The sequence below is a fragment of the Nuphar pumila genome, chromosome 7 (assembly GCF_984573655.1).
Source record: "Nuphar pumila chromosome 7, dmNupPumi1.hap1.1, whole genome shotgun sequence".
Taxonomy (NCBI): domain Eukaryota; kingdom Viridiplantae; phylum Streptophyta; class Magnoliopsida; order Nymphaeales; family Nymphaeaceae; genus Nuphar; species Nuphar pumila.
The window spans coordinates 83,520,605-83,592,693 of NC_143255.1; positions in this window are offsets into that span (position 1 = coordinate 83,520,605).

Below are 72,089 nucleotides of genomic sequence, written 5' to 3' on the forward strand. Positions count from 1 at the left end.
TTCGTATTTATGCAACTAAGAAAGTTGGCTCGCAGGAATCTCTTGATTTCGAGCAGGGAGGAAGTTATGATCTCCAGAGCGTTTGAGCATATATTCGTAAAGATACGAATATCCTAAGTATATTTGGATCGCAGGAATGAGTTTGATTCGCTTTACGATAAAAACGCTATTTTTCACTGAAGAATGCCTCAGGAATTTATTCAGAGTTATCTGAAAAATTGCGGGTCTTACATCATTACCCTCTTAAAGGAATTTCGTCCGCGAAATTCAGTTAAGAGTACTAAGTGCGTAACTCGGGATATTTCTCCCATATGTTAGATTCATAATTTTATTCACTTAGTTCAACATTGTATTTATTCCAATCATTACCTCATATCTTGATTCATGATCGATGAGGTATGTTTCTCATATCTGAGTTCAAATCATGCTACAACCACGATAGTTTGTTGAATCAACGTTCTTCCAACCGGCTATTTAACATAGCCATCTTGTGTAACTATTTTGTACACATAGATCATTCTTCTAGAGATTAACCATATTGGAATAAGTCCCTTGTCAGACTACCTGGTATTGGAAACGTACCTCCTCACAGGTTCGCCTTCGTCAGACTTACCTGATATTGGATCAGTACACCCTCACAGAATCATACTAGCCAAGCTACTGGTTTTGGAACATATACACTCGCGCGGAGCTGTATACCCTCACAGGCTCACTTTGGCTAGACGATCTGATCTTGAATATGTAAAACCTCACAGGACTCTCTTCTTGGGAATAATTCCTCGATGGTTTATTTTATTAAGTAACTTTTAACGTTCTAATTACGCAAATTTAATTTCTCAATCATGTGGTCTATAGCCATAAATTTTGGGCATAAGCACTTAAGATTTAATTTAACAAATCCAACATTACTTTAGAGAGCAAGGATACATATCGATCCAGATGACCATACACAAGGTCATAAGCCTCTTGTCTCGAGCGATTATTGGATCTTGTCCTTTGATAGCTTTTTACCCATTACAACTCTATCTATCAAGGTATTCAGATTCCTTGATACGATCATTATCCGTGAGTTGTTTGGCTGTCACCGCATAAACACGACCTGCCACAGGTTTCTGCTCTATCCTGGGTAGTGGCAGTCGTTGTTGTTGTATTTGTTGAGAGGGTCCTCCAGATCCCATATTTCTTCGTTGAAGATCTGAGGCCTTCTTGCGACATTCTCTCACACGATGCCCTGGTTTGCCGCAATATAGGCAACCTCCCGTATCGCGAGGACAAACCCCTCCGGGATGATCTGAGCTACACCTCGGGCATCGAAAATTAGGTTGTTGGTAGGGCTGATTGGCTTCTACCATCTGCAATGACTGCTCGGCCGGTGGAGTAAAGTTGTTCTCCTGAAAATACTTCTTATAAAAAGGTGGTCGTGAGTTCTGGCCACCTGAGAACGTCCTCTTATTGTTCCCACCATCAACTACGGGCCTCTTTGTTATGATCCCCTTAGATCGTGCCCAATCCTCGCTAATCTTTGAAGATGCTGCCACAGCAGCTTGAAAAGTCGAGGGCATGCTTGTTATCACACGAGATCGCAACCCTTCTTGCAATCCATTTATATATTTATCGGCCCTTTCTTGGTCGGTATCGAATAACTGAGAGCAGTACCGCTCAAGGTTCTGAAACTTAGTAGTATAGTCGATAAGACTCATACCACCCTGCTCCAATTCCAAAAACTCCATCTTCTTTTTATTCCTGGAGTGCAACGGGAAGTAATTATCCAAAAATGCTCTCTGAAAATCATTCCAAGTGATGACTTCGTGATATGAGAACTGGATAATCTTAGTGGTATCCCACCACTTTCGTGCATTATCCTTCAGCCTATATGTGCCGAAGTTAGTCTTTCTATCCTCTGGTACTCCCAATACCAGGAATGCACGCTCCGTCTCCTCAATCCAGCTTTCTGCAAGCTCTGGATCGGCACTGCCAACGAAGACTGGTGGGTCTAGTTTGAGGAACTTTTCATAAGTTATTCCTCCAAAGTGCTCATTGCGAGGCGGGGTTGGTGCTTGCCTTGATTCACGAATGGCAGACACAAGCCTGTTGAGCGTCTCCAACAGGAAGCCCTGTGTATGAGACTCCTCGCTCGACATGGTTCTCCTCGCCTTAGGAGCCATTTATCTATTCATGCAAATACACCCAAATTAGAGAAAGTATAAGATTTATACTTACAGTGCGATACCGCAAACATGACGGATCTTGAACCAGGTTTCTCAGACTCATGCTCTGATACCAATTCTGTAACGCCCCGGATTTCTAAATAAAGCTAAGTTAAAATTTTCATGGATTTCTTTTTTTTTTTTCTTTGCAGCGGAACTTAGAAAAGCTTTTAGCAGCGGAATAAGACGATAATGAGTCGTCGGTTTTAGAAAACTCCGAGCACGTTGCAGGTATGTGGCCAAGCAACTCATTGACCACCAAAGTGTTCCATTTTATCGAAAGCACATGTTTATTACAACACTACTGCTTAGAAAAGCAGTGAAGGTTCAATAAAAAGGAAGCAGTACAACTCTGTCTAGAGAAACCCTGGAACTTGATGCCGCCTTGCTCCGCATATCGCCACGCAGGTTCAACACCTGAAATCCCCATTAAACGGGGTCAGAACCACTGATGGTCTGGTAAGTAGGCAAACACCTATCTATTCAACTCAAGTAAATGCATAGACCACTCAGGGTCGCAGTTCGTAATACGACGCTCAAGCCTCCATGACTTAGCGTATATCGCACAAGCCTCATCAGGGCTATGAGTTGAACATCCACGCAAGTCGTCATGACTTCGCATAAGCCTCTTCAGGGCTGTGAGTTAGAATAACCTCTCAAGTCTCTACGACTTAGCCTTGACTTCCTCAGAGTCATGAATGGATGTCTAGCTCAAGCCTTTATGCTTGGCACATCCGTATCCTACGAATCTAAGGACAGCTCTCTAAGCTTCACTTAGTCGTACGGATATCAATGGGGTTCTTTCCCAATCGGTCCAGTAGTATACCGACCATGACACCTTCACAAAGGTTATGCAGGACTGACTCAACAACGTCATCCACTCATACATTCAAAGTAGCGCTGTACCTAAGCTAATGCATTGTTTCGATAATTGCACCTCCCCCTGGGCTTAGGGGACTCATATTTGGGCGACAACGCGACGATCTGGGGGTTGATTATTCTATGTATTTTAGATACCCCAGAGGCCTGTTGACCCCATCCCCCTAGTAGGACGGTACAGCATACCGGAAGAGATCCTTACTAGGTATCCGAATGCATTCTGCTACTGCAGTAGTTGGGTTCAATCCTTAGATATTTAAGGATAACCACGACCTCCATACCTCTGAGTGACGAAGGCCATCAATGAACTCTATCAGGTTCGGGTGAAATATATGTCACTCAAGGCTGCGCCATCACCGTCTTCCTCGGTGAGAAATTCTGAAAGGGGCCTGCCGGTCTTACAATTACTTGACGAACATTGCATGCCTATAGGGCAGCCTTTGAGAAGTATGTACCCGACCCCAATCAACCACACGGTTTTCACCGTGGAACAAAGGTTTTATTCATATGCATGCTTAACTCTGCTCTCGACACTTCGGCCTTGACGAGCACTTCACCTCTTTCGGTGGAAACAACACACTCCGACTCAGCGGCCCTTACGAGTCTGGTTGTCTGATAATTCTCAATGAGCATGCACATGACTCGATCTCTACGGATCGGCTACTCGGCGTATTTTTACGCAACGAGCTCAAGACCTCGTCAAGGCGCTACCACTACTTTGGCGCAACGGCTCTTACAAGTATGATGCCCTTGCAGGTGTCAGGGAGACGAGTCATTCTGACATCGTTCCAACAAAGGACATCATTGTGCCACTTAACTGGTTTTGGCAGCTCTTCTGCCAACCATTCTGTCAACACCTTCTCTGCTCTACCGGCAGTGGTGCGACGAACCTTTCTACATTGTAGAAGGCGTTCCATAACTGGGTAGCACTTCTGCTACGTTCTTTCTGAGCCATTCTTAGCTCCTTCAGGAATTTCAGCAGCACTTCCTCTCTTTTACGGAGAAAGCGTGCATTTCTTTTATCCATTTCAGCGGCATCTCCCCTCTTTGGTGGGAAATCGCTACGCTTAACTCGGGAAATGGATGCGCACTGTTGTGCGTACTTTGCATCCATCAAGGTTGCAGGAACCTTGGGCCATAGCCAGGCCATACGTAATTGATTTAGTCTTTACGTAAAGAGCATTTTGCCAAAAGGCGAAGCCTTTCCAATAGGGGCTTCATTCGTCAAGCAGAATCTTGTACGAGGAGCGGTAAGGGAATCACATGGGCGATTTTGGAGTTGATCTCCGTTTGAACGCTCACTTACGCGTCATATATGTAATATAAGCAGAAGCCTGTGCTTTATACAGCGGCGGCGTAAAGAAAATGCATATACTATTGTTCAGGGTGTGTAACTGAACGAAATATTCTACATATATAACAAAGCAGAAGCCTTGGCATCGTTCGACGCGACGGCGTAAGTAAATACATTGCAGAAAGCAGGAGCCTTGGCATCGTTCGACGCGACGGCGTAAGTAAATGCATAATCGGAAGTGCAGTAATCGGAAGTACAGAAAGCAGGGAGCCTTGGCATCATACGACGCGACGGCAAAGGTAAATTACATGGCCTGTGCGATATAAGACGCGTCGGCAGTATCAGCAGATATACACCTAGATCTGTATCCAACGATAGTTACGAGGCGAGCGAGTGAACACCGAAGTGTCCTAGAGGGCTCAACCAAGAACTAGGGTGAGATACTATTTTGAAGAACGCATATACTGCGTATTCGGACATATATATCCGACGATAGTTACGAGGCGAGCGCGTGAACACCGAAGTGTCCTAGAGGGCTCAACCAAGAACTAAAGCAAGATACTACTTCAGAAAGTATATGCTATATACAAACAATCAAATACTTGAGAGAGATGGTTTAATGAAGCGAACTTACTTCAAATCGTGGAAGAAACGGCTCCGGGTTGCTTCTTCGGCTTCGAGCCTTCTTTCGAGAGGTCAGACTAAGTCAGATGAAGCTGACTTAGTTGAGAAAGAGGTAGAGCAGGTCAAGCTACTCAACCTAAGTGGTTTGAACCAAACAGGGTTCGATCCAAGTCAACTGGGTTCAACAGATTCGAACTCAGCTCAAGTAGGCTAAGTCTGGGTTCAGAAATCCAAACCAAAAGCTGGACCAAAAAGGACTTTGACTTTGACTTCCAACCCAACTAGGTTCAAGTCAAGTCAACTGGGTTTGAGCTAGGTCAGGTGGGTTCAGACCTAGGTCAGGTGGGTTAGGACCAGGTCAGGCAGGCTCAGGCTAAGTCAGGCAGGTTCAGACCAGGTCAGGTGGGCTCAGGTGGGCTAGGCTAGGTAGGGGAGGTTTGGAAAAGGAGGAGAGAGAGAGGGCTAGACGATTTTTCAAAGGAGGGGGGCTCCTCTATTTATAGATTCTGAAACTTGAGCCCCAAGTTTCAGAATTTCCATTTTAGTCCATAGCTTTTTCAGAAATTCCCTTTGATCTTATCCATCTGACTGTTTGATCTTATCCATCTGACTGTTTGATCTTATCCATCTGAGATATTTCCATGAGATATTTTCGTGGGTCCCACCGGATATTTTCTGAAGAATATTTATGTGGGTCCCACCAACATTTTCGTGGGTCCCGCAAAAAAGTTGAGTTTTCGGCATTTTTTCTGAAAAATTCTGAGTAGGCCATTATCTTCGTATTTATGCAACTAAGAAAGTTGGCTCGCAGGAATCTCTTGATTTCGAGTAGGGAGGAAGTTATGATCTCCAGAGCGTTTGAGCATATATTCGTGAAGATACGAATATCCTAAGTATATTTGGATCGCAGGAATCAGTTTGATTCGCTTTACGATAAAAACGCTATTTTTCACTGAAGAATGCCTCAGGAATTTATTCAGAGTTATCTGAAAAATTGCGGGTCTTACATCGCTGGTCGTTAAATGATTAAATGAAATGTCTCAGCTACTTCGCTGGTCGTTAAATGATTAAATGAAATGTCCCAGCTACTTCGCTGGTCGTTAAATGATTAAATGAAATGTCCCAGCTACTTCGTTGGTCGTTAAATGATTAAATGAAATGTCCCAGCTACTTCGTTGGTTGTTAAATGATTAATTGAAATGTCCCAGCTACTTCGCTAGTCGTTAAATGATTAAATGAAATGTCCCAGCTACTTCGCTGGTCGTTAAATGATTAAATGAAATGTCCCAGCTACTTCGCTGGTCGTTAAATGATTAAATGAAATGTCCCAGCTACTTCGCGGGTCGTTAAATGATTAAATGAAATGTCCCAGCTACTTCGTTGGTCGTTAAATGATTACATGAAATGTCCCAGCTACTTCGCTGGTCGTTAAATGATTAAATGAAATGTCCCGGCTATTTCGCTGGCCGTTAAATGATTAAATGAAATGTGCCAGCTACTTCGCTGGTCGTTAAATGATTAAATGAAATGTCCCAGCTACTTCGCTGGTCGTTACATGATTAAATGAAATGTCCCAGCTACTTCGCTGGTTGCTAAATAAAATGTCCCAGCTACTTCGTTGGTCGCTAAATGAAATGTCCCAGCTACTTTGTTGGTCGCTAAATGAAATGTCCCAGCTATTTCACTGGTCGTTAAATGAAAAGTTCCAGCTACTTCGCTGGTCGTTAAATGAAAGGCTCCAGTTTTCACTGGTCATTAAATGAAATGTCCCAACTACTTCGCTGGTCGCTAAATGAAATGTCCCAGCTACTTCGCTCGTCGTTAAATGAAAGGTCCCAGTTTTCACTGGTCATTTATTGAAATGTCCCAGCTACTTCGTTGGTCGCTAAATGAAATGTCCCAGCTACTTCGCTGGTCGTTAAATGAAATGTTTCAACTCATTCGTTGGTCGTTAAATGAAATGTCCCAGCTACTTCACTGGTCATTAAATGAAAGGTTCCAGCTCCTTCGCTGGTCGTTAAATGAAAGGTTCCAGTTTTACTAGTCAGAATGTCCAAAATCATAAATTGCAACTAAGGGTCGCATCAAAATCTATATTGAGTAAATATTTTACATAAAAGTCATGAAAACTTTGCCAATTTGCTAAAAATATTTGTTGATTCCAAATAAATCTTACTGCACAAAAGAATTACCTCAGATTATCTCTAGTATTTTCTTCATAAAAGGTGAAACTTTTGCGAAAAAGAGGTAAAATTCAAATCTTTTTCCTGTTGATCAACCAAAAGGATGAAAGAAATATCCTTGGTATGATTAGTGAAATAAATATTCAATGATGTTGAAAAGCCAGAAACGAATTGATATTGATCATGGCTATGACGCATGTTTAAAGATGATTTTCTGGCAATCAGACAGTGGAAATATCATGAGTTACAAAAAAACTCACTTAATCTATATCTTCTCATTCTAAAGTTGCAATCAAATATCTGCAAAAGGGATCTCTCAATTGTCATCAAGATGAAGGCAAATTAAGCGAGTAGACCCCTGGGGCCAAAGAAGATTTGAAACATCTCCAAGATGACGAAGTTTGTGACGGATCCTTCCAGGGAAAGTTCGGATCACCATCGAGATGAAGGCGGATGTGATGAACCTACCGACAAACCCTAAATGATATTTGATTTCTGCTATCATCTAAAGACCTTTGAGTCAATACCATCATATATAATCCCTGAGAAAAAGAAGGATCAGAACATCTCCGGGATGAAGGAGTTTGTGATGTACCCTTCCCAGAAAAAGAGAGAAAAGTCAGGACACATCCAAATGAAGGATGATGTAAAAAGCCCGAAAAAGTTCAATGACTCAAAAGGAGTGCAAAAAGATCATCATGAGAAAACACTCAGATATCAAACCGCCTAAATTGCCAGAAGTCATCCTTTCTTATGCAAAGATATCTGTTATCAATATCTTTCCTTTACTTGCTTTTATGAAATTGAGAATATTTCTTCTCTTCTCATATCCAAGGAAATGGATAACTTCCTTGAAGAAAATCATCAGCGCTAAAATTTTGAATTTGACTCTTAAAACCAAGAAATTAGCCTTGTTGGAAGAAATATTCTAGGTAAAAGAGGGAATATCTTTTGCACACACGTGAACATTTTCAAACGTTTGAGTCAACTATAAATTTATCTTATTGGCAAAATTTTCTAGATATTCTAAAGAATGAAATAAATATTCAATATCCATTTTGGTGCAACCTAGCGTTGTTTATATCTTCCAAAAGAGTTACCCCATTCAGTTGAAGTATCTCTCTTGTCCCATCACGGTTTTTGAGAAATTCCGTATGGTTTGTTCCCACTCAGGTTAAGGGTTAAAACCTGTACTTTCTGCGATAGGTCATTAAATTCAAAAGCTATGCTTTAGGGAACCCCGTTTCCTTTCTCTTTTCACAAACTCCTTTCGGATTTGTTCGTCCAAACTCCGAATGCCCCATCATGGTCTCTTCACTCGAGGATTCCGTATGGTCGTCCCCTTCAAGTTAAGGGTTAAGCCTGAACCTCGTACCTCGAGGTATCTTCCTTTTTCAGGTTTGGGTTAAACCTGAGTCTCGTTTCGACAAGGTGTTTCTTCCTCCAGTCCCATCATGGTTCTTCCCATCAAGGAATTCATGCTTTGTATATCCATCCAGGACAGGATCCTATTTGAGCTCCATCTCACAAAGCCTTCTCTCATAAATGTCCCATCAAAGTTTTCATATATTCTTTTCCTCATTAAGGTTATTTTGATATATCTTCGTCCCATCCAGGTTAAGGGTCAAACCTGAGTCATTTCAGAAGATTGATCTTGTCTCACCCTCGAGACTTGATCTAAACTCTTACCTTTCATCATTTCGGGATCTTCGCCCAAAGTCCCATCACGATTTCCTCATCTCTATCATTCAGTCATATCATTTTCAAGGATTTCCTCCTCCCAAAGCCATTCAAGGATAAAATTTTAAATCTGAAAAACCATGTCTTTTAAATCAAGTTCTTCCACACCCAGTTCAGATCTGCTGACTGGGGCATTTTTTTCAAAATTTGGAGTGTTTTCTTTGCCACTAAGCTCGACTTTCAACCGGCTTAGTAGAAAAGAGGGGCATTTGTGAACACCCCAAATTTTTCAAATTCTTTTAAATATTCCCTTCTTGCCCCTAAATCCATCTTTGAGCAAAATGAGTCATTTTTAAATCTAAATTCCAGTTCCTTTCTCAAATTCTACTAAAAATTAAATTTTATATGTTTAAATTGATTTCGGATCCGGATCCATTACCCAGATCCAAATCTGAGTCTCATTGACCAACTTTTAAATTAAAATTACAGAAAAATACCAAAAATAGTTTTTAAATAGCTCAGACAGTCCATCCAACATCTGTTTAGATCCATCATGTTGTATTTCTCGATTCGAGTGTCAAAACTTGAATATTTTCTCAAAACCTGGGTCCAAACCCATTTTCTGAAGAAATTTCCTCTAAATAACCTCGAAAACCTTCTTTTTAAATATTTCTCAAAAATACAAAAAAAAATTAGTTTAAATCTTGTTTTGCCGTACATTTTAGGGTTTTTATTCCAAAAATACAAAAAAATGTAGAAATACTGAAAAAAAAACAAAAAAATCAAAAAATTGCAAAAAAATGGTTTTGGAGAACCCGTTTTGAGAAAGAACTTTTTAAAGCGGTCTCTTTTTGGAAAACTTTGGAAATCCCTCCGTAACAAAAACCCTCATCTCTTGCTTGTTCCCCTTTTACTCTCCAGAACTCTCTCCTCTACCGCCCATCATCGAACCCTCTGATCACGATCCCCTTTCTAAACCCTTGATCCCCAACAATCTAGGGAAGCTTCCATGGCCAACAGCCCCGCTCGCCTCCATCATCCATCCGAACCCTCCATGGTCAAGCCCCAAATCGGTCATCTTCAACAAACTCACCTTCTCGATCCTTCTCTCTCCCCTATTTAACAAACCGAAAAGAAAACCCTCAGGATCTGTCTTCACCACACCATCGGTCTCCTTCCCTTCTCTCTACTTCAGAAACCGCTTCTCACCCCCGCACCCTTCTTCATGCATGATTGTCTTCACCCCTCCCCTTCCCGGTACATAGCCTCTTCTTCTTCTCCTTCATTCTCAGCACCCGTTATCACCCCTTCATTGCTTCTTCGTAACTCCTTCTTCCTCGTCTTCTTCTGATCCCCTTTTTCCCCTTTTCGGTCGACGGAGGCAAAAGTAATTGGAGATCAGCGATCACGGAGAAGAGATTGTTCCTTCGGTCGACTGAATGGTTTTCAGTCCTAGCAGTAACAGCAAATCAGGTAAGTATCTCTCCTTTTTCACCATTTATCCATGAGTTCCATCACCTGTTTCCATATAAATTCCTCATCTGCATTTTAACCTCGATTTTTCTTCTTATCTCATGGTGGATTCTCTGTTTTGCTTAATACACTTTTTTTTACATATTGGTAATCGGCGCTGCCTCGCAATGGCATCGCCAGTTCACTCGGACTTTAAATTCCCATTTACGCCTAATTTCATTTTGCCTCTCTTCTTTTCGGTTTGGATTTTTCTTACGATTTGCAATTCCTCTTTCCTTTTTGTGTCTCTGAAATTTTCTGGTATTTTCTTTATTTCCTGTCCCACGGAAGCACCGGTGATGGCGGTGGTTTACTTATGGTAAATCAATCCATCCCAACGCCACATTAATGGAATAACCAGATTCCTACACTTTCTCTTCTTTCTTACTTTTATGTTCTTTGAGATCTCTTTAGATTTGTGCACTTTGAATATCAGTTCGTTCAACACTATCCTACACTTGTATCCTGTTCATTTTTTTTTGTTGTTTTATCTTATTGTCTTTATCATTTTTCCCGCCTCACGTCCGATTTGCTTGTTTGCTTGGGATCTTCTACGTTTGGTTCCGTTTTGATTATCTCATTTAGCATAGGTCCCCTGCTTACCACATGGCAGATATTCAATGAATCAGGATACCTTCCTTCACACACAGAAGGTATCTCCGTGTAACATAGACTTTACCCTTGTTCACCAGCACATTTTTTTTTTTTATGAATCTTCGTTTTGAGTTGATCTTGTTTATTTGTCCACAGTAATATTTCGTTCACCATATTGTTCCCTGTGCATCGATTCTACATCATCTACTTTTCTTTTTTTATTTATAATAGTTACTTTTTATCTTTATACTCTTACTTCCCTTCTGTATTATAGCACTCTTTTATTTCTGGCATCATTGGCATTCTATCCATGCTTCTACTCTGTACATATGAAGCATCTTTTTCATTGTGTTAGCATGCATCATTGTATCGTTGATAGCACATCTGGTGTGCTCTCGTCTCATACATACAACCAAGGCATGGGTTCCTGTGGAATGATCTCATTGGATCTATATCTTCCATCACATCCTTTTTTTTATTATTCTATTCCAGCATAACCTCCACTGTGATGTCGCTTGTAGCATAACCCCAGAAAATTTTCAAAAAAGCCCAGCAGGAAGTTTGGTCCATGTATCATACAGGGAGCCTATTCACATTGCCATTCCAAATCAACTGGAAGATTGTCTTTAACCTGGAAAAGTAACAAGTGTTTAAAAGAATCCTGGATAGTTTTGGCGAATTGCCATCCATGGGAAGGAAGCAAAAGGAAGGGGCTTAGTGTTGCCTTCTAAGAGGTCAATTCCATTTTCATTCAGGGAATTTCGCAGCAACAGTGCCTAACTCGTGGATTTCATTCTTGAATCGTTGTGAGGATACCATAAAGCACGATCGCCCATATGATGAGCTAATCGTTTGAAGAGTTGTAAATTTAAGCTTGAACCATTCACCCCGCTACGCACTAAGATGGCGCACCAGTAAAGGGGCTTCCTGTTTTGTCAGTAATGACCATTTCACTGGAACCAGCATATTGAAATCAAGCTGTTATCAATTTGCCACATCTGCAAAACAGTCATCAAAGTATGGAAATGACTCAGGCAAACATTAGCTACAGCAGACGGTTAAAAAAAAAAAAGCAGGAATGTCTTGATATCACTGATCTATCACCATATAATTTTGATAAACTAACAGGTTTAAATATGATTGAAGGTAATATTGAATTAATTAGCAGGCCTTCAGAGGATCGGCCTGAACAAAGCAACATGGTAAGCATAGTATCCACCATTGATAATTTGAAGGTGGGGTCTCTTCACCAGCAGGTAATAAATATGTGATAGTGGTTCCTTTGCTTCCTTTTTAAAAAAAAATTTTGCACCATAGGTAACCAATATTGATTCATTGAATCATTCATCTATTACATCTGATCCATGATAGTGTTTTATAACTTTGCCATTTAATGCATTCCTGCCATTAGCATACAGGTAATATAGTCTTATCAGTGGCATTACATGTTCAAGATTCGTTGATTATGGCATTAATGCCTTCCCGATTCAGGTCAGTTCACTTGTATACAATCATTGGGTAGTTGTATATTTAAATGCACATTTTTTTCTCTTCTTTCCTGCTGTATGTCTATTTCTACCATGATTCACATATATATAACTATGATTCAGCTGAAGATTGCCATAAGTTTGCTTTAATGGCCTTTAGCAGCAGGTCATAGACAGGGTAAAGTTGAAGCCCAAAGATAGCAAATCAACTTGCTAAAATCAGACGTCAGAGCCTGCTTGTGTATATATACAAAGGAAGTTTCATTAAAAATTCACGGCATGTATCTTTACTGTAATCTATACTTTACCTTCTGTATAAACTCTGCTTTCCTTCATTTGACAACCCTCATTAAATGACATTGCCACTGTTTGCAGCAAGTTCTTGTTTGCCCTTTACCTGTAGTAGCTTACAACCCCTCTTTCCACCACTCACATTCATCACATATCCATTTCATAGCACAACCTCACCTGTTGTACATTCACTTCCAACAATTTCTTCACAGCAGGCAACATCCCTTGCTGCCTTTTTTTTTACTTCATACCTCCTGCCGTAGATGTCTAAACAGCCCCTGCTGTCACCATCGACAGCACTGCATTTCCAGCCCCCCCCTTTGAGTAACATCACAAAGTTAAAATTTCTTTTCCTTAGCAATTCACAAATAGGCACTATAGCACATTCCTTGTATATATAGACTTGCTACAAACCGTGAATCCCCACAAGTGATTCACAAAAAGTCACTAGGACCTTCCCTTTTCATAATAGCTCACCACAAACAGCTATGGCTGTCACATCTCAGGACGGTTCACCTTGGACTATCCTGGCTCTTGCCTTCATCCATTGTATATGCCCTCCCATATAGGACTTCATTAGCCTTAGGCAAATAGATACCTCTTTTTCATTTAGCTTAAGGCATTGCATGTGCTTTTCCCATATGAATCTCCATCATATTCACATGCATATTTTCCCCTTAAGGTAAGGCTTTCCATATGAATTTCAGATTTGGGAATAGCATTTTCTGTATATATCCTCCATTAGAATAGGCATAAGCATGTGCATTTGCATTTTCAATGAAATATCTTCCATTTCCTCGTATATTTATATAGCGCTAATCTAGTTGTTTTGCAGGGAAATATATGGAAAATATCATTACTTGGAGTTATAAATTCGATTTCATATGTTGTAATAATTAGATTTTGAATGAGAATGCTTATACTTCCAGTTTTAAATAGAATGAATGAGCATCTATAAAACATCATGAATTGCTCATTTTCATGCATCTTTCCCTTTATTTCCCAAATTCTCACAAATGGTGAAACTCGAATGGCACGTGTACCATTTCGTAAGAGGTAAATTAATCCTAAGTTGATGATCCATATCAATGGCCATAGTCAGGGTGTGGACAAAACTTAGTATTTTTATCTTTTACGAAATAACACTGGATCCGTTTTCAAAATTCATCATATTTCCTTAAAATATCTTCTTCTTTTATCAGAATTTAACTTAAAATTAGTTCAAAATATATACCAATGGCCATAGTCAGGGTATATTGAGAGTTAATTTCATTTTAAATTCTATAAAAGCACCAAATGTGTTTCATTCTTCACCTGAATTTAAATATAGATTATTATACAATACATTCAATGACCATAGTCAAGGATGTATTATATCTTTAATCTTATTTTAAATTTATTTAAAGAATGAAATAGCTTTTCAAAATCCAATTTCAAAAATTTAAATTCATTCATCATTTAGGATAGAATTGCATCATATTTCCGAAATTCCCACTTCAAAAACTCCAAGTAATGTAAATACTTTCTTCAAATCTATCTTCAATCCTTATCTAATCCAATTCATTCTTTCAATTTTCAAAATTCTATTTCATTTTTTTGAATCTCAAAGTTCAATTTAAAACTTGGGATTTCAAATTCATTTTATATTCAAATTCAAATCAGATTTCAAAGTCCAATTTGACTTTGAAATTCCAAATTCATTTATGTTCAAATTAAATCCAAAGTTCAATTTAACTTTGAGATTCCCTTCATCTTCAAATTCGAACTTCAAAATTCAAGGTCTAATTTGACTTTGAAATTCATTTGTATATTCAAGATCCAAATTCTAAATTTCATTTTTTTAAATCTGGAAGTCCTTGATTCATCTTCTGAATTTAACAAACTCCAAATTCATTTTAGGATCCAAGATTCAACACTCAAATTGGATCTGAGATTTCAGATCCAATTCCTCCTTAGGATCCAGACTCGAATTTCATATTGGATCTCAGACTTCATATCCAAATCCATCTTAGGATCCAGAGTCCAACTCTACATTGGATCTCAGACTTCAGATCTAAATTATCTTAGGATCCAGAGTCCCACTCTACATTGGATCTTAGACTTCAGGTCCAAATCCATCTTAGGATCTAGAGTTCAACTCTACTTTGGATCTTAGACTTCAGATCCAAATCCATCTTAGGATCCATAGTCCCACTCTACATTGGATCTCAGACTTCAGATCCAAATCCATCTTAGGATCCAGAGTTCAACTCTAGTTTGGATCTTAGACTTCAGATCCAAATCCATCTTAGGATCCAGAACCCAATTCTACATTTGGATCTCAGACTTCAGATCCACTCCATTTTAGGATCCAGAACCCAAGTCCATCTTGGATTTCAAATCTCGGATCCCATTCTGTTTAGGATCCGGAATCCAATTCTAGATCTCAGTTCCATTTTTCGGATCTAATCTGAATCTCTTAAATCCATTTTTATTCTTAAATACCATTTGATTATCTCAGATCCATTCTAAATTTCAAAAACCTCAAATTCAATTCCATCTCAAGTATTCATTTCCTTTCCTAAATTCAAGTTCAAATTCGAAGTCCATTTCTGACATTGAAGCTTTATTTCCTTTCATTTCAAAGCTTCAAATCATTCTCAAGATTCATTCTTCAAATCTGATTTTACTTCAAGAACTTAGAACTTCTCTGATCTATCTCAAAGTTCTAAGTTAGATTCAACCATTTCTTCACTTCATTATCAAGATCATCTCAGAAATACTTGGAAATTTTTCAAAACATCTTTTCAAAAGAGCATACATCCTTGCATTGCACAAGCATGATTCTTTGTACATTTAGATCTTTTAGAGTTAGAATAAATTCTTAGATTATATTTAGGCAAAGCAAAAGGCATAGATTCGATCCTTGGTTCGATCACCTCTGGTAAAGGCGCCAGGAACGGTCGAACCTTGTACCGACGAGCGAATCCCGTCTCTCCATTTTTCCCGCAATGTATTTCAAAACAGAGGTGAGTAATTTTCTAAATATTTTCAAATATAGGTCAAGTGAAAACCCGCAAAAGAGTTCCTCTTCTCTCTTTCTTTTTTTTCTCTTCTCTCTCTCTTTTCTTTCTTTTATTTTTCTCCCTTCAAAAAGGAGGAAAATAGAGGCTGGAAAAATAAAAGAGAAGGAAGAGAGAGAAATCACCAGAGACGAAAATTTTTGCGATGATCACATATATCCATCTAGGACAGGATCATACTTGAACTTCATCTCATAAGATATTTCTCTCAAAAATGTACCATCAAGGTCCTCATATATTCCTTTCCCCGTTCAAATTATCTTGATATATCTTTGTCCTATCCAGGTTGAGGGCTAAACCTGAGTCATTCAAAAAGCTGCTCTTGTCTCAACCATGAGACTTGATCAAACTTCTTATCTTTCATCATTTTGGGATCTTCGCCATCACAATTTCCTAATTCCTGTTATCTAGTCATATCATTTTCAAGGATTTCGTCTCCCCCAGCCATTCAGGACAAGGCTTTAAGCCTGAAAAGCCATAATTCTTCCACACCCAGTTCAGGTCAGCTAACTGGGGCATTTTTCAAAATTTGGAGTGTTTTCTTTGCCACTAAGCTCGGCTTTCAACCGGCTTAGTAGCAAAGAGGGGTATCTGTGAACACCCCAAATTTTTCAAAAATCTTTTAAATATCTCCTTTTTGCCCCTGATTTCATTTTCTGAGTAATTGAGTCAGTTTTAAATCTAAATTCCATTTTATTTCTCAAGTTTTACTAAAATTTAATTCATTCTTACATATTTGACTCAATTTCGGATCCAGATCTTGATAAAAGATCCAAATCTGAGCTTCGCCATCCAATTTTTAGATCAAATCTCAAAAAATACCAAAATAACTTTTGGAAAAGCTCAGACAGTTCATCTGGTATCCATCTGGATCCATCGAGTTGTATTTCTCAAATTCAAGGTTTAAAACTCGAATATTTTCTCAAAACTTGGGTCCAAACCCATTTTTTGGAGAAATTTCCTCAAAATAGCCTTGAAAACCTTCTTTTGTAAATATTTCTTAGGAAAAACACAAAAAATTAGTTTTCCCGTAAAACTTTAGGATCTTATTTCATAAAATACAAAAAAATATAAAAATACCGAGAAAAGAACAAAAATAAATGAAGGAAATTGCAAAAAAAATGGTTTTTGGAAACCCGTTTTAAAAAAAAAACTTTTTTTCAAAGAGGCCCTTTTGTGAAAAACTTTATTTTTAAATGTTTAAGAGTCGAGTTAGGGTTTTGAAAACCCTAACTCTCGCCCTCTCACCACTGCCTTCTCCCTTCTCTCTGGCCCGAAACCCCCATCTGTGAAACCCACTTCTCAAAGCCTCCATGGCCTCCATCCGCCCATCACCAACCGAACCCCCATCAACCCTTGATCTCCAACAGCTCGACCCCTCTGGATTCAACTTCTTCTTCTTTAAGAAGGGGTCGCATGTGCCCCTTCAAACCACCTGTTTTCACCCTACCACCGCACCTCCTCTTTCATAAGACCGCTTTTCACCTCCCCATTTCCTCCTTCATGAATCGCCTTCACCCCTCCACGGCTTCTTCTTCTCATTTTTTTTTTCCTTCCCTTCTTTCTCCTCTGACCCCCTTTTCCTTTATTTCTCCCTCTCTCACTTTGGTTTTTGTGGGCATCGGTTGAAGAACCTCTGCAACATCAGATTCTCCACCCGAATCTCTTGTCTTTCTTCATCTCCCTCTTTCCTTTTTCTTCCTATTAACTCCTTGGTTTTCTTTCATCCAACTAGAAGAGATCGATTGTTCTGAAGCACCCCACAGCAAAAGCCACTGTAAGGATTTCTGCCACTTTCCTCTTTCTTGCTATTTTGTGAATTTCTGAGTTACTTTTATTCTATTTTATTTTTTTAGCAAGCCTTTTTGTAGCATCGATCTACATATAGTAGAATCAACTTACAAATGGCAATATTAACAAGAATATTTTGTTCCGACACATTTTGCATTTTTTAATTTCTTTTTGTGGTTTCAGTCACGATTCCAATCTATAGTCAGTTTTATGTTTTTTTTCATTATTACAATTTTCTGTTTGCATTTGATCTCTGAATCCATTTTCGGTAAATCAGTTCATATTTTGATTTTTCTTTTGGTTCAATCTCTTTTGATCTCCTGCATATATCTATTTCCTTCTTCACGGTGTTCATAGCATTTCGTTTGATGTTCATATAGCCCTTGTATCATCAGCATAGTCAGGTGTCATTGTTTTTGTGGAGCATATAATCTTCACCAACTGCATCTAATCAGAATTGGCATTCATTTGAATCATCATCGGTGTCATAACCTGCATAGATCTGATCCATTGTAGTGCACCTAACATGGCAGAGGATTCGATCCGGCATCCTTACCTCGTCTAGCATTCTGCATTTTCCTGTGCATAGGTTTCATTTTGAGCATCACATTTAATTTCTATATGATTCATGTAACGCATCTCATCTTACATCAAGACATCTGCGATAATTCCTTGTTTTAGCTCCATCTTGCACCAAGTTCACTTTGCATCTACTATCGTAGTCTGAGTTTGCTGGGGTTTTGAATTTTGTTCTTTATATGTGTTTGCCTTTCTCATCGATTTCATTATATTGGTTACATTTTCTGCATATTTCTATGTCATTAAGGTTTCTGGAATTTTATTTTATCATTTTATGGATTCTCTGCATCATCGTATCATCCCCACCAATCACCATTGAACTCTTTATTCCCAACTACCAAAATCATATAAAATCCCATCAACAAGGTTCAAATCTATTTTTAGAACCCTTTCACAGAAATAAAATCCTGTTGGTATAAGACCTGATGACTGGAGGCCATTCAATCCAATAGGATCTCATCAATGAGATCTCTTTGTTGCTTGGGATATCTACTGTCTCACAGGGGACAAGCTCTAATGGAGATGCTATTTTAAGACATGATCATCATATCAGAGCAGTCAGAGAACAAATTGCCTTAAAAAAAAAAGGAGTTGAAATCATCTTAAAGCAAGGTTGAACAGTCCCAGTGACCATCCTCGACTCTCTCATTTGGTTATGCTCAAGCATTTCGCCTCAAAAGTAATTAAAGGCATGGGGTTGATTGCCTTCGCAACATCCTGTACTATCCATCTCCATCCCCTGCGTTCCACCGTCACGCACACCTTCAGATCAACATCTCTGTAACTGGAAACACATGTCCTACAGCTTGAAGCTGCATCTGGATGCATGTTCATGGTAAATGCTTGCCTACTATAAGGCACAAAAGAAAGGATTCAGACCTCTATGCTGGAATTAATGCAGCGCCTTTTTTTTTATCTTGAAAACATCAGATTCAAAGGTTTAGAATGACTACTGGGAAACCGAGGTAAGCACATATTCTTTACTATTTTTTTTTCTTCTCTTTCTTCTTTCTTCTTTTGTTAATTTATGAATGTGAATAGCCAAATTACTAGTGATTTGATGTACTGCCGATCCATAGGTCAGATTGTCAAAATCATTGTATCAAAATCATTGTTACAGGATTAGCTTTTCTACTTTGTTCCAACAAACAACAGAATTAGCTTTCTCTTAGTCTGTTGCTTCCTCTTATTTTTGATTTTGTATAAGCGATGTAATTACATGAACTTCATACTTTCGCCCTTATACTCGTCATCGAAGTGGAAATATGCATTCACGAGCTGTGGAAGAGCAAAGAGCATACACGTTCACGATTCTGCTTACCTGTCTAGCCCTTGCTGGTAATGGATCATGTTAAGCTAGATAGGAAGATCGATTTGCTGTGTAGGTACCATTAGTACTCATTCACCATAAGGCATTCATCTCAACCCAGATATTTCATTTTTTTTATCATCTTCAGTTTTGTTCATTCTCTGCTCAATGTTGCCTATCCCCTGTAATGTTTTAAGATTATTGAATATCGCAATTTAGGTATAATATATGTTATAATGAATGTTTTGCTTGGTTTATCGAAGTGCAGTGATGTACACCATGAATGCCACACATATTTTAATATGGCTGGTCTAATAGTTATCCAAATTACTGATATCGGTGGGCACTAACATTTACAATTGTTTAACAGGTAACACTGGCAGGACCATTGATTTTCCTTTTGACAAACGACTGGCATATCAATTAATGGAGAAGGGGCCCACTGTTGTCCGGGATCTTTTAGAGGATCTCTGTTTGAGCCATCCTCAACCAATGATATCTAGTGGGCTTATTGAATTTCTGGGGCAATGTCAGATACAAGGTTGGTCTGTGGAAGAAATGGTAAAGTCACCACTGGATTTTCATTAATTCATCATAGTCACTGGTAATGTGCCTGGAGTTCTTTTTATTGGGGGCATGACAGAAAATTCGTGTGGGGCACTTAAGTATGAGATCCTCCCATTTCGTCATGGAGTCATTTCAATAAAATCAGTTGTATGATCAATTGTTTGACAGTTTATAATATCTCATTGTACAGCCGTGGGTAAATTCTTTCTTGAGGTTTTTTTTTTTTTTTTGCTTTCTCTATGTTATGCATCCTACACTCCATTGCCATGACCACCTGTAATATGTCCTCTTTCTAGCATTTTGCCATAAGCATAACAGACACTCGCGGCATCTGATCAGATTTATAGAATATATTTTGTTAATACTTGTTGAAAATCACTTTACAAAGACACTTTGTTCATTTGCTGTAAATTCAAATATACTTTGTTGGCATCCCCAACACTTTCACTTATGTAAAAGCACCTGCGGTAGAGTCGTTTGGAGGGTACATCACCTCTCATCATAGCCACCGTATTCCCCTGTACCTCCACTGTACCATGACTTGGTGACACTTATTCACATTGGCGCGGTATCTGTATGCTCTTCATTATGTATGTTGTAATCCCAATCCACTACTATCACACACACAAACACCCTTCTATATCTTTATGCTACAGCAGGTCTTCAGCGGCTGCCACATGCTGACTCAAAAAAATGGCTTTTGGATGATATGTTGGGGCCATCATTATATGGTCAAAAGAGTGGGTGCAGATTATCATTGGTATGGGAGGAGCCTGTTATAGGCAGATGGGTCTCAATTATCACATGAAGACAATGAGTTATTGAAAGTCAAAATCAAGCATTCAGATCCCCAGACTTGGGTGATCCTTTGCTGTAAGTAACTTTTGAGATTCAATATATTTTTGCATGATAAAACTAGCATGGACTTGAGCGTTGGGGCAGCTAAGCGTTAGCTTAATGCTTTTTCTCTCTCTGGTTATGGTATAAATGCTGCCTTTGATAAATCAATTACACTTCTCAAAAAGTAGGTTGGAAGTATCAAGAAGGTAGGTGACAAGATAAAGCTTGGTCATCCACGTTTGAATGCAGGGAACAATATGTATGTTCTCAGTGCGCCCCAATTGATCAAGAAGGAAGTCCCCTGCAGGAACCATTATCGAATTGCATGGTGTCTCACAATGGGAAGATTGTGTGTCATTTCCACGGTTAATTTCCTGCATTTATATCCCAACATGAATTATTGAAAGGGACCTTATGACCTGCAACTTAGCATCATTACCCATCTTCCCTTATCTTTTTCGTTATCTAGCACTTGTACACCAACACCTGCTTCAACCAACCCCAGCCCTTGCATTCTGTATATAACACCCTTCCATATCTGACATAAGCTACAGCAGTAGCTGTCACCCATTTTGCAGCCATCTCCATAGCTCATTTCACAGTAAATACGTCAACATCACATTTTGATGTATGTACCACCACTTCCCCAAGATCCATTCATTTCCAACACTCTCATCCACCTACATTGAGTGCCTGTCATATATACACACACACACACACACATATATATATATATATATATATATATATATATATATACATATACATGGATATATATACGTATATATATATACTCGTATATATATGTATATATAGGCATGCACATGTGTATATAGATATGTAATGTCATTTTCCATCTTTTGCATCATTTATATCTTGGTATATGAGCACTTTATCATTAAACATTTACATGATATGGGCGATTTCTCTTCTGTTTTCATACTAACTAAAGTGTTTTGCAGGGAATATGTGAAAAATATCATTACTTGGAGTTGTAAATTCGATTTTACATATTGTAATAGTTAGATCTTAATGAGAATTTACATTTTCTGTTTTAGATAGAATGAATGAGCATTATAAATATCATGAATTACTTGTTCTCATATTTACTCCTTTATTTCTCAAAAATCTCACAAATGGGACCACGAATGGCACGTGCACCATTTCGTAAGAGGTAAATTAATCCTAAGTTGATGATTTACATCAATGGCCATAGTCAGGATGTAAACAAAACTTAGGATTTTTATCTTTTATAAAATAACATTGGATCCACATTGGATCCTCTTTAAAAATCATCATATTTTCAAACATTTCCTTCTTTTATTAGAGTTTAACTTAAAATTGGCTCAAAATATATACCAATGGCCATAGTCAGGGTATATTGAGAGTTAATTTCATTTTAAACTCTATAAAAGCACAAAAATATGTTTTATTCTTCACCTGAATTTAAATATAGATCATTATATAATACATTCAATGACCATAGTCAAGGATGTATTATATTTTCAATCTTATTTCAATTCATGTAAAGAATGACATATGACTTTCAAAATTCAATTTCAAAATTCTTTAAATTCATTTCATCATTTAGGATAGAATTACATCATATTTTCAAAATTCTTTTTCATAAATCCAAGTGATTTCCTTCAGATATCGTCTTCACCTCTCAAATCAATTTCCAACTATTGTAAATTCAAATGTCATTTCCTGATTCTAACTTTAAATTTGAAGTCCAATTTGACTTTGAAATTTATTTGTATATCCAAAATTCAAATTCTAATTCAAACCAAAGTTCAAAGTTCAATTTAACTTTGAAATTTTTGATTCATCTTCGGATTCCCAAATCAAACTTTAAATTCAAAGTCCAATTTGACTTTGAAATTCATTTACTCAAAATTCAATTTTCAAATCAAAATTCCAAAATTCATTGTCAAGATTCAAATTCAAATTCAATATCTCAAAATTCCATTTTCAAAACTCAAACTAACTTTGAAACTTCGGATTCATCTCCTTATTTCAAGTTCAAAAAATCAAGTTTATTTTCTTATCCTCAAAATCCTCTTGAGATTGGTTTTGAATCTCAAGATTCAAGTCTTTTTCTAAATTTTAAATTCAATCTGGGTTTTCAAACCCCGATCCATATTCAAAAGTCCCATTTGGACTTTCAAAGCCCAAATCTAAAATTAGATCAACTTGGATCCAGTTTTCTAAATACAATTCTACTTTTGGATCTTAGACTCCAGATCCAAATTACATCTTGGATTCCAGACCTTGGATCCAAATCCATTTTAGGATCCAGAACTCAATTCCATCTTGGATCTCAGACTTCAGATCCAATTCCATTTTAGGATCCAGAATCCAATTGCATCTTGGATCTCAGACTTCAGATCCAAATCCATCTTAGGGTCCAGAATCCAATTTCATCTTGGATCTCAGACTTCAAATCCAATCTATTTTAGGATCCAGAATCCAATCTCTACCTTGGATCTCAGATTTTAGATCCTAAATCCATTTTAAGATCCAGAACCCATTTTAGGATTCAGAATCCAATTCCATCTTGGATTCCATGATCTTGGATCCAGAATTCAATTTCATTCCTAATTCTAGATTTCAAATCCAATTCCATTTTCAGATCTCATCTGGACTTCTTAAATCCATTTCTATTTTTAAATACCACTTGGATTTCTCAAATCCAAAATTCCATCATGATTTCAAACTTTAAATCTAGAATTCAATATCACTTCAAAATTTCATCTCTTTCTCTTAAAACGAGGTTCAAAAATTCAAATTCAAAGTCAATTTCTGAATTTGAAAATTCATTTCTTTTCCTTTTACCTCAGTTTCAAATCATTCTCTCTCAGAAATCAAGATTTATTCTTCCAACTCTGATCACCTCAAAGACTTAGAATTTCTCTGATCTATCTCAAGTTCTGAGTTGGATTTTATCATTCAGAAATTATTTTTTCACTCCATTATCAAGTCTATCTCAGAAAACTTGGAGATTTTCAAAAACATTTTCTCAAAAGAGCATACATCCCTGCATTGCACAAGCATGATGCTTTGTGCATTTAGACTTAAAATAAATTTTTAGATAATATTGAGGCAAAACAAAAGGCATAAATTTGATCCTGGTAAAGGCGCCAGGAACGGTCGAACCTCGTACCGACGAGCGAATCCCGTCTCTCTATTTTCCCGCAATATATTTCAAAACAGAGGCGAGTAATTTTCTAAATATTTTCAAATCAAGGTCAAGTGAGACCCCGCAAAAGAGTTCCTCTCTCTCTTCTCTTCTTTCTTTGCTCTTCTCTCTTTCTTTTCTGTCTTTTCATTTCTCCCTTCAAAAAGGAGGAAATAGAGGTCAGAAAAGGAAAAGAGAAGGAAGAGAGAGAAACCACAAGAGAGGAAAAATTTTGTGATGATCACAGAATGAATACCTTCTGCTCGAAGTTCAGGATTCATCACCACTTCTCAGCTCCTTATTATCCTCAAGGGAATGGTCAGGCAGAGGCCACCAACAAGATTTTGATCCGCATTCTAGAAAGAACTGTGGAAACAGGCTGCGATTGGCACGAGAAGATGCATGATGCACTCTGGGTGTACCGAACCACCATTCGGACCCCAACCAATGCTACTCCTTTGGAGCTTGTTTATGGAACCGAGGTGGTATTACCTCTCCACGTTCAGAAGCCCGCGTTCAAATTCGTGTCGCTTATGGAACTCCTGCTTGATCAGTATCAGCAGCAAAGGTTGGTACAACTTGATCTGTTAGACGAGAAAAGACTCAAAGCAGCAGAGCACGCTCAAGCTTATCGCCAGAGGATAGCTAGACACTATGCCAAGTCTGTTATTGAGAGAAGATTTCGAGTTAATGATCTTGTGCTCAGATCGACAACTCATCTCAAGCATCGGCCACGGGGCAAGTGGTCACCCAATTGGGAAGGCCCTTATGTGGTTAAGAAAGCTCTGCCTCGCAATTCATACCCTCTAATCAACGCAGATGGGGTGGAACTGCCAGATCCTATCAATGCTCTACATCTGAAGAAGTTTTATGCTTAAATGTCCATTCTATCCTTTGTACTCTTCAAAGAACCTTTTACATTAATGCAATGATCTTCTATCAAATTCTCACATTCTTCTCCATGACACTGGGGCATTTTATTTTGATCTATACTTGTCTTCGTTCATCATGTGCAGGCAGGATCAGACGAACTCTTTTTCTAAAAATCTTATCAATTTTTTCAGTTAATCTTGTTATCTTTATTAATTGCATTTATTTTATTTTCCAATTTAATTTATTATCCATTTTATCAATTTTTGTCAAGTTTTATCAAGTTTTTATCAATTTTACTAAATTTTATCAATCTTTATAAACCCTTTCAGGTTAGGGGATAAACCTGATGCCTCCTTTCAATGAGGTATTCCTTTGTTCTTTTCTCCTTTCAGGTTAAGGGATAAACCTGAACCTCGTCCCGCAAGGTCCTTTTTCTTTCAAGACAAGGGATAATCCTAAATTCTTTTATCATCAATTTTTCCTCAAATTTTTGCCAATTTCTACCAATCCTTTTCAAATTTTTATTGTCAATTTCATTGATTCTTCCCTTTTATCAATTCTTATTATCCTTTATCAATCTCTATCAATCTTTTTCGATTTTTCCAAACTCTCTTCAGGATCAGGGATAATCCTGGAAACCATCATAATTGAAATTCAAATCTTGGACCATCTTGGGTCAAGGATCTTGAATCACTTTCACATCTTCATCATAATCGTCGGAATCTATTCATGCCTTTTGTCAATTCTTCCAAAAATTCGACTCCTGGGTTGGAATCGTTCCCTTCCCATCTGAGTTCTGAATCAGGTTTTTGCTTTCTTTTTATTTTTCTTTTAAAAAGGTCCGAGTTCCAACTCGGGTCTCATATATATTCTTATTTTCGGAGTTGCGAGTTTTGACTCGGGCTTCATTTTAGATCCGATGTTCGCATGGGACCAATTGTTACGTCGAGAATTCGAGTTCTCAAACTCGATTTTCTCATTCATTCTTTTATTTTAAAAAAATGGGTTCCGACTCGGGTTTCCCCTTTTATATATATTCTTATTTTCGAAGTTTCGAGTTCCGACTCGGGCTTCCTTTTGGTTCCGATGTTCGCATTGGACCAATTGTTACGTCGAGAATTCGAGTCCTCAAAATCGATTGTCTCATTCATTCTTTTACTTTTGAAAAACCGAGTTCCGACTCGGGTTTTTCCCTTTTTATATCATTTAAAGTTTCGAGTTCCGACTCGAACTTCCTATCGGATTCAACGCTCGTGTTGGAACCGATCATTCCCTTGAAGATTCGAATTTTCAAACTCGGATTTTCCATTTTATCTTTATTTTCAAAATCCGAGTTCCGACTCAGGTTTTCCCTTTTATCTTTTTCATTTGAATTTTCGAGTTCCAACTCGGACTTCCAATCGAATTCAACGCTCGTGTTGGAACCGATCGTTCCTTTGAAAATTTGAGTTTTAAAAAAAAATCGATTTTCTCATTCATTCTTTTATTTAGAAAAACTGGGTTCCGACTCGGGTTTTTCCTTTTATATATATTCTTATTTCCGGAGTTGCGAGTTCCAACTCGGGCTTCCTTTTGGATCCGATGTTCGCATTGGACCAATTGTTACATCGAGAATCCGAGTTCTCAAACTCGATTTTCTCACTTATTCTTTTATTTTGAAAAACCGGGTTCCGACTCGGGTTTTCCCTTTTTTATATATTCTTATTTCCGGAGTTGCGAGTTCTGACTCGGGCTTCCTTTTGGATCTGATGTTCGCATTGGACCAATTGTTACGTCGAGAATTCAAGTTCTCAAACTCGATCTTCTCATTCATTCTTCTATTTTGAAAAACTGGGTTCTGACGTGGGTTTTCCCTTTTGTATATATTCTTATTTCCGGAGTTGTGAGTTCCGACTCAGGATTCCTTTTGGATTCGATGTTCGCATTGGACCAATTGTTACGTCGAGGATTCGAGTTCTAAAAACTCGATTTCCTCATTCATTCTTTTATTTTGAAAACCCGGGTTCCAACTCGGGTTTTTCTCTTTTTCCATTTTTACGATTTCGAGTTCTGACTCGGATTTCCCCTTTTGATCCAATGCTCGTATTAGACCAAAGTTTTCCCTGTATTCCCTTTCAAGTTAAGGGACAAACCTGAACTTCCCCTTCAGGATATGGGATAATCCTGAAACATCGACAATCGTTCTCGCGCAATTCTCAAGTATCTTAGAATGTCGGCCTCCTTTTTCAACTCTCTGTTGAAAAATTCAATGCTCGTACTGGTGCATTTTTGAAAAACCAGTGCTCGTACTGGTGTATCTTCAAAATCCCAGTGCTCGTACTGGTGTGCAATTTCGAAAATCCAGTGCTCGTACTGGTGCTTTTTCAAAATCCAGTGCTCGTACTGGTGCCTTTTCAAAATTCAGTGCTCGTACTGGTGTGCTTTTCGAAACCTAGTGCTCATACTGGTGTGCACTTTCGAAAACCCAGTGCTCGTACTGGTATGCATTTTTTAAACCCAGTGCTCGTACTGGTATGCATTTTCGAAACTCAGTGCTCGTACTGGTGTGTAATTTCAAAAACACAGTGCTTGTACTGGTGCGCATTTTTGAAACCCAGTGCTCGTATGTGGACACCCCAAAATTTTCAAAATGTGGTAAATATTCCCCTTTTTCCCTTGACCCTCATTTTCTAACAAAATTGAGTCATTTTAAAACAAAACTCCAGTTTATTCTCGAATTTTCTGAAATCAAATCAATCTTATATCTGACTTAGTTTTGGTCTAGATTCGGGTAAAAGACACAAACTTGAGCCTCGCTATCCAGTTTTCAATCAAAATTATGAAAAATATCAAAAATAAGTTTTGACAGGCTCGAACAGTCCATCCGGCATCCGTTTGGATTCATTGCTCTATATTTCTTGATTCGAGGTTAAAAACTCGAAAATCGTCTCAAGTTTTGAATCCAAACCCATTTTCTGAAGAATTTTTCAAAGAATAGTCTTGAATCCTCAGAAAATTCCTCTTTTTGTAAATACTTCTCAAAAATATAAAAAAAATAGTTTTGTCTCTCGTATCGCTTAGGTTTTAGGTTTTTATTTCCAAAATAACAAAAAAAATCAGAAAATACCGAGAAAAGAACAAAAAAATCCAAATAATAAAGAAAATTACAAAAAATGGTTTTAAAAACCCGTTTTGAGAAAAAAACTTTTTTTGGGAAATTTTGGAAAAGCCCTCCTTAAACAAAAACCCTCATAAACGCTCCCTCTCTTCTTCATCCCTCCACCACCAAACCCTCTGGAAGCTCCTCCAAGGGCTTCTCCATAGCCACCGCCCATCGCGCAACCGTGGCTCCCTTCCTCAACCCTCGATCGCCAACGACCACCAGACCTTCTGATGATGCATAAATATTCTGTTTTATTAACACATTTTTACTACATAAATGCATCATATATAGATTAAAGGCATACATTTAGGTGCATAATGATATTATAGAGCTCTGGTTCGAATTTCATCGAAATCAGAGTTAATTTGAGGAAATTAATGCATTTACAGTGTAACGGGTCAAATCTCGGAGCCTATTTAGAGGATTTGGATCCAGACGCCCATTTGGATCTTGAATTCGGGTCAAAATACATAGATTCAACCCATCTCCAGCCCATTTAAGTTTTGTAAAACTATTTTCTAAAACCCCCTTGTAGAAAGAGGCACCCAACAATTATTTTCTTTTTAACAGCTTTTCTGAAAATAACTCAAAAGAGCCCAAAACGTCAAACGAGAGAACACGCCCATGGAGATGTTGTCTTTGCTTTGGTTTTCGTGCCCTAGGGGCACGAATCTAGCTCCAGTCCCCTTCTCAACCCTCACCTCCTTCCATCTCCATTGAAGACATGAAGAAAAGCTTGAAATTCAAGCCTTCTACCTTGTCTCCCTTTCAAATCTTCTCATTTCTTATTCTCCCTTGTTGGCTAATCACTTTGTTGCTGTGTTTTGCAGGTGCAGAAGAGGTGGGCAACACTTTTCTCGTGTGGAACTATGAAACACTCCAACGAGAAGGGCCGACTCTACCTCCATCCGGTCTTCTATGCCCCCCGATCGAGAATCGGTTCATCCTTCATCTTCGGTTGATTTCCAACGTGTTGCAGCTGTACGACATGGTTCAATGGTGTATTTCCAGCATCAACGAGGTTCCTAACGGTGCGGAGCCAAGCAAAGTCCACTCTCTTCTCCCCCTCAGTCGTCGGATCGCCCTGGAGGTTGGTTCTCTCATCCCTTTCTTCTAGTTAGAACCTAATCTTGTGCGTGAGTATTGTGGGCTGTGATTTTTCTGTATTTTTCGTCAGCCTTAGAATAGATTTATCGTGCATAGAACAACACATAGAATGTTTAGGTTTTGGGGTTATTAAAATAATGTTTTTCATTCCAACGTTGGATGTCTTTAGCATTTTTTGTGTGTATGCGTGTGGTTGAAATGATATTTCTGTGTGTCAGCGTCTTCCTCATGTTTTCCCAGCATTAGTCAGGTCTAAATGTGTTTTATTAGCAGTATATTTCATAGATCTTTTTATCGTTGTGTTGTTTTTTATTTTCTAGATCATTTGATTGAGTTTTGGAAATATCAAGTTATGTAGTTAGATTAATTGAATAGTTTTCATATATCTATAACATTTCTGTAGTAAATTAGTTGATTTAGTAGCTTGATTTATTATTCAATTTAGATAGTCTGCTGTGTAGATTTAGATAGTCGTAATATGCCATAGCTGTCATTTATATAGAATTTCTGTTTTAAGTTTTAGATCAATCGTTTTTCTGTTTTTGATTTCTGTTTCAGCGTGTCATGTATTAATTAATTAGTTCATAACATAGTAGATAAATTATTTTAGTGATTCATAGTTTTAATATTCCAGTTTTTATTGTGATTTAATGTAATGTCATTTAGCTATTAATTAGAGTTAGTCATTTTCTATAGTGTAGTTGATATTGTAGTGTAGATTTAATATAATGTTTTATTTCATTTCAGTTGATTAAAAATTCTGTAGGTATTCGTAGGTTAGTTTGTTGTTTGTTGTTTTTGAGTTGATAGTAATTATAGGTTAATTAGTAAGTTAATTCTTGATATGTATTCTAGTTAACTTAGACTTAGTTTAGAATAGTGATTTGCGTGTAGTAGTTCATGTAGTTTTAATTTCCTATTCATATCCTTAGACTAAGTTATATATATCTTAAGATAGTAGATTAATTTCATTTTAGCTTAGTTAGTTAATTAATGTAGCTCTTAAATAAAGGCAATGTGGTCATTGTATTTGAAATCCGTTTTTGGTAGAAGACCTACTCTTCCAAATTCGTGACTATCATTTTAGGAAAGCTTTAATGAAGTAATCCAGCCAAAATCTAATGAAGGCTTACCTTTACACATTTGGAAGGAATTATAAGTTTTAAATCTTTCGGAAAAAACGTGTGTGATGTTTTTAGATAGGTTTTCAAGAGGATTTAGTGCTTTGAATTTCAAAATGCTTTCTAAAATGGTCTACAGGAATTGGAAGGAGATTAGATATGTCATTTATTGTATTCAACCCAAAATCGTGTATTGTGCTTTTAGGAAATGTTTTCAAATGGGTCCTATTGCTTTTAATGGTAAATGAATGAAAATGTGTGGAGCCAAAAAGGCTGGACGGTTTTACACTTTATAACTTTCCTAATGTGTTTTTAAAGCAAGAAGCAGAGGAGTTGGATCCTACCAAATTCATGGATTTCTATTTTTAAATCCCTATTTATTATTGTCTAGTTTGAATTAACATTAATTAGATGTTAGCTAAGTTGGCAAGTATAGCAATAGCCTAGATTGTAAAAGTTGTGTAGGCCTAATTAGGTATGTTGTAACCTTAGTTTATATTTCATTTAGGGGTGTTACTTAGATAGATTAATTTAGAAATTAACTTAGGTCTTTACTCATGCTATTAAGTAATATTTAGTTCTTAGCATAGTTAGTTTTTCATCTAGGGTGGCATGCAATTTAATGTCTTATCCTAAGTCGACACCCTAAGTAACCCATGTTAATTAACTAGCCTAATTAGTAAATCCTAACCTAACCCTAGGAAGTTAATCTTAGTTAAGATACTAACCCTAGGTAGTTAATGATTCTAGTTAACCCTTACCCAAACCTAGTTAGCCTTGTCACCCTAGTCTAACCGTAGTTCACCCTAACTAACCTTAGTTAGTGATTAGTTAGTTACCCTAACCGTACCCTAATCTTAGTTAATATTTAACCCTAGTTAGTGTTTAGTTAGTCAACTAACCCTAGGCAATTAGCTAACCCTAGTTATTAGGTTAACAATAGTTAGTCCCTAACTCCCCTTAGTTAGTTAGAAACTAACACTACCTAACTCTAGTTACTTTAACCGTAGGTTAGTAATCGTTTTATTAGGTTAGAATTAACCATAGATTAATTAATTAGTGAGGTAATTATATTAGTTAGAATATATTAGGTTTAGTTTGATTCATATGTTTAGGTAGTTTAATTAGAATAAGATCTTAAGTTAGGTTAGAATAGAATTATCATGTACTTAGATTAGGTTTAGATTAGTTTGTTTATTAATTTTATTAATTAGCTTAAATGTTGTCCTTTCTGTAGTTTAGCAGTAGCTTAGGTTTAGTTTATGACTGTTATTGCATGTGGTTTAATGTGAAATGTCAATAGTGGATTCAAAGAAATCAATAGTGCACTAAAATTCCAAATTGATTTTTGTCATGTCGAGCACTCGTCATTTCATGTGGATTTTTATTGAGTTTTATAAAAATTATTTTTCTATTCTCTACATTGGTGTGTTGAATGTCTTCATACAAAATTTCAGATTGATCCGAGTTGATTTGGTTTGTGTTTTAAGCATTTTATGAAAACAGCTTTTTCGGATTTTCAAATTTCGGGTCCTGCGATTTCCCAAATTATCCTGATTTTGAAACACTTAGATCTGGAGATCCAGAACGTATTTTTCAAATCTGTAAAATGTGTCAGTTTTTTGGATCTGTCTTCTACAGTGTATATGTGGTTTCATGAATTTTGGAAATTGTTTGATCCCTCAAAACTGTAAATTGCAAAAAGCTGTCAGAGTCCATTTTTGCCTTCTTTAGGGACAATACAGTCTTTTAGTTAATTATTTGATTTCGTATAGTTTTAGTATTTTCTAGTATTGCAGTGAGTAAATTAACAGTATTTAGATTAATTAGAGTTGTTTTACTTAGTTAGATTAGTTAGAAGTTATAATTGTAGCTTTTTGTAGTTATTTAAGTGTAATGTAATTTCTGTATTAGTTTAGAATTAGTTGTAGTTTGTAATTTAGATTTAAATAATATTTGTGTACTAACTTTGTGTTCTCATTGTGTAGGTTGATAAGTTAGAACAGGTTCACAGGTGTAATTCAATTATGAAGTGCAACTGCACTTGTGGTGAAAAGATAGTTTTGCCCCTGGAGATCTGCAGAAGACATAGCCTCCTATTTTAGTTTATTTTCATAGTTTATATTGTTATTTAATGTAATTTTAACATTGGCATAGATTTTAAACTTTGTTATATTAATAAAGTGTTGTTTTAGAATTATATCAGATTATATCCCGTTCCCTGTGGATTCGACCCGTACTCGCCACTCTATGGAAAGTTAGTTTTTATATCTTTGGTTGACAAGTTTCGCAAGTATTTCATTGAAAATATGTTTTAAAAATAACCACATCCAAAAGTACAACCACCTTCCTCCACCTTTCGATTCCTCACCTCTTCACTCTCCACCTTCCATCCTCAACGAACCTTCCCTTCTCGAGCCTTCCATTCTCCCTTTAAGAAGAGTCCTCCAAGCCTTTTCTGGGACATCCATTTTTTTTTTTACATTGAGCATCAAGTTTCCCACCATCGATTACATCCCTCTTTCACCAATCTCAATCACGCATCCATCAACACCATCGGTTCTCATCTCCCCTCCATCGCCCCCTTCTTCCCCCGGTCTCTGATCCCTTCTCCTCTTCTGGCCAATTGAAGAAATTTTCTTCACAGTAGCTGAAGCCCTTTCCAGCCTCGATTAACGATTCGGTAAGTCTTCCTCTCCTTTGTTCTTTCCTGTTTCTCTTTTAGTTTCTTTTGTTCTTAACCCTCATCTACGCACCATTGGTGACGTTGAGTTGCATATGGAAATCTCAACCCACCTCGTGCAATAGCAAAGGAATGATTTCATCCCGACATGATTTCTCCCTTTCTTATTTTTTTTATTCTCGTTTTCCTGTTTGATCTAAGGGTCTGTTTATATTTGGTTTCTCGTTTTGATAAAATCTAATATTCATTTATTTTCTTTTAGCTGTGGACTCATTGTTATGCCTTCATTATCTTTGAAAATCCCGAAGTCATCGTTGCTATTTCGGGTTAACACATAATCATCAGTATAAATTCAGTACAGTTCCATTATCTTTACATTTTTTTGTCTTTATTTTTTTTTCTTTTTTTCCCTTTCATTTTTAGCTTCATTACGTTTCTCTTGTCAGTTTACTATGCTTTCGTGGAATGGATTCAAATATTGAAAATATTAAATCAACCAAGGTTGATTTAAGGCTGACGTTTCAATTTGAATCCCACGAATTGGATCAGAATTCCATAGTATCCATTTACTTAATTCTGCATCATCTGTATTTTCACTCATCAGCATTTGAGTTTATATTTGGTTTCATTTAATATTGTGCATTTGATTTCACTTATCATCCAATTATTATTTTTTTTTGTTTTAATCTCATATGTATACATCTCCTTCACGATATCTCTTTCTTTTCTTATAAGTTCATCATTTAGGTGTTTTATCCTGTGTGTTGATTTGTTTCATCATTATTACATTTGTTTTAACCTCATTTTAATATTATCTCCGCATGATACCCTTGTCCATTTGATCTCCTATGCAATGTTGCGGTAATAATTTGGTTGCAGAGTCTTCACCCTACTGAATTGTTGAGGTATCATAGAAGTGTTTGGTCAGGGACTGTGATGGTTTCCTGATATATGGCTGCCCTTTGATTGAAGTGTCTGCATTCTGCAAAACATATCTGCAGAAATCCATCATGGGCTCTGCTATCCTTCCTCTGTTTCGGTCCAGTAAAAATCAACCTATTAGGGTTCGGTCGAATCATTGCCTAGCAGAGCTTGATCGACTGAAATTGCATCTGGACTTGCTACGATTCTGCTAACCCACGATCCAGTAGAGTTCCATCATCTGTATATCATTCCTTTAGTTTTGTGTCATGCTTTGTCATAGCATCAATGTGTCACTAATTTGCTTTCTGATTCACTGAAACGCATAACAATCCATTGGATTCCTGGTTTATTGTGAAAGTAAATCCAAATAGTCATGATCTGATTTGCTGCAAGAATAAGTTTGGACAAGCCCATCTGATCTGCCATGTCATTGTAAACACCCCAAATTTTCCTCATCCATTCTCAAACAACCCTTCTCGTGCAGTGCCAACACTGTCAGGTCAGTGTAGGAGTCAAACCCCGAGTCTGTTTCAGAAAATTACCATTTTACCCATTTTCACTAGGAAAATTACCATTTTACCCTTAGGTCATCCCAGACCCCAGTCAGTCAGAGTCAACCAAGATCATTGGTCAGTTCAGAACAGTTAGAATATCAGTCATTTTAAGCTCACCCGAGATCACGGTGAGAAGGCCATTTTATTTCTGACAATTCCTGCCAAAATGGGATCATTTCTTCAGAAATGAGCTCATTTCTCATTCAAATCTAAGCTAATTGTCTTTGAGTCAGTCATTCACAGTCAATCATATTTCTCAGAGTTTAACTTGAGCTCTTTAGAAGTTCAAGTGCTCCGGTTTCAGTTCAAAACCATTTCTAAGTGTCTAGGAGCCCATTTTAGACCATTTCAGCACTTTTAGCTGAAATTGAGTTGAGTTCAGTCAGTTGAGCTAGTGTTTAAGCCTCGATTTTAGTTCATCTTAGTATTACTGACCTTTGTTTCAGCTCAAACCCAGTTCAGGTTCGTAATTCACTTCACTCCAGTGACCATTCTATGCCATTTCTCTAAAAATGATAGCTTTTCTTGAAAATTCAATCGGAAAGGTCAGTTGAGTTAGTATCATAGTCAGCTCATTGGAGTTCTGAAACTCTAAAACCCAACTCAATCTAGCTCATCTCAGTTCAATCCAGCTTGAACCCCATTTTTCAGTGTCACTCTGACCCAGTAGAGTCCCGAAAACCATTTCTTGAGCTACTTTGCAAATTTTATCAGTTTTAATGCTTTTTAAACTGGTACAAGTGTTAATCGGGGTTTACAATCTGAAATTCTTCATTCAGGGTCTGCATTTCGCATGTCATTTCATATCATTTCTCAGCATTTCATAACATTTCATTTCATTTTCGAAGTCCAGAACTCCAGTTTTATAAATTTCAATCCAGATCGAGTTTTAAAAGCTTTAAGAAATCAATTTCAAACCCTGGGTTTCCAAAAATTGACATTTTTACCCTCGGGAATTCTAAATTTGGAAATATTTTCTCGAGAAAAATAATCTGGATTTGTTTCAAACTCAAATTTTCGAATTCTACACTGGATTTGCTTCGCAATGGGGTATTGAACTTCAAAATCCGAGCCCGTTTCAAAAATTGCCAAAAATAGCTCGTTTCGTTTGAAAATCTTTTTTGGAAATATTTTCTCTAGAAAAACAATCTGGATTTCTTTCAAAATTAAATTTTCAAATTCTACACAGGATTTGCTTCGCAACGGGGTATTGAACTTCAAAATCCGAGCTCGTTTCAAAACTGCCAAAAATAGCTCGTTTCGTTTGAAAATCTTTTTTGGAAATATTTTCTCGAGAAAAACAATCTAGATTTATTTCAAAATTAAATTTTCAAATTCTACACTGGATTTGCTTCGCAACGGGGTATTGAACTTCAAAATCCAAGCTCGTTTCAAAAACTGCCAAAAATAGCTCGTTTCGTCTGGAAATTTTCTGAAAAGACTATTTTACCCCTCCAATCGTCAAAATGAGTTTCAAAAGAGGAATTTGGACCCGCTCTGAGATGGCCCATCCATTTGCATTTTCTTGTTTTAATTTATAAAAAAAGAAAAAAATTTATCTTTTTCTTTATTTTTTGTTTGTTTTATTTTCTTTTTTTTAATTATTTTATTCTTCCTAAGGTGGGACCCACAAGGGGGTCGACCACCCTAGACCACCTTACAGCCCACTTCCTTTCCTTTTTTGTTCCATTTTCTTTTTTTCTTTTATTTTATTTTTTATCTTCTTTCTTTCTTTTCTTTCTTTTTTCTTCCTTTTTCTTTCTTTTTTTTCTTTCTTTCCTCCTTTTTCTTTCCTCTCTCTCCACCTACATAGACCCCTTTTCTCCTCCTTCTTTCCTTTTCCTTCTTCCCCTCTCCTTTCCTTTTCTTTCCCTTTCTTCTTTCCCCTTTCTTCCTTACTCCCTTTGGATTTCCCCCAAAAGCAATGGCTGCAGCCATTCACGTATATTCCTTCATGAAATATTATTAGTAACTTAGGTTTTGAGTTAATCAAAACCTAAGTTATGATCAAAAGGAAAAAAAAAGAACGGCTGGTGGGAATTCAATCTCACGTCTCTCTCTCTCTCTCTCTCTCTCTCTCCCTTGATCTCTCTCTTTCTCTTCCCTTGGCTGCAACTGCCAGCCATTGAATCCACCTCCAAGCTTCCTCCTTCAGCCGGTACATCACCCTCCTTGTTGCAGCAGACTCCTCCTCCCTTTGTAGCAGCTGCAGCCACCAAAGGGTGCAGCCCTTCACTAGCAGCAACCAGCTCAAACTGCAGGCATCCACGCCTAGCCCTTGCAGACTTCATCATCAGCAATAGTAGCTGCACTACAGCCCAGCCCTTGCAGCCTCTCTCAGCATAGCCCTTGCAGCCAACAGCCACCAGCCGACATCACCTTTTCTAAGTGCAACTTCACAACAACTTTTTTTTTTGTAGCAGCCCCATTGTTACAGCCCATTCAAGCTCCAGCCCCATCGTTGCAGCACCATTTGCTCCAGCCTCTAATCACATCTTGACAGTCACCACAGCCTTCATTGCAAGATTCCAAGGTGAGCCTCCCCTCCTTTTTGCTTGATGAAATATCATGCTTGTTTTATTTATTTATTTATTTAGCTACATAGATTTTTTTTTTTTTTACTTGCCGCCCCTTGATATGCCATGCCCAAATTCCATTTTTCCGAAGATGACATGAGATTGAATCGAAGATTGGATCCACAGTCATATGAGAGTCCTTTTCATGGGATCAAACCAAAGAGTACCATGAGGTTTTGATTTTCTATGTTGAAGCCATATAAACGATGAGACTCATCCATTCGATGGATGAAGTCTCTCGTTTAGAGAGCTAAATCGAATATGAATCGCATCTCCCTGATTTTTTTTCTTAATTTTGTTATAGTTTTCATGGAGATTTCTTATTCACAAGCATCATACTTAGATTTATAACATCATCTTATATTCATTTCACTTATTTAAGTTAGTTTTATTAAAGTTTCTGCTTTATTTTACAAGTTGGATTCTAGACGTTTAGTCCAGTTGTTATTCCATGTTTGATTTCTTGTCTTTAAATCTTAAAAATATTATGGTGATGATGTTTTATTTGTCTTTGATATTCTGCGAAAAAATTGATTCAATTCAAGTTTCGGAACCCATCTAAATCGAGCAAACCCTACATCGGGTTTTCTCTCTCTCTGAATTTCCAATTTCTGCTTTAGCAGACAAGAACCTCCGGCACCACCCTTGTGGGAGATTCGGATCATCCTCCAAAAATCACAGTGGATTCATAATTGAACCTACTGATGATCTGGAAATTTTGAGGATTTTTCAGGCAATTTTGATCTCTGTCAAAAATCGGCTTTCTCATACCCCTAGGAAAATCTTGATTTTCCTTCGTCAGAGTATAGACAGACCCTAATGCATCAATTCCGCCCAATCTGTAGCCCGTCTGCAAAAACATTCAACACAAAAGTTGTTCCTAACATGTTTTACTGTTATTTTCCAAAATTTGGGGATTTTTGTTACTGTTTCACTTTTTCGCCCGAAATTTGTAATTCTGTCTGACAGATTTCAATATCGCGAAATTTCAGAGATTTAGGTCTCTGATAACAGTGTGCCCTTTTCCAAACCGTAACCTGAATTCCAATGATGCAAAAAGATAAAATTTTTACATGTTTGTCAGGGACATTTTCCCACAATTTCAGACTTTTTCCCATCTGTTTACTATTTTTCCCATATTTGCTACCAAAACCTGTTTGTTTCCTTTATTTCCTAGAGTCGCTGGATTCCGATCCGACTTGCCGGAGTGGCACAGCTCTGACCATAGGTCAAAACCAGAAAGTGTAAAAGGCAAATCCTTGCCTTACTGTCCTCTGTCACCTCATAAAATTTGGGAAATTTTTATGGAAGTTTGATATCCGAAATCTCCTTTAGAATCAACATTTTAGGCAAAAACCATAAAATTTAGGGTTTTTATTTGAATTTCCATATTTTAAAATACAAAAAAAATAGATTTTCGATCTCCATTCTGTTTATAGGGATAATTTAGGTGTCCATGCCAAATTTGGATTAATTCCAAGTTTATTTGCTTCATATGTTAGTTTATCTTTAAATTCAGAAGCGAAAATCAGGTTAAATTTAATATTTTATGATATTTTTGTCATTTTAGGGTTTTATTCATATAAATAGGCATATAGAATCATATTAGGGTTAATTTCAATATCATTTGCATTTCACATTTTCCATTTTTTACAAAATTTATTTCAGAAAACCCTAGTTTCAAGGCCATAGTCTTGTTATCAGGGGTATTTTGGTCATTTTGACATAAATTTCGAAATTTCAATCTTTAATTTCATAAATTTTCATGCATATAATCATATTTCATCATATTGTATTTGATTTGTTTTATTTGATTTTCAAATTTCTAAATATTTTCAAATTTTACAAAATTTCTTTCAGAAAACCCTAATTTCAAGGTCATCAGGGTCATTTTGGTCATTTTGACCACAATTTCGAATTTCCAAGTTTATTTTCGAAATTTATTTATTATTTATTATGTTTATATCAAAGGGGTATGAATTGGGGTTTATATCTGAATAATATCCGATAATTTCCCATATTTTTGGATAAATTCAGAAAAACCTACATTTCTGTGCCAACCTTGTTTTCTAGTTTTGCAAGAACGTTCAAGAAGAAGGCTTAGTTACTTTATTTCTTTATTTTATTCAATTCAATATAAAAATCAATGTAATATTTGGAATAAGAGTTACATTTCTGCTTAGAATAGGGCTGCATTGCATATAGTTTAATTTTTGCAAAATTCTGATGTCTGATACATGATTCATGCACATTTGATCGATTATCTGCAGTAAAAAGAAGTGGTGTGGGACTATTTTGATCCAGAATTATCGCCTCCCAGATACACCTATGCATATGGCAAGAGATTCAAGTTGCTTGGTCCATTCTTCTGTGCTTACTATCATCCGGAGAGGTGTGTTCGACAGTTTTCTCAGAGACAGAAGCGCATAGAGATGCGGTTGCTATCAGGAGTCGTGCCAGAGTTCGACCTTGCATCCGCACAGTGGTTCGGAACATACCATTCTACCAGATATGGCTGAGACTCTTTTGTTACTCTTCCACTTTTTTCCGGTCCTCGTGTCTCTACTAGTTATAAAAAGTGGTGGCAAATTGTCTGTCTGCCCCCTCTTTCCCAAGTTTATTATTGATGCAATCATGTTTTTCTTTCAATAAATAAAATCTTGCAAATTCTTCAATTCTTGGTTTAACGACCTCGCCTAGGTAACAAGGCATGATTTTCAGTTGTTTATTTTCTTTGCAAAGGAATGACAACGCAATTGTCGTAATCCCAGCGATGACTCAATCCCTAGTAATGGGATATTCTTTCAATTGTCTACCAAAATTCTCAGCAAATATCTTTCCTCCAATCAAAATCTCTTTCAAAAGCCTAACCCTCAATTTTGCCTTGCAGAGAGCATTCGTGACATTCAATGGTTCAGACAAGGTCAGGAAAGAAAATTGTATCAGTCGAGGGGATCGCGTATTCAACAGCTTCAGACAAAGAGATGAATTCCCCGCGTTCACGCAAAAATCAAGGGCAGCAGGTTGAGGATGACATTGATCCTCAAATGTACGCCATGTTCAAGAAGATGATGACCAAGATGCTGGCAGAGCAAGCTGAAGCCAGTACAGAGAAAACACAGGTAAAGCAAAAGACAAAAGGTCGGGCAGTCAAAAAAGCCGTGAAGATATCTAAAAAGCCTACCCAGAATGTTGATACAACTGATGAAGAGGGATCAACATAGGATTCAGATGAAGAGTTTGAGACTCATCAGGCATTCTTCAAATCTACTCAGGGGCAGGGGTCAGCCCACAAATTCAAAGAGCAGTCTGTCAATGACTCTGACCAGCCGCAGTTCAAAGATGTGGTCAGAATGCTTCGAGACCTATAGGTCCGCGACAAGGGCAAGAAAGTCTTCACCAACGAAGACTTCTATGATGGTTTGGATGGGGACGACAATCTCGAGAATCTCCCTAGAAAGTTTATCAAATTCAATGGTTCTAGCGATCCTAAAGCTCATCTCGCCATGTTCTTCGCTGAATGCTCCAAATTCAAGCGAGACAACCGGGCACTTTTCCTTTGTTTCCCTCGCAGTCTGCAGGGAACAACAACAAAATGGTATTCAGAACATGTCAATCCTATCGAGCTGAAAGAATTTGACAAAGTGGTGAACATGTTCATTGAGCGATTCCTCTTCAATGCCGAGGAGCTTCCCACCCTCAGTCACCTATGTGGCCTCAAACAGAGAGAAAATGAGAATGCCAAAGATTTCATTCACCGTTGGAGGTCAGCTTGCAACAAGATGAGGGACCCCATATCAGAGGGACATGCTCTGTCCCTAATTCTGAGTAACTTCTCATAGCCTCTAAGAGGTCTCATCTCTACTGCACCATCAAGGACATTCATTGAGTTGACAGAGCGAGCCAAATGGCTCGAGTTGAGCATGGAGAATGGTTTCTACGAAGGCTTCACTTTCACCAAGAATAGCTGCCAAAATGAGCAGAAGAAGAAGACTCATTTCATTCATTCTGTCAGAAATAATAATTAGAATCACCGTAAGGGGCAGAACAAAGATTTCTGTTATGGGGCAGGAAGTTCCAACAAGAACGATCAGAAAGGCAAGTCAGGGCTTCAATACAATAATCCACTTCAACTAGAGCAGGGACCAAAGCTTCGAGAAAAAGTGAAGCATGAAGGGTGGAGTTATGACAGGAAATTCACTCCACTAGACCAATCACTCGAGACTATGCTCGAGTATATGTTGACCAAGGGGATGGTTAAACTGCCTAGGTTGGTCGATCCCCCTGTTTCCATAGGGAAATTTAAAGATCAATTTTGTAAATTTCACAGAACAGTGGGGCACAATACCGAGAACTGCTTTGTTCTCAAGAATATCGTTCAGGATCTCATCGACAAGAATCTTCTGGTAGAGGGTGCCGAAGATGAAAATATGGATATTCTGAAGAAACCCTTTCCCCATCATTCTACGACGGTCGTCTTTGAACATCCTTTTCAGCCACATGAGCATATTAGGCCATGCTCTAAAAGGGATATGCAAGTCCAACATCAGGTCCTTGTACTGCAGCAGGCTCAGTCCAAAGCTCAGAAAATGGATCTCATTGCAGCTTTTGGTAAAATGAAAGTATCTGACAAACCCGCTGGGGTATCTCCTGAGGTGGCTAAAAGAATGCCATGGCTCCCCAAGCACTTTATTAAGCCCGCCCCGGAGAAAAGTGAGACATCTGCACCGAAGCCGATAACTGCATTGTCTAATGTCTCAATTTTGGATCTAGCCCAAGCTTTCGCCAAACACCATCAGGTGTTGAATGATCTGTTGCGGAAAATCAAAGTGAAACCGAGCATAACTCCTGAAGACATGGCCCAGATAGTCAATCGGGCCATGACAAATGCTCCGATCACTTTCTCAGATGAAGATCTTTCCAAGTCGCATGTGTTTCACAACAACGCTTTGTATGTTGTGTTTCGAGCCAGAGGAATGACTGTTCTTCATGTGTTGATAGATGGAGGCAGCAGCCTCAACATATGTCCAGAAATGACAGCCAAAGCTTTGAGCATTAAAGAAGAAGAATACATTCCGGACCCGATCACCATCTACGGATTCGATAATCATGGTCAGACAGCGAAAGGAAAATTTTTCTTGGAGATTTTCATTGACTATTCAGTCCACTTTGTCCTCTTTCATGTAGTCATTGTGCCGCCAACGTATAATATATTGTTGGGAAGACCTTGGATTCATAACACGAACGTTGTGCCATCTACTCTGCATCAGTGCGTCAAGTGGTCAAAAGGTGAAATGATCACAACAATCTTGGGCGAGGATCCAGAACAGAGGCTTGCACAACCCATGGTTCCTAGACCCACTTTCACTACTGATATCCCTAGCATTAGGGGCATTGATGAGGTCAGCTTTAAAGAAAATTCAGAAATACTGCAGACAACTGAACAACCAAAGCATACAGTGGCCATGACTCGATGGAGAGGCCTTCAGTTTTTCAAGATTGGAGGACGAATTGACTATAGCGCATTCAAAGATCATCCTCTGTTCTCTTAATTCATGAAGGCCAAAAAGGGATTTGATCTGTTGGTGACGCATGGCTATCAGCCTTTTCAAGGCCTCGGAAAAAATGCAGATGGTCGTCTCGAGCCAGTAATTCCTCCACACTATCTTTAGAGGGCCAGATTGGGCTTTAATGGCGGAAGATCTCAGAAGGGCACTATCTTTGTCACAGGAACGCACTAAGGGCATCTGCTTGTCTTTCATTTCTATTCTTTTGTTTTCACATTTGGGATGGTATCCCGTTTCATTTCAATCATTGTCCTTAATTCAATCTTTCAATAAAGTTGCAAATTTCCTTTGTCTATCTGGATGCCATTTGTCTTTTTACTTCTCATTATCAAATCTTTGAAAATTTGCCATTATTTTGCTCTTTTATCTTTCAAATTATTTTCTCAATAAAAGCAATTTGTTTTATGATGAGCCATTTTCCTGAATCGATTTATTCTCCAATTTTCAGAATGTCTTCTCGATCTATCAAGAAGCTCGTTCTTAATCCAGATGCTTTTTTGAAGCCAACAGTGATTCATTAAGTCAAAATAAGAGCAGAATGTAGTCAGACTACAAAGCAGTCAGAAGAACCTGCAGAATTTGATTCAGCTCTTCAAGAATTACCAGAATTTACAGCAATTCAGAAACAAGATGAGCCATCATCCTTAGTTCAGGATCCGACTGAGGATATCAATATTGGATAAGAAGACGATCCTAAAATTCTCAAGATTGGCAGCAGTTTGAGCCCGGAAGAGAAAGAAAGGCGCACCCATTTTCTCAAGCAACATGAAGAAGTGCTCGCGTGGACGTATGAAGACATGCCAGGTCTAGATACCAAATTGGTTGAGCATCGTCTCATCCTAAAACCATATGTTAAGCCGGTTAAGCAGAAACTGAGAAAGATGGATCCTCGAGTGGAACAACAAGTTAAGGAAGGTCTGGAAGACCTACTTAAAGCAGGGTTCATTCGAACCATTGACTACCCAGACTGGCTAGCAAATATTGTCATTGTTCCCAAGAAAAATGGCAAAGTTCGAATCTGCATCGACTTCAGAGATCTCAATAAAGTGACTCCTAAGGATGATTATCCGCTTCCTAATATTGATCTTTTGATCGATAGCACGGCAGGCCACACCATGTTCTTTTTTATGGACAGATATTTCGGATATAATCAGATTAAGTTGGCCGCTCGTGATCAATCCAAGACATCTTTTACTACTTCTTGGGGCACTTTTTGTTATACAGTCATGCCATTTGGGCTTAAGAATGCTGGAGATACTTATCAGTGTGCTATGGCTGTCAATTTCCATGATCAGATGCACAAAATCAAGGTTACATATGTCGATGATATTCTGGTAAAGTCCAAAGAAGAGGAAGATCACATCGAAGCTCTCAATCAAGTTTTCAAGCGGCTCATTCTTTACAAGCTAAGACTCAATCCACAAAAATGTGTTTTTGGAGTCGAATCAGGCAAGCTGTTGGGCTTTCTAGTCAGCAAAAAGGGGATAGAAGTGGATCCCGCTAAGGCCAAAGCTATCATTGACATGCCGCCCCCGACTAATCTCAAAGAATTACGTAGCCTCCAGGGACGTATGCAATCGATCCGGCGATTCATATCCATTTTGGTTATGAGATGTGAGCCTTTCAATCATTTGCTTAGAAAGGGAGTGAAGTTCGAATGGGGACCAGAGTGTCAACAATCGTTCGAACGCATCAAGAAATATTTGCTCAATCCTCCTGTTTTAAAGCCGCCAGAATTGGGGAAACCCCTACTACTATACATTTCAGTTAATCAAGTTGCTTTCGGCGGATTCTTGGCGCAATACGAAGAAGGCAGCCTGATAGAGCATGCCATTTACTATGTGAGCAAAACCTTCATTGATTATGAGAAGAAATACTCTCAGATAGAGAAGACATGCCTAACTCTGGTCTGGATGTGTCAGAAATTGAGACACTATCTGCTGGCATCTGAAGTCAAGATTTTATCCAAATTGAATCCTCTCAAGTACATTCTTGAGCAACCCTTTCTTAGCGGACGGATTGTCAAATGGCAAGTCCTATTGATGCAATACGATTTGGAATATGTCTCTCAGCAATCTATCAAAGGCCAAGCAATTGCAGATCAATTGGCATATTTCCCTCTAGCAGAGGATATTAAAGTAGAGGATGATTTTCCCGATGAGCGGATCTGCAATATCCAACAATCTCCAATTTGACATTTATTCTTTGACGGTTCCAAAAATATGGCAGGCATAGGAATTGGGATTCTGTTGATCACACCTGGGAAGGAGATGATCCCCTTTTCTCTCAAACTGGATTTTCCGTGCACTCACAATATGGCCGAGTATGAAGCTTTGATACAAGGTCTGAAAATTCTACAAGACTTCAATGTCAGAAGAGTGCATGCTTATGGCGACTTTTTACTCGTCGTCAATCAAGTCCTAGTCAAATGGCAAGTGAAGGATAAAAAATTACTTCCTTATCAGAAGATTGTCTCATCTCTTGCCAACAAATTCGAAGAATTCCAACTTTTTCATATCAAGAGAGACTTCAATCAAGTTGCAGACAATTTAGCGAATCTGGGATCCATCATGTCTTTCAAAAGCGGAGAATCTTGTCGCTCCTTTGAAATTGGTAGACTTGATCAACCTGCTTTCGTCCCAGTAGAACAGATAAACCAGGCTGAGCAAAAGAAGAAGCCCTGGTATCATGACATCAAGAATTTCATTGAAACTGGCGAATTTCCTTCAGAGCTCTCAAAGAAAGAGCAGCGAGCAATTCAGCGCATGTCTGCTCGATATTTTATTCTTGTCGACGTCCTTTATCGTCGTGGATTCAGTTCTGAATATTCCAGATGTTTGGATGAAGAAGAAGCCAAAGAAGTTGTGCAAGAAGCACATGAAGGCATTTGTGGTGGTCACGTTGGCTACCAAACTCTTGTCAAACAAATCATCCGAGCAGGATATTACTGGAGAACTATGCAACAAGATTGCTATCGTTTTGTGAAGAAGTGCGTTCAATGCCAGATGCATGCACCTTCTATTCATGCGCCAGCGACATATTTGCAATTTGTCGTTTCGCCATGGCCATTTTCTATGTGGGCTTTTGATGTTGTAGGCCTCATTACTCCTTCTGCTTCAAATGACCACAAATATTTTCTTGCCGCAACAGAATATTTTACTAAATGGGTAGAAGCAGTCACCCTACGCATAGTAGAAGGTTGACATGTGGTCTCATTCATCCACAAGAATATCCTATGCCGTTTTGGCATACCGCATGATATTGTGTCAGATAATGGCAGTCATTTCAAGAATAAGAGAATGAGGACTTTCTGTTCGAAGTTAAAAATCCATCCTTTGTTCACCTAGCCCCTTTTCAGGGAGAGTTTGAAGGGACTCGTGTCTTTGTGAACCGTTTGCAAAACAAAATTCCAATTTCATACAAGGAGTCCTTAGTTCAGGGAGAGCTTCTACGAAAGTTCGCTTTCTTTGTGACCACAATTTCATACTAGGCCATTTCATCATGAAGTACCCTCTTTTTAGGGAGACTGTGATGGACTCGTTCCTTCATGACCAATTCACCAACCTCACCATTACTGGCCCCCTTTCCATAAGAGAAGCATAATGTTAGAAAGTTTTGACGAAAGCTTAATTTCTCTTCGAAAGTTCATTTTGTAAACACCTCCTCTTCAGGGAAGAGAGGAGTAATTCCTATTTCCAATTTCTGAATCTTCTTCTTTGGGGAAAGGAGAAGAAAATTTATGTCATGGATGCGTTGCGTTGTGCCTCAAATGCTCGCTTTCACAAAGAATTTCAAGAAAATTTTGCCAATTTATCATTAAATACTTGTTGATTTCCAACAATCTTTATTTCACAGAAACATTACCTCATAATACCTTCAGTATTACTTCCGAAAGGACAGAGCTTTCACGAAAAAGGATTCAAAATTCAAGATCTTTCAATTGGCCAACCAAAAGGATGAAAAATAAATCCTCGATATGGCCAGCAAAGAAAATTTCATGTTGTTGCAAAGCCATAAGTGATCGGTATTGATCGCAGTCAATGGCACATTTTTAAAGATCATTCTTGAAAAATAAAGCAGTCAAAATATCTTGGGTGATACAGAAAAATCCATTCAATCTCCATATCTCCTCAATTACCTAAGCTGCAATTAAATATCTGCAAAAGAGATCTCTCAATTGTCGTCAAGATGAAGACGAATTATGCGAGTTGACCCTCGGGGCCAAAGAAGATTTGGATCATCTCCGAGATGAAGGAGTTTGTGACGGATCCTTCCAGGGAAAGTTCAGAGCACCGTCAAGATGAAGGCAACTGCGATGAGCCTCCCGACAAACCCTAAAGGATATTTAATTTCTGCTATCATCAAGAGATTTCCAACCAAAGAGCCAATAACCATCAATATAATCCCTGAGAGAAAAAAAGGATCAGAGCATCTCCGAGATGAAGGAGTTTGTGACATACCCTTCTAAAAAAAAAAGAGAGAAAAGTCAGGACATCTCCAAAATGAAGGATGATGTAATCCCCCAAAACCCAAGAGAGCTCTAATTCTGCCAAAAAAAAAAAGAGTAGGCAGAAAGATCGTCGTGAGAAAAGAATCCCAGGATATCAGACTGCCGAATCTGCCAAGAATCCTCTTTAAATTTTGTGAAATTCTATTATCAATATTCTTTCACCAATTGCTTTCACAATATCAAGAATACTCTCTTTTCTGCTCATATCAGGGAAATTGATAGCTTTCTTGAAAGAAAGTCAATTGCAAGCAATTTGAATTCGAATCTTGATTCTACGGAGTTAAGCCCAATCGGAGATAATACTTCAGGTAGAAAAGAGAGAATATTTTCAAAACAATGTGCATCACTTTCAATTATTTTGAATCAATAATATTTTTCAACATTTTGACAATATTCTCTAGTCATCCTGGCGTGAAGTGAGAGCTTGAGGTTCATGAAATATTATTCCCCTCTTCTTTCCTTTTCCTTCCCTTCCTTCTTTCCCCTTTCTTCCTTACTCCCTTTGGATTTCCCCCAAAAGCAATGCCTGCATCCGTTCACGTATATTCCTTCATGAAATATTATTAGTAACTTAGGTTTTGAGTAACTCAAAACCTAAGTTATGATAAAAAGGAAAAAAAAAGAACGGCTGGTGGGAATTCAATCTCACGTCTCTCTCTCTCTCTCTCTCTCTCTCTCTCTCTCTCTCTCTCTCTCTCTCTCTCTCTCTTTCTCTCTCTCTCTCTCCCGTGATCTCTCTATTTCTCTCCCCTTGGCTGCAACGGCCAGCCATTGAAGCCACCTCCAAGCTTCCTCCTTCAGCCGATACATGACCCATTTTGTTGCTGCTGGCTCCTCCTCCCTTTGTAGCAGCTGCAGCCACCAAAGGGTGCAGCCCTTCACTAGCAGCAACCAGGTCCAACTGCAGGCATCCACGCCTAGCCCTTGCAGCCTTCATCATCACCAATAGTAGCTGCACTACAGCCCAGTCCTTGCAGCCTCTCTCAGCATAGCCCTTGCATCCAACAGCCACCAGCAGACATCACCTCCTCTAAGTGCAACTTCACAGCAACTTTTTTTTTTTTTGTAGCAGCCCCATTGTTACAGCCCATTCAAGCTCCAACCCTATCGTTGCAGCACCATTTGCTCCAGCCTCTAATCACCTCTTGACGGTCACCACAACCTTCATTGCAAGATTCCAAGGTGAGACTCCCCTCCTTTTTGCTTGATGAAATATCATGCTTGTTTTATTTATTTATTTTTTTAGCTACATAGATTTTTTTTTTTACTTGCCGCCCCTTGATATGCCATGCCCAAATTCCATTTTTCCGAAGATGACATGAGATCGAATCGAAGATTGGATCCACAGTCATATGAGGGTCCTTTTTATGGGATCAAACCAAAGAGTACCATGAGGTTTTGATTTTCTATGTTGAAGTCATATAAACGATGAGACTCATCCATTCGATGGATGGAGTCTCTCGTTTAGAGAGCTAAATCGAATATGAATCGCATCTTTCTGATTTTTTTCTTAATTTTGTTATAGTTTTCATGGATATTTCTTATTCACAAGCATCATACTTAGATTTATAACATCATATTATATTCATTTCCTTCATTTCCTAGAGTCGCCGGATTCCGATCCGACTTGCCGGAGTCGCACAGCTCCGACCAAAGGTCAAAACCAGAAAGTGTAAAAGGCAAATCCTTTCCTTACTGTCCTCTGTCACCCCATAAAATTTGGGAATTTTTATGTAAGTTTGATATCCGAAATCCCCTTTAGAATCAACATTTTAGGCAAAAATCATAAAATTTAGGGTTTTTATTTAAATTTCCATATTTTAAAATACAAAAAATTAGATTTTCGAGCTTCATTCTGTTTATATGGTTAATTTAGGTGTTCATGCCAAATTTGGATTAATTCCAAGTTTATTTGCTTTATATGTTAGTTTATCTTTAAATTTAGAAGCAAAAATCAAGCGAAAATCAGGTTAAATTTAATATTTTATGATATTTTTTCCATTTTAGGGTTTTATTCATATAAATAGGCATATAAAATCATATTAGAGTTAATTTCAATATCATTTGCATTTCATATTTTCTATTTTTTATAAAATTTATTTCAGAAAACCCTAGTTTCAAGGCCATAGTCTTGTTATCAGGGGCATTTTGGTCATTTTGACATAAATTTCGAAATTTCAATCTTTAATTTCATAAATTTTCATGCATATCATAATATGTCATCATATTGTATTTGATTTGTTTCATTTGATTTTCAAATTTCCAAATTTTATAAAATTTCTTTCAGAAAACCCTGATTTCAAGGTCATCAGAGGCATTTTGGTCATTTTGACCCCAATTTTCTAATTTCCAAGTTTATTTTCGAAATTTATTCATTATTTGTCATGTTTATATCAAAGGGGGTATGAATTTGGGTTTATATCTGAATAATATCCGATAATTTCCCATATTTTCGTATAAATTCAGAAAAACCTACATTTCTGTGCTAACCTTGTTTTCTAGTTTTGCAGGAACGTTCAAGAAGAAGGCTTAGTAACTTTATTTCTTTATTTTATTCAATTCAATGTAAAAATCAATGTAATATTTGGATTAAGAGTTACATTTCTGCTTAGAATAGGACTGCATTGCATATAGTTTAATTTCTGCAAAATTCTGATGTCTGATACATGATTCATGCACATTATTTCAAATTCAATATGGTTGACACGAATGGAACGTGCACAAGCTTTTATGGAGTTTATAAACTCGGTGGAATTCGTATTTATGGCCATAGTCAGAATACGAGAAAAACCAAGATTTATGATCTTCGTATTAGCCACATTCATCCTATACATTTAGGCTAACTTCAAAAATGCACTGCATTTCTCAAAACTTCAAAAGGATTTCTCAATTCCTCAATTGAAATTCTCTTTCAAATTCATATTCATTCATTCATTTTATTCAAATTGTATTGTTTTCAAATTCATTCTCCAACGTCAATTTAAAAAAAAAATCAATCAATTTTCTCAAGAATTTACCAAGTTTCTCAAAATTGGATTTTCTCAGAATTCTAAATTTTCAAATGAGATTTCAAGGCTTTTCCCAAGTTCAAATCAAGATTTTTTCAATGTTAACATTCTCAAGTTTCAAAATCCCAAGTTTTTAGAAATCAATTTTCTCAGATTTTCCAGTTTTCCTGAGAATCCATTTCCATCTAAAAAAATCATTTTCCAATGAATTTCCTGATTTTCCCATAATTTCTCAAATCCATTTCCTCAGAAAAGTAATCCAAAACTCAAAATCGATTTTCCAAAGTTCAAATTTTCCTGAGAAATCACTTTCCAATGCAAAATTCTGATTTCCAATGAAATTCAATAATTTTCCCAGGAATTCCATTTTCAAGCATTTTACAGTCATTTTCCATTTGCATTTCAATTTTCCAAAGCAAACATCATGTTCTTCAAAACTTGCACTATTTTCAAAATTTCATAGCACAAGCCTGATTCTTCGTGCATTCTAGGAAACTAGAGCATAATTTACATATTTGAGTCAAGTTAGAGCACATAATTGATCCTTGGTTCAATTACCCCTGGTAAAGGCGCCAGGAACGGTTGAACCTCGTACCGACAGGCGGATCCCATTCCACGAAATTTTCCCGCAAATTTTTAAAACGGAGGCGAGTAATTTTCAAAACCAATTTTCAAAACTTTGGTCGAGTTTGACTCGCGAAATTCGTTTCTCTCTCGCAAGAGAGGGGAAAAATTTTATGATGATAACAGTCATAAAAGATGATTTAAAACAAGGGTTTGTTATGTCCTGAAGAGCTTCCTCATACCAGCTATAAGGTTCTCAATTGTTCAACATTTTTTTTTTTTGCATGTTCATGGTTTTGTGATCTGGTTCCCTGCTCCTCTACCTCTTCTGCAACTCAGCATTTCACATTTGATCGGTTATAGATTGCTTGTTTAAATCTAAAATAAATTCTCATTTTGATCTGCTGTAAAGCCTCCTTACTTTTACTATGAAATTTATCATGACTTGCTATGATTTGCTGTAATATCAAAACAGTATTCGTCATAAGATCCCATTACAAGAGCTCCATCAGTGACTCATTCTTTAGTTTGAAAGAATTCATTTTGTTATCAAAATTCTGGGTATCGATGTCTGCTATGGTCGAAATGCAGATGATCTTCTTACCGTTGATAAATTTGTTCAGTTTGCTGAAGCACACCCCATTAAGTATGTAAGAATGTGTGACTCAATATCTAGGTTTTGAAAGTTTTTTGCCAACACCAGACTGGAGCTTGCAATTGGCATTCCAAGTGCAGAATTACAATTCCAACCAAATGATTGACACAGGGTTCAAGAGCAAACTCCTTCCATGTTATCCTTTACATAACTATGGATACAGAAGTTACTGAAAGCACTACCAATGTCTCTTTGTTTGTTTCTATCTTCTGTCATGTACATTGTTCATTTAAAAAGCAAAACTAGGGCAAAAGGGGACTAAGATTCTCAATATTCATTCACTTGATATTTTATCACACTCATTCCTATCATCACCTGCTACAACATAGTCTATTTATTGAAGCCATAAAAAATGGCTTACAAAATTAAGTTTTAGCAAAAACATCAATACATCATGACACTTGCTCTTTTATTGTTCCATTTTCTGCAATCATCACTATAGCTTCATCAACAACACTTTGTAGCACGCACAATGCATACCTGTGAACATGTTCCCTGGTGCGTCATTTGCTATCCCTGCTACATCCACCTTACCCGTTGCACATTTCCTGCAAAAGCCAATGTTCACAACACTCCACTTCACTCAGCATGTGCATGTATTCTCAATATAACGGCAGCCCATTATGTGTTGCCATTTCCTGCTTCAACCCACCAATATCCTACTATCATTAGCTATAGCAGTATCACCTCAATACCCTGCACATACCTCATCTTCATTTGCACATTAGTTACACTTGCATTCCTGCATTTGCACATATCACATGGCCACCTCGGTCACCAGCATATTTGCTGCAAATACAAATTGTTCCCTCTTTTATACTTCTTCTATGTAATAACTCCACTTAATATATATATCATGTTTCGGTCCCAATCTCAACAGAGTATATTATATGCTGATAACATGTGCAATTTCATTCAACTTAGAAACATCTCTATTACAGTGCATACAACTACATGTGCATTATATATATCTTGTAACTTGCATTACATTCACAAAAGAAAAACAGATGCAATTTCCCTCTCTTAGCAACTTAGACATTCCCCGTTCCTTAGTATGCATGTCTCCACTTTAGCATACATTTCTTCACTCAGCACAAGGCATAATATTTTAGGCAAATATATGTCAATTCACATCTTTTTTTTGCTTAAAAGCATTGCACAACTCTCTCATATAGATATTCATATACATTTTGGTTTTTCCTTTCTCTAGCAGCTTAGGATAGTACCTCTGCATTTCCATGACATCTTCATATCCGTTTAGATAAATACACTCATATGATCTAACATAACCATGGTATGTTGGACTTTACTTGGTATCTTTCATCCTTATTCATATTTTTTTTTTTGCAATTTTGTTGTATGGATAACTCTAGTTTTGCAGGGAGTGTATAGAAAATGTTATTTCTTTTCTTGATTTAGTGATTGTAACTCAATGTTGTAATAAATAGATTATAATGAGAAGTCTACATTTCCTGCCCTAGATTAGAATGTATGAGCATCTTAGAACTTGCTTGTTTTCATGTCATTTTTCCCTTTTATGGCAAAATTTCACAAATGGGAACACAAATGGCACGAACACCATTCTAATAAGAGGTGATTAAATCCTAAGTTGATGATTTGCATCAATGGCCATAGTCAGGATGTGAACAAGAGTTAGGATTTTCATCTTTTATGGAATAACACTGGATCTTCCTTTTCAAAAATCATCATATTTTTCTAAAATATTTTTCTCTTTTATCAGAGTTTAGTTTAAAATTAATTCGACATATATATCAATGGCCATAGTCAGGATATATTGAGAGTTAATTTGATTTTAAACTATAAAAGCACCAAAATATATTTTATTCTTCACTTGAATTTAAATATGATTATTGTATAATACATTCAATGACCATAGTCAAGGATGTATTATATCTTCAATCTTATTTTAATTCACTTAAAGAATGAAATATGCCTTTCAAATCCAATTTCAAAATCTTTAAATTCATCCATCATTTAGGATAGAATTGCATCATATTTTCAAAAATCCTTTTCAAAAATCCAAGTGATCTTGAATATCAAATCTTCAATTTCAATTCATTCTTCTATTCAAAATTCAATTTCAAAGTCCAATTTGACTTTGAAATTTCAAATTCATTTCCTTTCATTTCCTAATTCAAATTAAATTTCAAAATTCAATTTAAACATTGAAATTCCTGATTCATCTTCTAAATTAAAAACTTCAAAATTAAATCCATTCTCTATCTTCAAAGTTATGCCTGAAGATCGAGTCTTGATTCTCAATTGAGAATCAAAGTCTTGAGGTTGATTCTAAAGTCTCAAAATTCTGTTTTTTTCTAAGTTTTAAAAAAATTAAATCAGGGTTTTCAAGACCCAGACCCCTCTTCACAAGTCCCCATTCGGATCTTCAAAATATCCAAAATTCCACCTTGGATTCTAAATTTAGAACCCAAATCCATATTGGATTCAAAAACCAAATCTCATATTGGATCCCAAAATTCAGATCCAATTTCAATTAGGAGTCCAGATTTTGAATCCAAATAGGATCGCAGATTTCAAATCCAACTCAATCTTGGATCTCAGACTTCGGATCCAAATTCCATTAGAAATTCCAAATTTAGAACCCAGTTCCATATTGGATTTAAATCTTCCAAAACCAACTCAATCTTGGATCTTAGACTTCGGATCCAATTCCATCTAGGACTCCAGACCTCAGCTTCATCTTGGATCTTAGACTTCGGAGCCAATTCCATTTAGAATTTCGGAAATCCGAATCCAACCCCATCTTGGATCTCAGATCCAGTTCCATCTTGGATATTAAAATTTAGATCAAAATTTTATTCTAGATTTTCAAATCCAATTTCAGTTCCAATTTTCAAAAGCCAATTTCAAATTTATTTGTGAAGTCTAAATTCAAATTCCTGTTTAGATATTGGCTTCAAAATCGATTCCAATTCAAAGTCCATTATGACTTTGAAAAATCATTCTTATTTTAAAATTCCAATTCTAAATTTCTTTTCCCTTCATCCACAAATTTATCTCTCCAAATCCTGATCATTCCCAGACTTGGAAATTCAAAATCTCTTCTTTCAGATCCATTTCAAATCATGAGTTGGATTCAAAATCTAAAAATCAAGTTCAAACCTTTGAATTATTTCTTCACTCCACTATCAAGTTCATCTCAGAAATACTTGGAAATTTTCAAATCATCTTCTCAAAAAGAGCATACATCTTTGCATTCACACAAGCATGATTCTTTGTGCATCTAGACTTGGAATAAATTCTTAGATGATATTTTAGCAAAGCAAAAAGCATAAATTCGATCCTTTGTTTGATTACCTCTGGTAAAGGCGCCAGGAATGGTCAAACCTCATACCGACGAGCGAATCCTGTCTCTTCATTTTTCCCGCAGATTTTCAAAACGGAGGCAAGTGATTTTAAAACATTTTAAAAAAAAAAATTGGTCAGATGAGACCTTGCAAAAGTGTTCCTCTCTCTTTCTCTCTTTTTCTCATTCTCTCTTCTTTTTTATCTTCTTATTCCCCTTTAAAAAGAGAATAGAGGCTAGAAAGGAGAAGAAGATCGAGAGAAAATTTTTTGCATGATCACAGAAGTTGGCGACCGTGATGGGACTCGTCTTCGTCCGGTTGAATCTATGCCTTTTGCTTTGCTTCGACATTGTCTAAGTCTTTATTTTTTCAAAATGTCAGCTTCATTTTCATGCAAACCTTAGGAGCCTAGACTCTGTTCTAAGCTGACATCATTGCATATAGGATTTAAGTATGGTTTGGTAGGACCATATTGAGGAGATTATTCCATGTTCACATTAGACTTAGGTCTGAAATACAACTCTCCTCAATTCTAGGGATTGAATGCAAACAATGTATGCAAGTGTATGCTTCTATTCATTTAAATTCTATCTCTTTAGGATTTGCATTAGAGCCATCTGATTTCTTGCATTTTGACATGTTTTTGAAAAACATCCCTACCTATATTGTCACGGTCTTCACGTTGCTGGGCTGTCTCACTGAACCATAGTTTGGGAGAGTGCCTCACAACTAGACCACCTATTTGGGTTCACGCCCCCCCTACCACGTACCTAATGGCCATAGTCTGAGGTATATCGGTAGGCGCTCAAGGATGTTGGGAAGCCTTTGCCTTAGAACCAGAGAAATATTTCTATGCCACGTACTTCGAGCTTCGGCTTGAGTATATAGACATACCTTGATTGGAATCAGATGATCTGAACCATAGAGTTAGGATTAAGGTCCTACAAGTCATTTCAAATATTGCATTTAGAGTCAGCCTTTTAGGGAGTGCTATGTGTGCATCCTTGTTTGTGTAGCTGTGATTATGCAATGTTTCCTTGTATTCTCCTATATATATCAAATCTTTTTCAAAACCCTGGGTATATTATTCAAAAGTTCTCCTTATTTTAAAAAACCCCAGGTGTATATTTTTCCTTTACCTACATTCTTTCCTCTTTTATGTCAAATTTTCTCTAAAAACCCTGGAAATCCATTTTCTAAATTCCCTTGATCTTTCAAAATATTCCAGGACTATCCTCTTTTCATCAAAAGTCTATTCGTAAGTCCTGTATTCTATCTAATTCTCTTCTTCTTTGCCTCAGTATCATTTCCAATGGCGTCCAATTCCCTCGATGTTGTCTTTCCTAGAGATCATGTCTTCTATCAAATAAAGGATGGATCCCCGGATCATCGGATCATCCAGTCTCATCCCATCTTCCCTCGGTGGTATTTTTCTTGGTTCGCCACCTTCTCGCGTATGTTCCCAGACCACCTGGATGACTGTGGATTGGAGATGGCATTGGCAGTAGGCAAACGAACCATCAACGAAAGTCTGATTCAGGCTATGGCAAAACAGTGGAATCCACGTACCTGCACATTTTGGTTTCCATGGGGAGAGATGACCCTGCTAATGGAAAAATTCAGTGACATCATGGGATTGCCAGAGCCAGCTGATCAGCCTGATGATCCGGTCGAGCTGCAGTTTCTGATCAACGTCAAGAGGATAGATGTTCAAGAAGCACTTGCCAGAGCAACAAGAAGCAGATCTTGGCCTCTCACTGAGATCAACGGAAGTCAGTTCATCGATCTATTTGAACTCTATCGCAAGTATGGAGCCTACGAGGAAGTTGACACCTTGTCTCGAGTAGCGAAAGAAAGAATCCAGCATGCGATGGTCCTATGCACAGCGGGATTAACATTCTTCCAAGACGGTCAGAATTTTATCGATGTTAGAGTCACCCAACTCTTTCGAAGATGGGAAAGCAAGCAGACCCGTCAAATTTCAGTGTCCATGATAGCTCTAGCCTTTCTCTACTGAGGCTTAGCTCATTTTGCCCTTGAAGAGACCATTTTGGTGGACGGATGCACTTATGCCTTGCAGTCTTGGTTCCTGCGATATGTGTCGTCAAAAGCCAGTTCCTTCTAGTTCAACAGTAAGAAGCCGAAGTCTGCCATCCAGTATTGAGCTTCGATCGAGAATCTACATTAGGAAGAGATCCTTTGGGATTACTTTGACAGGCGAGAATCAGTTCCTTGCTACACCTACGCTCTTGGCAAGCGTTACAGACTGCTTGGTCCCTTCTTTTGTGTCGACTATCAGCCAAAGAGGTGTCTCAGACAGTTCTCGCAGTGGCAGGTTCGAGTCAACACTCGCTTCCCGGCAGGCCACATGCCAGAATTCGATCTGCAGTCGGATCAATGGTCTGGGGCATACCATGTAGCCAAATACACATGGGATTCCTTCATTCCTTTGTCTGTATTTCCTGAATCCAATGTATCTTCTGAATATCGAGAATAGTGGCAAACTGTCTACCCACCTTCTCTTTGTATTTGAATTTTGTCATCAACAAAGTTAAACTTTTGTTCTGTTAAAAAGCTCTTTGGGCCAAATTTTATTCTTTTATCTTATTTTATAGCATAAATGGTCACAATTCTCATGACAACCTCATTCCTAGTGATGAGACATTCCTTTTATTCTTCTTCGAATATCTCTTATCTTGATAGACGACCTTGCCTAGGTAACAAGAAGCATTTTATGTTATCACAAAGTGGTAACACAATTATCACAAGTTTTGTAGTGACTCGATCCCTGGTGATGGAATAACTTGTTTAATTGTCTATAAATTCCTCCGCTCTTGTCTTTTTTTTCAAAAAGGATGTGTTTTCAAAAGTTCTTCCGCACTCTAACCATTCCCTTATTCTGTAGAAATCATTGGCATTGTCAGAATGGTTCAGACAAGAGCTAGAAAAGAGATTGCCCCTCAGCACAGTGACAGCGAGATTGAAGCAATGGACTCCCCCAAGTCAGTCAGAGGGCAAGGTTAGAGCAAAGGCGATGACATCGACACTGCCATGTATGGTCTGTTCCAGAAAATGATGGCGAGAATGATGTCAGAACAAGCTGAGGCCAATCTGAAGAAGGTTTTTTCAAAGAGCAAACTAAAGAAGAAAGTTGTGAAAAAGCCAGTCAGGATTGTCAGAAAAAAAGTTCAACCTGACACCTCTTCTAAGAATCAGAAGTGGAAGAGCAGTTTGTCTACAATCAGAATCCTCCGCGGCAGTTTGTGAAGATCGCTGTAGAACCCGAATCGATAAACAAACCCATTCCAGTTGAGGATCCAATGCACGAGCAAATGAGAGAAATGACTCAGGCAATTTAGGACATCCGGGCCAAAAGCAAAGGCAAGCAGACCTATTCTGGCAAAGACTTATACAACGGCCTAGACGGGGATGACAATCTGAAGAATCTCCCTCGCAAGTTCCTCAAGTTTGATGGAACAGGCAATCCCAAGGCTCATTTGGCCACATTCTACATAGAATGTTGTCATTTCAGGAAGGACAACAGGGCATTATTCATCTGCTTTCCTCAGAGCCTAGAGGGAACAACGGCCAGATGGTATGTGGATCACATCAACCCTATCGAACTACGAGAGTTCGATAAAGTCATGAATCTTTTCATCGAGCGCTTCATGTTCAACATTGAGGCCTCACCAACTCTCAACCATCTGTACAATTTGAAACAGAATAAGAATGAAAGAGCTGGCGAATTCATCCACAGGTGGAGGAACACCTGTAACAAAATGAAAATTCCCATCCCAGAGGAGCATGCGCTGTAAATTATTTTGGACAACTTTGCTCAGCCTCTGAGGAATCTCATTTCCACATCTCCTGCTAAATCATTTATTAAGCTGATTGAGAGAGCCGAATGACTCGAAACAGGATTGGACAACGGCCTATATGAAGGTTACCCTTTCGTTAGAGGGAACCCTGAGCAGAAGAAGAAAGCACACGTTGCTTATTCTAAAGATTTCTCAGGACACAACAGCAGTTCTGGCAGCAAAAAGAACAAGAAAAATTGCAACAAGAATTCAGGACACTCTAGGGCCGAAAGAATGAACTCTGCAGCCCAGAAAGGGAAATTTGTTAAGCCACAGCTCGTCCAGCCAGTGCAGCAGCCTGAAGCAAAACAATAAGAGAAACCAAAGCATGATGTATGGAGTTATGATCGGGAATTCACTACTTTAGAGCAGTCCCGCGAAGACATCCTGGAATATATGATATCAAAAGAGATGATCAAACTCCCCAAGGTGGCAGATCCTCCAATCGCTATGGGTAAATGGATAAACAAAGTCTGCAAATTTCACCGGACTGTCGGACATGACACCGAACACTGTTTTGTCCTCAAAAACATCATTTAGGACTGTATCGACAAAAAATTGTTGATCGAGGATGAGGATGAGCAACAGCCCAAGATTTTGTCCAAGCCTTTTCCCAAGCATTCTGCTTCAGTGATTTCAGAACAAGTAGTCTTTCTCAAGAATAGCATTCAGCCATGTTCTAGTCAGGACATTCAGGATCAATATCAGGTCCTATTCCTACGTCAAGCATAGTCTTCCTCCAAGAGGGTGGATATCACATTGTTTTCTAGCAGTAAGAAACCAACTAAAGATCCAGCGAAGGTGATGGCAGAAATTGCCAAGCCAATCCCCAGGATTCCGAAGCGCTTTATCAAGGCAACTTCAAGGAAGGGTGAGACTTCGGGATCAGTTCAGAAGCCAATCACTTCTATATTAAACATCTCCATTTTGGACTTAACCCATGCTTCCCCGGAACATCAACAGGTTCTGGAAGATCTTTTGCGGAAAATCAAAGTCAAACCAAGCACAACTCTGCAAGATATGGCTCAGATCTTGTAACTTGCATTACATTCACAAAAGAAAAACAGATGCAATTTCCCTCTCTTAGCAACTTAGACATTCCCCGTTCCTTAGTATGCATGTCCCCACTTTAGCATACATTTCTTCACTCAGCACAAGGCATAATATTTTAGGCAAATATATGTCAATTCACATCTTTTTTTTGCTTAAAAGCATTGCACAACTCTCTCATATAGATATTCATATACATTTTGGTTTTTCCTTTCTCTAGCAGCTTAGGATAGTACCTCTGCATTTCCATGACATCTTCATATCCGTTTAGATAAATACACTCATATGATCTAACATAACCATGGTATGTTGGACTTTACTTGGTATCTTTCATCCTTATTCATTTTTTTTTTTTGCAATTTTGTTGTATGGATAACTGTATTTTTGCTGGGAGTGTATAGAAAATGTTATTTCTTTTCTTAATTTAGTGATTGTAACTCAATGTTGTAATAAATAGATTATAATGAGAAGTGTACATTTCCTGCCCTAGATTAGAATGTATGAGCATCTTAGAACTTGCTTGTTTTCATGTCATTTTTCCCTTTTATGGCAAAATTTCACAAATGGGAACACAAATGGCACGAACACCATTCTAATAAGAGGTGATTAAATCCTAAGTTGATGATTTGCATCAATGGCCATAGTCAGGATGTGAACAAGTGTTAGGATTTTCATCTTTTATGGAATAACACTGGATCTTCCTTTTCAAAAATCATCATATTTTTCTAAAATATTTTTCTCTTTTATCAGAGTTTAGTTTAAAATTAATTCGACATATATATCAATGGCCATAGTCAGGATATATTGAGAGTTAATTTGATTTTAAACTATAAAAGCACCAAAATATATTTTATTCTTCACTTGAATTTAAATATGATTATTGTATAATACATTCAATGACCATAGTCAAGGATGTATTATATCTTCAATCTTATTTTAATTCACTTAAAGAATGAAATATGCCTTTCAAATCCAATTTCAAAATCTTTAAATTCATCCATCATTTAGGATAGAATTGCATCATATTTTAAAAAATCCTTTTCAAAAATCCAAGTGATCTTGAATATCAAATCTTCAATTTCAATTCATTCTTCTATTCAAAATTCAATTTCAAAGTCCAATTTGACTTTGAAATTTCAAATTCATTTCCTTTCATTTCCTAATTCAAATTAAATTTCAAAATTCAATTTAAACTATGAAATTCCTGATTCATCTTCTAAATTAAAAACTTCAAAATTAAATCCATTCTCTATCTTCAAAGTTATGCCTGAAGATCGAGTCTTGATTCTCAATTGAGAATCAAAGTCTTGAGGTTGATTCTAAAGTCTCAAAATTCTGTTTTTTTCTAAGTTTTAAAAAAATTAAATCAGGGTTTTCAAGACCCAGACCCCTCTTCACAAGTCCCCATTCGGATCTTCAAAATATCCAAAATTCCACCTTGGATTCTAAATTTAGAACCCAAATCCATATTGGATTCAAAAACCAAATCTCATATTGGATCCCAAAATTCAGATCCAATTTCAATTAGGAGTCCAGATTTTGAATCCAAATAGGATCGCAGATTTCAAATCCAACTCAATCTTGGATCTCAGACTTCGGATCCAAATTCCATTAGAAATTCCAAATTTAGAACCCAGTTCCATATTGGATTTAAATATTCCAAAACCAACTCAATCTTGGATCTTAGACTTCGGATCCAATTCCATCTAGGACTCCATATCTCAGCTTCATCTTGGATCTTAGACTTCGGAGCCAATTCCATTTAGAATTTCGGAAATCCGAATCCAACCCCATCTTGGATCTCAGATCCAGTTCCATCTTGGATATTAAAATTTAGATCAAAATTTTATTCTAGATTTTCAAATCCAATTTCAGTTCCAATTTTCAAAAGCCAATTTCAAATTTATTTGTGAAGTCTAAATTCAAATTCCTGTTTAGATATTGGCTTCAAAATCGATTCCAATTCAAAGTCCATTATGACTTTGAAAAATCATTCTTATTTTAAAATTCCAATTCTAAATTTCTTTTCCCTTCATCCATAAATTTATCTCTCCAAATCCTGATCATTCCCAGACTTGGAAATTCAAAATCTCTTCTTTCAGATCCATTTCAAATCCTGAGTTGGATTCAAAATCTAAAAATCCAGTTCAAACCTTTGAATCATTTCTTCACTCCACTATCAAGTTCATCTCAGAAATACTTGGAAATTTCCAAATCATCTTCTCAAAAAGAGCATACATCTTTGCATTCACACAAGCATAATTCTTTGTGCATCTAGACTTGGAATAAATTGTTAGATGATATTTTAGCAAAGCAAAAAGCATAAATTCGATCCTTTGTTTGATTACCTCTGGTAAAGGCGCCAGGAACGGTCAAACCTCATACCGACGAGCGAATCCTGTCTCTTCATTTTTCCCGCAGATTTTCAAAACGGAGGCAAGTGATTTTAAAACATTTTAAAAAAAAAAAATTGGTTAGATGAGACCTTGCAAAAGTGTTCCTCTCTCTTTCTCTCTTTCTCTCTTTTTCTCATTCTCTCTTCTTTTTTATCTTCTTATTCCCCTTTAAAAAGAGAATAGAGTCTAGAAAGGAGAAGAGAAAGGAGAAGAAGATCGAGAGGAAAATTTTTGCATGATCACAGAAGTTGGCGACCGTGATGGGACTCGTCTTCGTCCGGTTGAATCTATGCCTTTTGCTTTGCTTCGACATTGTCTAAGTCTTTATTTTTTCAAAATGTCAGCTTCATTTTCATGCAAACCTTAGGAGCCTAGACTCTGTCCTAAGCTGACATCATTGCATATAGGATTTAAGTATGGTTTGGTAGGACCATATTGAGGAGATTATTCCATGTTCACATTAGACTTAGGTCTGAAATACAACTCTCCTCAATTCTAGGGATTGAATGCAAACAATGTATGCAAGTGTATGCTTCTATTCATTTAAATTCTATCTCTTTAGGATTTGCATTAGAGCCATCTGATTTCTTGCATTTTGATATGTTTTTGAAAAACATCCCTACCTATATTGTCACGGTCTTCACGTTGCTGGGCTGTCTCACTGAACCATAGTTTGGGAGAGTGCCTCACAACTAGACCACCTATTTGGGTTCACGCCCCCCTACCACGTACCTAAGGGCCATAGTCCGAGGTATATCGGTAGGCGCTCAAGGATGTTGGGAAGCCTTTGCCTTAGAACCAGAGAAATATTTCTATGCCACGTACTTCGAGCTTCGGCTTGAGTATATAGACATACCTTGATTGGAATCAGATGATCTGAACCATAGAGTTAGGATTAAGGTCCTACAAGCCATTTCAAATATTGCATTTAGAGTCAGCCTTTTAAGGAGTGCTATGTGTGCATCCTTGTTTGTGTAGCTGTGATTATGCAATGTTTCCCTGTATTCTCCTATATATATCAAATCTTTTTCAAAACCCTGGGTATATTATTCAAAAGTTCTCCTTATTTTAAAAAACCCCAGGTGTATATTTTTCCTTTACCTACATTCTTTCCTCTTTTATGTCAAATTTTCTCTAAAAACCCTGGAAATCCATTTTCTAAATTCCCTTGATCTTTCAAAATATTCCAGGACTATCCTCTTTTCCTCAAAAGTCTATTCGTAAGTCCTGCATTCTATCCAATTCTCTTCTTCTTTGCCTCAGTATCATTTCCAATGGCGTCCAATTCCCTCGATGTTGTCTTTCCTAGAGATCATGTCTTCTATCAAATAAAGGATGGATCCCCGGATCATCGGATCATCCAGTCTCATCCCATCTTCCCTCGGTGGTATTTTTCTTGGTTCGCCACCTTCTCGCGTATGTTCCCAGACCACCTGGATGACTGTGGATTGGAGATGGCATTGGCAGTAGGCAAACGAACCATCAACGAAAGTCTGATTCAGGCTATGGCAAAACAGTGGAATCCACGTACCTGCACATTTTGGTTTCCATGGGGAGAGATGACCCTGCTAATGGACAAATTCAGTGACATCATGGGATTGCCAGAGCCAGCTGATCAGCCTGATGATCCGGTCGAGCTGCAGTTTCTGATCAACGTCAAGGGGATAGATGTTCAAGAAGCACTTGCCAGAGCAACAAGGAGCAGATCTTGGCCTCTCACTAAGATCAACGGAAGTCAGTTCATCAATCTATTTAAACTCTATCGCAAGTATGGAGCCTACGAGGAAGTTGACACCTTGTCTCGAGTAGCGAAAGAAAGAATCCAGCATGCGATGGTCCTATGCACAGCGGGATTAGCATTCTTCCAAGACGGTCAGAATTTTATCGATGTTAGAGTCACCCAACTCTTTCGAAGATGGGAAAGCAAGCAGACCCGTCAACTTTCAGTGTCCATGATAGCTCTAGCCTTTCTCTACTGAGGCTTAGCTCATTTTGCCCTTGAAGAGACCATTTTGGTGGAAGGATGCACTTATGCCTTGCAGTCTTGGTTCCTGCGACATGTGTCGTCAAAAGCCAGTTCCTTCTAGTTCAACAGTAAGAAGCCGAAGTCTGCCATCCAGTATTGAGCTTCGATCGAGAATCTACATTAGGAAGAGATCCTTTGGGATTACTTTGACAGGCGAGAATCAGTTCCTTGCTACACCTACGCTCTTGGCAAGCGTTACAGACTGCTTGGTCCCTTCTTTTGTGTCGACTATCAGCCAAAGAGGTGTCTCAGACAGTTCTCGCAGTGGCAGGTTCGAGTCAACACTCGCTTCCCGGCAGGCCACATGCCAGAATTCGATCTGCAGTCGGATCAATGGTCTGGGGCATACCATGTAGCCAAATACACTTGGAATTCCTTCATTCCATTGTCTGTATTTCCTGAATCCAATGCATCTTCTGAATATCGAGAATAGTGGCAAACTGTCTACCCACCTTCTCTTTGTATTTGAATTTTGTCATCAATAAAGTTAAACTTTTGTTCTGTTAAAAAGCTCTTTGGGCCAAATTTTATTCTTTTATCTTATTTTATAGCATAAATGGTCACAATTCTCATGACAACCTCATTCCTAGTGATGAGACATTCCTTTTATTCTTCTTCGAATATCTCTTATCTTGATAGACGACCTTGCCTAGGTAACAAGAAGCATTTTATGTTATCACAAAGTGGTAACACAATTATCACAAGTTTTGTGGTGACTCGATCCCTGGTGATGGAATAACTTGTTTAATTGTCTATAAATTCCTCCGCTCTTGTCTTTTTTTTCAAAAAGGATGTGTTTTCAAAAGTTCTTCCGCACTCTAACCATTCCCTTATTCTGTAGAAATCATTGGCATTGTCAGAATGGTTCAGACAAGAGCTGGAAAAGAGATTGCCCCTCAGCACAGTGACAGCGAGATTGAAGCAATGGACTCCCCCAAGTCAGTCAGAGGGCAAGGTTAGAGCAAAGGCGATGACATCGACCCTGTCATGTATGATCTGTTCCAGAAAATGATGGCGAGAATGATGTCAGAACAAGCTGAGGCCAATCTGAAGAAGGTTTTTTCAAAGAGCAAACTAAAGAAGAAAGTTGTGAAAAAGCCAGTCAGGATTGTCAGAAAAAAAGTTCAACCTGACACCACTTCTAAGAATCAGAAGTGGAAGAGCAGTTTGTCTACAATCAGAATCCTCCGCGGCAGTTTGTGAAGATCGCTGTAGAACCCGAATCGATAAACAAACCCATTCCAGTTGATGATCCAATGCACGAGCAAATGAGAGAAATGACTCGGACAATTAAGGACATCCGGCCCAAAAGCAAAGGCAAGCAGACCTATTCTGGCAAAGACTTCTACAACGGCCTAGACCGGGATGACAATCGGAAGAATCTCCCTCGCAAGTTCCTCAAGTTTGATGGAACAGGCAATCCCAAGGCTCATTTGGCCACATTCTACACAGAATGTTGTCATTTCAGGAAGGACAACAGGGCATTATTCATCTGCTTTCCTCGGAGCCTAGAGAGAACAACGGCCAGATGGTATGTGGATCACATCAACCCTATCGAACTAAGAGAGTTCGATAAAGTCGTGAATCTTTTCATCGAGCGCTTCATGTTCAACATTGAGGCCTCACCAACTCTCAACCATCTGTACAATTTGAAACAGAATAAGAATGAAAGAGCTGGCGAATTCATCCACAGGTGGAGGAACACCTGTAACAAAATGAAAGTTCCCATCCCAGAGGAGCATGCGCTGTAAATTATTTTGGACAACTTTGCTCAGCCTCTGAGGAATCTCATTTCCACATCTCCTGCTAAATCATTTATTAAGTTGATTGAGAGAGCCGAATGACTCGAAACAGGATTGGACAACGACCTATATGAAGGTTACCCTTTCGTTAGAGGGAACCCTGAGCAGAAGAAGAAAGCACACGTTGCTTATTCTAAAGATTTCTCAGGACACAACAGCAGTTCTGGCAGCAAAAAGAACAAGAAAAATTGCAACAAGAATTCAGGACACTCTAGGGCCGAAAGAATGAACTCTGCAGCCCAGAAAGGGAAATTTGTTAAGCCGCAGCCCGTCCAGCCAGTGCAGCAGCCTGAAGCAAAACAATAAGAGAAACCAAAGCATGATGGATGGAGTTATGATCGGGAATTCACTACTTTAGAGCAGTCCCGCGAAGACATCCTGGAATATATGATATCAAACGAGATGATCAAACTCCCCAAGGTGGCAGATCCTCCAGTCGCTATGGGTAAATGGATAAACAAAGTCTGCAAATTTCACCGGACTGTCAGACATGACACTGAACACTGTTTTGTCCTCAAAAACATCATTTAGGACTGTATCGACAAAAAATTGTTGATCGAGGATGAGCAACAGCCCAAGATTTTGTCCAAGCCTTTTCTTAAGCATTCGGCTTCAGTGATTTTAGAACAAGCAGTCTTTCTCAAGAATAGCATTCAGCCATGTTCTAGTCAGGACATTCAGGATCAATATCAGGTCCTAGTCCTACGTCAAGCATAGTCTTCCTCCAAGAGGGTGGATATCACATTGTTTTCTAGCAGTAAGAAACCAACTAAAGATCCAGCGAAGGTGATGGCAGAAATTGCCAAGCCAATCCCCAGGATTCCGAAGCGCTTTATCAAGGCAACTTCAAGGAAGGGTGAGACTTCGGGATCAGTTCAGAAGCCAATCACTTCTATATTAAACATCTCCATTTTGGACTTAACCCATGCTTCCCCGGAACATCAACAGTTTCTGGAAGATCTTTTGCTGAAAATCAAAGTCAAACCAATCACAACTCTGCAAGATATGGCTCAGATCTTGTAACTTGCATTACATTCACAAAAGAAAAACAGATGCAATTTCCCTCTCTTAGCAACTTAGACATTCCCCGTTGCTTAGTATGCATGTCCCCACTTTAGCATACATTTCTTCACTCAGCACAAGGCATAATATTTTAGGCAAATATATGTCAATTCACATCTTTTTTTGCTTAAAAGCATTGCACAACTCTCTCATATAGATATTCATATACATTTTGGTTTTTCCTTTCTCTAGCAGCTTAGGATAGTACCTTTGCATTTCCATGACATCTTCATATCCGTTTAGATAAATACACTCATATGATCTAACATAACCATGGTATGTTGGACTTTACTTGGTATCTTTCATCCTTATTCATATTTTTTTTTTTTTGCAATTTTGCTGTATGGATAACTCTATTTTTGCAGGGAGTGTATATAAAATGTTATTTCTTTTCTTGATTTAGTGATTGTAACTCAATGTTGTAATAAATAGATTATAATTAGAAGTGGACATTTCCTGCCCTAGATTAGAATGTATGAGCATCTTAGAACTTGCTTGTTTTCATGTCATTTTTCCCTTTTATGGCAAAATTTCACAAATGGGAACACAAATGGCACGAACACCATTCTAATAAGACGTGATTAAATCCTAAGTTGATGATTTGCATCAATGGCCATAGTCAGGATGTGAACAAGAGTTAGGATTTTCATCTTTTATGGAATAACACTGGATCTTCCTTTTCAAAAATCATCATATTTTTCTAAAATATTTTTCTCTTTTATCAGAGTTTAGTTTAAAATTAATTCGACATATATATCAATGGCCATAGTCAGGATATATTGAGAGTTAATTTGATTTTAAACTATAAAAGCACCAAAATATATTTTATTCTTCACTTGAATTTAAATATGATTATTGTATAATACATTCAATGACCATAGTCAAGGATGTATTATATCTTCCATCTTATTTTAATTCACTTAAAGAATGAAATATGCCTTTCAAATCCAATTTCAAAATCTTTAAATTCATCCATCATTTAGTATAGAATTGCATCATATTTTCAAAAATCCTTTTCAAAAATCCAAGTGATCTTGAATATCAAATCTTCAATTTCAATTCATTCTTCTATTCAAAATTCAATTTCAAAGTCCAATTTGACTTTGAAATTTCAAATTCATTTCCTTTCATTTCCTAATTCAAATTAAATTTCAAAATTCAATTTAAACATTGAAATTCCTGATTCATCTTCTAAATTAAAAACTTCAAAATTAAATCCATTCTCTATCTTCAAAGTTATGCCTGAAGATCGAGTCTTGATTCTCAATTGAGAATCAAAGTCTTGAGGTTGATTCTAAAGTCTCAAAATTCTGTTTTTTTCTAAGTTTTAAAAAAATTAAATCAGGGTTTTCAAGACCCAGACCCCTCTTCACAAGTCCCCATTCGGATCTTCAAAATATCCAAAATTCCACCTTGGATTCTAAATTTAGAACCCAAATCCATATTGGATTCAAAAACCAAATCTCATATTGGATCCCAAAATTCAGATCCAATTTCAATTAGGAGTCCAGATTTTGAATCCAAATAGGATCGCAGATTTCAAATCCAACTCAATCTTGGATCTCAGACTTCAGATCCAAATTCCATTAGAAATTCCAAATTTAGAACCCAGTTCCATATTGGATTTAAATCTTCCAAAACCAACTCAATCTTGGATCTTAGACTTCGGATCCAATTCCATCTAGGACTCCAGATCTCAGCTTCATCTTGGATCTTAGACTTCGGAGCCAATTCCATTTAGAATTTCGGAAATCCGAATCCAACCCCATCTTGGATCTCAGATCCAGTTCCATCTTGGATATTAAAATTTAGATCAAAATTTTATTCTAGATTTTCAAATCCAATTTCAGTTCCAATTTTCAAAAGCCAATTTCAAATTTATTTGTGAAGTCTAAATTCAAATTCCTGTTTAGATATTGGCTTCAAAATCGATTCCAATTCAAAGTCCATTATGACTTTGAAAAATCATTCTTATTTTAAAATTCCAATTCTAAATTTCTTTTCCCTTCATCCATAAATTTATCTCTCCAAATCCTGATCATTCCCAGACTTGGAAATTCAAAATCTCTTCTTTCAGATCCATTTCAAATCCTGAGTTGGATTCAAAATCTAAAAATCAAGTTCAAACCTTTGAATCATTTCTTCACTCCACTATCAAGTTCATCTCAGAAATACTTGGAAATTTCCAAATCATCTTCTCAAAAAGAGCATACATCTTTGCATTCACACAAGCATGATTCTTTGTGCATCTAGACTTAGAATAAATTCTTAGATGATATTTTAGCAAAGCAAAAAGCATAAATTCGATCCTTTGTTTGATTACCTCTGGTAAAGGCGCCAGGAACGGTCAAACCTCATACCGACGAGCGAATCCTGTCTCTTCATTTTTCCCGCAGATTTTCAAAACGGAGGCAAGTGATTTTAAAACATTTTTTAAAAAAAAAATTGGTCAGATGAGACCTTGCAAAAGTGTTCCTCTCTCTTTCTCTCTTTTTCTCATTCTCTCTTCTTTTTTATCTTCTTATTCCCCTTTAAAAAGAGAATAGAGGCTAGAAAGGCGAAGAGAAAGGAGAAGAAGATCGAGAGGAAAATTTTTGCATGATCACAGAAGTTGGCGACCGTGATGGGACTCGTCTTCGTCCCGTTGAATCTATGCCTTTTGCTTTGCTTCGACATTGTCTAAGTCTTTATTTTTTCAAAATGTCAGCTTCATTTTCATGCAAACCTTAGGAGCCTAGACTCTGTCCTAAGCTGACATCATTGCATATAGGATTTAAGTATGGTTTGGTAGGACCATATTGAGGAGATTATTCCATGTTCACATTAGACTTAGGTCTGAAATACAACTCTCCTCAATTCTAGGGATTGAATGCAAACAATGTATGCAAGTGTATGCTTCTATTCATTTAAATTCTATCTCTTTAGGATTTGCATTAGAGCCATCTGATTTCTTGCATTTTGACATGTTTTTGAAAAACATCCCTACCTATATTGTCACGGTCTTCACGTTGCTAGGCTGTCTCACTGAACCATAGTTTGGGAGAGTGCCTCACAACTAGACCACCTATTTGGGTTCACGCCCCCTACCACGTACCTAAGGGCCATAGTCCGAGGTATATCGGTAGGCGCTCAAGGATGTTGGGAAGCCTTTGCCTTAGAACCAGAGAAATATTTCTATGCCACGTACTTCGAGCTTCGGCTTGAGTATATAGACATACCTTGATTGGAATCAGATGATTTGAACCATAGAGTTAGGATTAAGGTCCTACAAGCCATTTCAAATATTGTATTTAGAGTCATCCTTTTAGGGAGTGCTATGTGTGCATCCTTGTTTGTGTAGCTGTGATTATGCAATGTTTCCCTGTATTCTCCTATATATATCAAATCTTTTTCAAAACCCTGGGTATATTATTCAAAAGTTCTCCTTATTTTAAAAAACCCCAGGTGTATATTTTTCCTGTACCTACATTCTTTCCTCTTTTATGTCAAATTTTCTCTAAAAACCCTGGAAATCCATTTTCTAAATTCCCTTGATCTTTCAAAATATTCCAGGACTATCCTCTTTTCATCAAAAGTCTATTCGTAAGTCCTGCATTCTATCTAATTCTCTTCTTCTTTGCCTCAGTATCATTTCCAATGGCGTCCAATTCTCTCGATGTTGTCTTTCCTAGAGATCATGTCTTCTATCAAATAAAGGATGGATCCCCGGATCATCGGATCATCCAGTCTCATCCCATCTTCCCTCGGTGGTATTTTTCTTGGTTAGCCACCTTCTCGCGTATGTTCCCAGACCACCTGGATGACTGTGGATTGGAGATGGCATTGGCAGTAGGCAAACGAACCATCAACGAAAGTCTGATTCAGGCTATGGCAAAACAGTGGAATCCACGTACCTGCACATTTTGGTTTCCATGGGGAGAGATGACCCTGCTAATGGACAAATTCAGTGACATCATGGGATTGCTAGAGCCAGCTGATCAGCCTGATGATCCGGTCGAGCTGCAGTTTCTGATCAACGTCAAGGGGATAGATGTTCAAGAAGCACTTGCCAGAGCAACAAGGAGCAGATCTTGGCCTCTCACTAAGATCAACGGAAGTCAGTTCATCAATCTATTTAAACTCTATCGCAAGTATGGAGCCTACGAGGAAGTTGACACCTTGTCTCGAGTAGCGAAAGAAAGAATCCAGCATGCGATGGTCCTATGCACAGCGGGATTAGCATTCTTCCAAGACGGTCAGAATTTTATCGATGTTAGAGTCACCCAACTCTTTCGAAGATGGGAAAGCAAGCAGACCCGTCAACTTTCAGTGTCCATGATAGCTCTAGCCTTTCTCTACTGAGGCTTAGCTCATTTTGCCCTTGAAGAGACCATTTTGGTGGAAGGATGCACTTATGCCTTGCAGTCTTGGTTCCTGCGACATGTGTCGTCAAAAGCCAGTTCCTTCTAGTTCAACAGTAAGAAGCCGAAGTCTGCCATCCAGTATTGAGCTTCGATCGAGAATCTACATTAGGAAGAGATCCTTTGGGATTACTTTGACAGGCGAGAATCAGTTCCTTGCTACACCTACGCTCTTGGCAAGCGTTACAGACTGCTTGGTCCCTTCTTTTGTGTCGACTATCAGCCAAAGAGGTGTCTCAGACAGTTCTCGCAGTGGCAGGTTCGAGTCAACACTCGCTTCCCGGCAGGCCACATGCCAGAATTCGATCTGCAGTCGGATCAATGGTCTGGGGCATACCATGTAGCCAAATACACTTGGAATTCCTTCATTCCATTGTCTGTATTTCCTGAATCCAATGTATCTTCTGAATATCGAGAATAGTGGCAAACTGTCTACCCACCTTCTCTTTGTATTTGAATTTTGTCATCAATAAAGTTAAACTTTTGTTCTGTTAAAAAGCTCTTTGGGCCAAATTTTATTCTTTTATCTTATTTTATAGCATAAATGGTCACAATTCTCATGACAACCTCATTCCTAGTGATGAGACATTCCTTTTATTCTTCTTTGAATATCTCTTATCTTGATAGACGACCTTGCCTAGGTAACAAGGCGCATTTTATGTTATCACAAAGTGGTAACACAATTATCACAAGTTTTGTGGTGACCCGATCCCTGGTGATGGAATAACTTGTTTAATTGTCTATCAATTCCGCCGCTCTTGTCTTTTTTTTCAAAAAGGATGTGTTTTCAAAAGTTCTTCCGCACT